General features: G+C 39.6%; 1 protein-coding gene across 1 annotated transcript; it reads left to right on the forward strand.

The window, feature by feature from the left end:
• Positions 1-42,516: 42,516 nt before the first annotated feature.
• On the forward strand, positions 42,517-49,603 carry LOC135467129 (sodium-dependent phosphate transport protein 2B-like). Its single transcript, XM_064744890.1, has 9 exons — positions 42,517-42,564; positions 42,600-42,650; positions 43,001-43,061; positions 43,475-43,606; positions 44,274-44,417; positions 44,812-45,003; positions 45,644-45,759; positions 46,370-46,541; positions 47,101-49,603. The coding sequence occupies exons 1-9, from the start codon at positions 42,517-42,519 to the stop codon at positions 47,949-47,951; spliced, it is 1,767 nt and encodes a 588-aa protein (XP_064600960.1). The 3' UTR covers positions 47,952-49,603.
• The last annotated feature ends 13,971 nt before the right edge of the window (positions 49,604-63,574 follow it).

Consider the following 63,574-nt stretch of genomic DNA (forward strand, 5'->3'; position numbering starts at 1 on the left):
TTATGGTGGGGGGTTACCGGGCAGAGTCCGGGAGAAAGCCACAACCATCCGCAGGTTGCTGTGCAGACCTTCCCACCTATGGCCGGAGAGGAAACCAACATAAGCTGGACTTGAACTCATAGCGACCACATTGATGAGACGCTTCTGGGTCCTTACACTGCACGAAAACTATGCTTACTCAGATTGCCCTAATATGGATTTACCTAAATATTGTAACTACATAGATAACCACTCTGCGGCCATCGGTGGCTGTCCAGTACAAAAAGAGGCCAACAAAGCCCAGTTTATCAAAACCACCCAGAGTTTGTGTTTCGAAGAGGCATTAAGAATTGTCAGAACCGACTCCCAGAAATCTCAAGAAGCCTCCTCGAAACAGCATGAATTAGGCACTACAGTCCAGAAAAGTCGTCCCATCTCATCTCGCCTCCCAGGGATGTGACCCTATAAGCGTCCCTACTCGTGTGACGCACCTACAGAAACAGCAAGTACATCTAAATCTTCTTTACAGTTCGATGAGCTGTCGTTATATTTAAAATTTATAATTGATATTTATAACCCATGTACTCTCATAGATTGTCATGAATTATCTACTGTGATAATTGCTGTACAAGGTCCGACGATTGTCTGTGGGTGATTTCAATGCTCATAACCACCTATGGAGGAGTATTGACAATGCTGTAAATGGACGAATCGTGAAGGACTTTACCGATGAGCACAATCTGGTTGTTCTTAAAACAGGCACTGGGACAAGAATTCATATTCGTAGTGCTAATCTTTCCTGCCTTGATTTTACACTATGCTCTCCTGAGATTAGTGCTGGATATGTGTGGTCGGTTGATAAGCTATCCCGATGTCCCAATGACCACGATCTGGTTCATATCCGTATTTCTCAGTCATTGTATTCAAATGCTGCTAGAAGCCCTGCAAGATGAAAGATTGGACGACTTTTAGTAAATCTCTAAGATGTGTGGAGGAAGTAATGTTGCGAATGAAGATGTCGATGTCTTCAGCAACAATGTTATATTCACAGAGCTGATGAGCATTCTGGCCACCCAACACCTTCGGTGCTCTGGAGGAATGAGGACTGTGAAGAGGATTTTAAAGCCCGCAATAATGGGGAAAAAACAGAGCTAAGCGTACGTTACTTCATGTTGACACTGTAATCTCTAAACCCCAAAAAGTTAACACAACTCAAAAGACTTCTAATAGTAATAACAGCTCTCCGGGGGGAGATGGCGTACATAACTATGTTTCGTAATGTGCCTGAATCCTTTTTAAACATATTATTGCTTCTTTTTCAATCGTGTATGGGGTTCCATGACAATGCCTGTAGTTTAGCCTAAGGTTGTTGTTGTCCCTGTCCCGTCAAAACGTTGTCATACCGCCCTGTATCCTTAACCAGACTAATGGAATATGCAAACTAATGGAATGTATTGTTAATGATCGACTCACATGCTATCTGGAAGATTCAACACTTCTTTCCCTTGCAGAAAGACTTTCGAACGGAAGCGTCGTACAACTGACCATGTTTTAAGATTAGAAAACGATCTTAAAATCGCATTACCTAATGAAGAATATAATCTTGCAGTTTTCTTAGATGTGGAGAAGGCCTATGACATGGTATGGAGACGGGGTCTTCAAATGAAAACGATGAATATAGGAGGTAAGGTCCTAGCATGAGTGAATAACTCTCTGTCCGACAGGAAAATATCAGTCCGTGTTGCTAGAGAATTTTCCCAGTCTATTTCTAACGTGAATGGAACTCCCCAGGGCAGTGTGATATCACACAGGGCAGTGTGATATCACCTCTTTAATTCGATTTAATGATAAATGCCCTTCCTGATGTGGTACATCCAAAGGTTAAGACTGCTTTAAACAAAGCAGTCTGGATATCGTCCAAATGTTTTCAATTGGCGCATAAATACCTCCAGTTCCAGTTTTAATTCATTGTTTGAATGGTGAGGTAAGTGAGGCTTAAAGTTTTCTCCCAGTAAGTCTGAAGCTGTGATTTTTTTACCCGCAAGCGTCTAGTTTCAGACATTCTCACTAGGCTCGATAATTATTCTCCTAAATATGTCGCTGCATTTAAATATTTAGGCATATGGCCAGATAAGTCCCTTACTTGGAATAAGCATATTAACTGGATTACTGTGAAATATTCAAAGGCAATGAATTTATTGAGGTCTCTATCCGGTTCATCTTTGTTTTTTTGTTTTTGTTTTTTTTTTTTTGTATAGGGCGCTTATCCTTTCTAGGCTAGATTACTGTTGTGAAGTGTACGGCTCAGCTTCTCGGTCACGAAAAGGTATGCTGAGCAGTATACAGTATAGAGCCCTTTGTATTTGTACAGGTGTGATTAAGGGCACCTCGTTACGTGTTTTACAGTTAGCCTGTAGTGAAAATGCCGGCAATTTGACAAAAATCAAGAACATTTAAACATGCCCTTCACTTAAATGCATCAGACGGTAATCCTGCCTCTCAGCTGCACCGACCTTCTTGTGATGACTGTTTGTAGAAAGAGCGGGATGACAAGAACTTAAGTGTTCGGGCGAGAGAAGTTCCTGAAGATGTTAGAGTACATCTTGGTTTATTGGAGGAAGTTAGGCATTTGCCATGTTCTATATTTATGTACCGGCTTGCATGAGTGTATAGGTAAGTCTGATAAAGTTAATTTAATTTATGCGTCATTTAAAGACTACATGTCTAATAACTGGTTTACTTTTGTGAGTGTGTTTTCAGATGCTTTTCAATGCCAGGAGACCGGAATGTGTGGTGTGGAATTTGTTATCCTTTAAATATCCTTAAACTACTCAAAAACCGTAAACAAAGTATTTTCACGTATTCACAGATGAATGGCATGTTTAATTTTCACATGAGCGTTTTCATGGTAACACAATCTACCCATTGAAATGGTTACGTGTATGATTATACTACGAATGAAAATTGAAAATATTGTATATACCTGGCTTTACAGAAAAAGATATTAATCAAATGGAAGCGTAGCTGAAGCAAAATACCTTAAAAGATACACATGAACATGTCCGATCGTATGTCAATAGTAGAATGTTATATTTTATATATGATAAAGAGTAATCACATGGTTATACACAACTAAAACTGGTGAAATAAAAACGGCTATTTGATCACTCTACTAGACATGCCACATAGTTTCTACAGAACACCAGTCAGTATTCCGGAGAAAACATTGGAAATGATTTACTGAAAACGTCAATGTTATAAAAAGGATGTCAATGTTATAAAAAGGATGCCGGTCTCTGTTTTCACAAAATCGTAAGCGCGTATATTCCCACCATATACATGAAACTCGTTTATGGATAAGACCAGTGCGTTCAAATAAAAATATCAGGTTGTTTGCACATTAATGTGTGTGTTTTTATAAATACATGTCATGCGTCGTTAATATTTGCAATGTAGCGAATTTTTAGTTCACCTTATATTTATTTCTATATTTGAATATTGTTCTCAGATCAGAAAAGGATAAATTATTCCAAAGTAGCATATATCTAAAATCAGATAGCAGGCAAATGTTTGGGGATTTATTTTACAAAGAATCGAGTGACTGGGTTTCTTTTGGTTTACATTGTATACATACTGATTTCAATTTAAAGAATGCTAAATCACGATAATTAAGAGATTTCTGAAATTGTCTAAAATTTGTCTTATTTAAGAAAAACATAAATTTTGTGCAACTCATACAAATTATTTCCATTATGATTAAGCTTTAGTAAAAGTTATATTCAAATATCTCAATAAGAAAAGGTGACGAAAATGTGAAAGGAAGCTATTGCGACCACACGCCTTATGTGTATACACGCTTTTTCAGAATAAACGGCAGTTTCATATAGTACGGGCAATAAGAAAAAGATACTGAGATATGTCATGATCTCAGTTTCCTATAATACGACATGTAGCATAGACAAATCGATCATATACATGTACTTAGGAATCAGTATTTATTACACACTGTTAACTAACAAAATTCTTGAATTCTTTCTTCTACAATTAGTTTACACACACTGCAAATTCTACACGTTCATTGCGAGTTTACACATGCAACACGTGTCTTCACTTATTTATTTATTTTATTTATGGTTTATGCCCTATTGAAAATATTTCCCTTATACGCAGAGACCATACAATATTATGGGGAATTCGAACTCATAACTATTCGCAGGTTGATGGTACACCACCTACCGCCTGTCTTTAGTATGAGCGACCAATACTCTGATCTGCATTCAAAAAGTTTATTGCTGCAGATTGTTCTGTTAAATATAACACACATATTCTTTAATTCAACATAAACATTCTGTTAGACTAACAGGACATTATGTTGAATATGACAGAATATTGTGTTATAAGAACAGAATACCTTCTAGCATCACTCAGACAACAGACTTCCTGTTAAAATTAACAAATTAATTTTTTGGGTGTGCCTTTTTAAATTATTCTATACCAGTGACGTCTAATAATTTATTACTATCATAATAGAATTTTTGTAGCTAATTTTGCTTAACCTATGGTGTTAACCGCGTGCACGTTGATTACGTTTTAAGCATAGACTTTTACATAAACAGTTAGAATAAAACCCTAACTGAGGTAAATTGACCAGTGGCTGGATTTCTTACCAAGTATCACATTTACCAAGTATCACATTTACCAAGTATCACATTTACCAAGTATCACATTTACCAAGTATCACATTTACCAAGTATCACACTGTCGTCACTGCTAGGGTTTACCTTTATGTCTGTAAGATTTTTTTATTATATTATATATAAGAGTGAACTAAGCCCTGAGTGAATCACAGGTACTTGAAGCAAGTGTACTAAATCAACGAGTAGGAGTCTACCTCCAAACTCTTCATGTGATATTCTGACATTCATTTGTGGGCCCAAAAGATAAAGCAAAAATGAGGAGGACAACCATTTATATAGCACTATAATAGTATGGAATAGTAGTCAGTTAGTAGGAATGAATGAATGAATGGTTATGGTTTAACGCCACATCGGCAATATTTCAGCCATACAGTAAGTAGGAAGGCTCTTTTATGTTATTATAGGTCTATAGGCTATACACAGCTAAACTTGCGTTCGCCCATGGAAAGATCTTACTTACTTCAAATTAATATCGTGAACTGCCCCAAAATTGATCAGCAGTGAAAAGTGGAAGTCCAATATTGTATTGGAAGTCTAATACAACTTTCTAGAGCGTTTGTTTTTTATTGAATGAAATTTCGAATTTTCAAATTAAAAGGTTTATAAAAAGTTTAAAAAAAGATTGTGTTCAAGGTAGGTGTATTACAGTTCTCAGATGGCATCTCCAGCCTTGGGTTTTAGGACTGTGCCTTTCTGGTCTTACATTGCTTACACCACCCAATAGATTGTACAGCATGTTGAGCTATATACTAGATAAGTTTATACAGATGACTTCATATAAATTGCTATTTTCTTTTTTAGACCGCCCTGCACAACCAAACTGTAAAAAACGTTTTAGGCCTGTAGCATGTAGCCTTCGTGTGCTCGTGATTTAAAGCACAAGTATAGATCATTCTGTTTAATGGATATTTCTTTTGTCAAGAATATTCTTTGAAAAGGTCGTTAATTGAAATCAAATTGTGAAACAGTTTATTTTTTCTGAAATCACTGCTATTTGCATAAAAAACAATGTTTTCTAGTTAATTAAAAAATGTACCCCCTGAGGTGTGAGTCGAGTGCATGGGCACCGGTTTATTACCGCCCCACGGTGGTCTAACGCTGACTTCTGACGGGTTGATCGTGCACATATCCGTTTGCACGGCTGTGTCTAGAATCAGCCACAGCTCACGTGACAGCCCAAAATGTGTCACTCTGTATCGCTTCTCATATATTCTAAATGTCAACACATTCTGTTAATACAGATGTCACTATTTACTTTATGCTGACAGATCATGCGATGTGTGGTATAATAGGGAGATGTTGCACTTCTGATTACCGCATGACATCTGCATGCGAACACTGCCTTTACACACCCGCGCCGTATTCCCTGAACTGAACCCAAAGGTTATGTGTCGCATGTCTTATCAATGTGCACGTATTTATTCCTCTACTAGAAAACAGCTTTTGAAATACACCTCACTGGCATATTCAAATATCAGTACCCATGACTAGACATGATTTTTAAACCATATATATGGTCTGTTATACATCGCAGATTCTTATCAACGGATAGACAAAAAATCCCTTGTTAGTTTAGTAAAAAAAAAAAATTACTCAAATACACGGCAAATGTTAACGTTTAATTTTAGGTATCATTTTATATACGTATATATGTATATGTATGCTTGCTGTTTGACATCGTACTTAACCATTTTCCAGTCATATGACAACGAGGAGTCATTAGATGTGTTTACATATATTCTGTGTCTTCTTGTGACGTGCCGCCAAAGTGCAGCCGTGACAGAAGTACCATGCCGAAGACACCAGACATGACACCCCACACAGTCACATTATGCTGACGCCGGCTCAACCAGTCCCGTTCCTTGCTCTAACCTCCCAGTGATGAGGGCCAATCGAGGCAGCAACGAGTAGCATTTTTATAGTCTTTCGTATGAGCCGACCAGGCTTTGACCCCGGGTCTCCCGACTTCGTATTGTCTTATATATGTAAATATACATGTGCATATATGTAATATTATGTGGGTGTGGGTGTGTGTGGTGCATGTAACAATACAATCAAATAAAAAAATAATGGATTTTGGTTTTTTTTTAATTTTTCTTTTTTTTGTATTGTTCAACTAATTATCCGGCCTTATGAAACATTTGTCGTATTCACGCCACAGTTAACATGTGCTTATAAGATTCCTATATACAAAAACTTCCTTGTCTCTTACGTAATCTTTCTTGCAACCAAAGCTTTTCTCATTATAAGACGACCTCCTTAAGGGCATGTCGCGACGACACAGCTTACATGCTTCAGATTTCCTTGTGTGAGGACCAGTTGAAAACTCTAACACATGTGGCTGTATTGAGAGACTGTTTATGCTGACATACACGTGCAGGCATGCATGTCTAATTAAACATTTCATACTAACATGTTCATTAGTTATGTAAATATTAACGCCTTGTTTTTAGTTCAGGTGAAAGTCTAGAGAAGTATTCAGTTTTTTTTTTTAATTTGTGTGCACGACTGTTACGAGTGGCAGAGAAAAAGGAAATCCTGGTTTAGGCATGTATGTAATAGTGCTTGCATGGGTTACAGTGGATTAAGTGACACCATTAAACGTACATGCGTGTTTTAAATAATTTATTTCTGCTTTCTGCTATTTATAAATCAGTGTATAAGGATATAGGCTTAGCGTACTGCACAGAGGCACTGTTATGGACGAGGTGTACAACCACTCGCTTTCTTTAACAGTGTCTTTTGATTCACTTGGGGGAGAATATACGGGAGTCGAGATTAACAAAAACTAAACGGTGTTTTATTTTTAAAAATTGCTCGGTTATTGCTCATCTGGATCCGTGGGTTTTATCACGAGCGTGCGAGTAGAGAAAGCAAGATTAGTGAAACCGCACGATATTATTGCTAATCTCGCATAGATTGTCAAAAATGGCGCAGGAATAAGATATAGAGCGGTTTGATTGAGCTCGTGACCTTGAGTTCTTAAAGGATAAGATCAAAGAATTTCGAGTGGGTTTCGGTCCTTTCTACATGCTTCTTCCTAAACAACCGGCGAACACGTAAATCAGTTTTAATATAAGTGTTTAATTAATTACTCATAAACCGAAAGTGAAGCATGTGGTGAATGTGGTGCATTTGTATAGTACTACTGTCAGCACACAATGGTGACAAGGCAGAGCTGTGTTGTAGCTTTTTGCCAAAATAAATATGCGTCTCTCAAATAGAACATTTATTTGTACTTACAAGTACGTCCATCAAAGGGTGTGTGCTGTGTACTGTATACAGCCGATTAATTGTTGTTTATATAAACCTGTAGAAATTCATATCTTCCTCATAACAAGGTAAACGATCAGTACATAGGTCAACAGGTACAGCTAGAAACCTGGACATTGTAATGTTTTATGATAGCGGACTATTTGTGCTGTCGGGTACCCTATGCGGTTTGCGTTGCTCAATATATACTAACCGCACAGCTGTTTTTTATGTAATTTAAAAAGGTACTTGTAGAACAAACGTTATTTCAACAAAATATGGCCACACCTATTCAACCAAATCGCATGGTATCTGACAGTCGTATAGGAATTATCCAACGTCAATGAAGTTGTACACAGTACCGGATGGTCATGTCATATCTGATTTACATTGATTACACCATTATGTAAATTTACTTTGATCTATAGATTACATCCTGTTCAAAAAAAAAATTCATTTATATCCCAGAGGGCTTACTATTATTAGGCCTATGCATTTATTTTAATGGATGAAAAAGGGGATATAGCTGAACCTGGCTTCACATATTCATGTTTTGACTCTCGTATATAGTAAATATTTACTAATAATGGATAAACCTTTCTGTTCTGGCACATGTATGTATATTATTTTTATTATATTGGGCATGCAGATGAATAAGAGAGCAAGCACTAGACCTATTGTCTCATTATCTCCATAAAACAGTGGTATTTTGTTGATGTTGTATTATTGTTGTTTTTGTATTTCTCAATCGTTGCGAGAAACTTTACACTTTACAGATATATGTTATATTTACGATATGAGTTTGCTCACTGTTCGTTTTATGTATATAGGGTACATGTAACTTATGATCAGATGAACAAATGTAAAATGATAGAGCGCAGTCGAAGCGAGATTTCCAAAACATAGGTGATAATATATATATATAAAAAAAACCTTTATATTTCACAGGGGCCTCCGTGGCCGATGGGGGCGGCACGTCAGCACGGTGCAATGACCCAAGAGCTCCCCACCAATGTGGTGGACGTGAATTCAGGTTCAGCTCATGCTGGCTTCCTCTTCGGTCGTACGTAAGAAGGCTTGCCAGCAATCTGCGCATGGTCGTGGGTTTCCCTCTGGTTGTGCCCGGTTTCATCCCACCATAATGTTGGCAGCCGTCGTATAAGCGAAATATTTTTGAGTACGGCGTAAAACACCAATCAAATAAATAAATATATTTCAGATATATATAAAGTTGTAAATATCGTACAACTATTCCTATCATTTGTTCGAGTATTCTAAACTCACGCTCTATTCACCACTACTAAAGAATGCATTAAATGCACAATTTCAAACACTCTCGGAATGGGTTTGTCACTTCAGTTTATAGGATGGCCAACGACAGCATTTGCTGTGAATGTGAACGGGGAGACATGAAACCGATGCCAAGAACTCATGCTAGGCTTCCTGTGCTAATGAAATACAGCCTAGCATAAAATGCCATGCCATACACCAAAAGATTTCTTATATTTATTTGATTGGTGTTTTACGCCGTACCGGTACTCAAGAATATTTCATTTATACGACAACGGCCAAAAGATTTATAGTAGGCCCCTATGTATGTAAACAGTCAGCAAGTCAAATGCTGTTTGGTCCGGTGTTTCGCACCTATGTACGTCTAATAAAACTCATTTGATGAGCCGAGATATATATCCAACCGTTTGCAAAATAAACAATCAAAACACTACAAGCATGTACTAGGCCTACCCAACATAAATTTTAGGTTATAGGCCTTAATGCCGTGTGGAGTTCGTCCTGGGCAAGATGTGGATTTATGCAGGTTTATATGTAAACAACACTACCCAGGTGTTCCCAGAATTCAGTCTATGAATGACGAAGGTGTTGGGAACAAGTTTTTTATATGACCGATGTATATATATTTTTGCAAATAACTACAACATAGCAACATTATATCACCAGACAGTGTATCCATGCTGACGGTATAGTATTATGTTGTTGTTGCACTGCATGCACAAACTGCGTCACTTCCGTTTTAGGATTAATGAATTACCCGCTTATATTAAAACTGATTTAAGTGGACCCTGGTATTATGTTCATGAAAAGGCATCTTGAATCAACTGAAACCCAGTCGAAATTCATTGATCTTGTCCTGTAACTTTAACTATAGAGAACATGAGAGTCGAGATTTAAAAAACAAAAAAAAAACGCATTTTTAGTTACCGGTGTTTAGTTAACTGCACGAGATTAGCAATAATAACGCGCGGTCTGACTAATCTCGCGAATTCTCAACTCACGCGTTCCGTGATAAAATCCCCGGACGTGATTAGCAAAAACTGTGATCTTTGTTAATTTGAGCTGTCGTATATACTCTTGATCCGCGAGTATTGAAAGACGCTGCTCGATCGAGAATGCGAGTGACCGCCTCCCTCTTTACCCTCTCCTCGAGTGTATCAAAAGACGCGGTTCAAGTAAGCGAGTGGTCGCATCCCTCTTCCACAGTTTAGCGTGGATGATAAAAGCTCTAATCTCAGTCTTGCGCCTTTTATAGTAATTTATGTAGTTCAGACCTAAGAAATAAGGTAATTTATTGGGAAAACCTATAATATATTGTATGTATATATATATATATATATATATATATATATATATATATATATATATATATATATATATATATATATATATATATATATATATATATTATGTGAACAACTGCCGTCAGCTTCTAAATTTAGGTTGCCACTGTTTACATATGCTGAGTTCAGGGCCTGCTGTCTGCCTCTGCCTTAGAATATTCCAGAATACGCTCAGTTCGGGGCCTGTTTGTTTACAAGTGTTCAAGAATTTTCTTATTCTAAAAAATTTTCACCAGTCTATATAAGACCTATGAAAGCAGGTCAAAGGGGAGAAAGGAGAATTATTGAGAGTTTTGGATGCTTTCGCTGTGTATTACTTTAGTAGGCTTTTTGTGCTGAATTTTGGTGTCTTTATAGCCTCTGGCTTTGTTATATCATATCTCCACCGAGCACATGTTCAGTCTGATCTTGTATATTTGATTTGTGCTCTTGTGTACACAGTGCTTATTAGTACACGGACCCTGTCTGTGGAATTTTGTGTATATTTCGTCATACACTCAGTTATACTGTGGATTTTCCCTCTTATGAATATTGCCTCTGTGCATGTATGCCTGTATGGTTTTCAGCAGTGTGGAATATATGCGTCCGTTTGGACTTGACACCGTTGTACATGTAAGTACTTTAGTATTTGTATAGATACTGCTATCCTTTCTTGTTAAACTTAAGTGCTTTAGTATTTGTATAAGTCTTGCTATCTGTTCTTGTTAAACCTAATAAATTGTTGAAAAATAAAATCTGCTGGTTTTGGTAAATATATATATGTAAATATATATATATATATATATATATATATATATATATATATATATATATATATATATATATATATATATATATATATATAATTTCGATATCTCTTGTACCCAGGTCTCCCTAATCAAGTGAATGATCCATGTTAAGAGACAGGGTGCCAAAATTCAACCTGCCCAACCGACCTGCCGAATGGCAAACAGACATGCAAATGGCTGCTTGTCGGAGCTAAATAAAAGTAGTTTTTTTCGGGATACTTGTAATAATAAGTAGTTCAAGGTTTTGTATATCGTGAGTTATATTACACCTTTAAGTGCGGCATTATTCATAGTATTTGAACTCTGCTACGCGATATCACCTATATCGTCTGATGATTAAATATACATATATTATATATACAGCAGTCACATGAAATGCCATTTATTAAAGTATTTCTGCAGGGATGAAAACCTTGATCAGGATGAAAAACTGATGTGGAACATAAAAAGATATTATTTTATGCCAGTTTCAAATTATAAATGATCAAATCACACATTCTTAATTTAACAAATCAGCCACAGAGAGCGTGTAGATATTCGATGGGTTGTTGGGGCTGGTCGTGACACAGGATCAGTTGTAGATACACGATTCTGTCTGAGGTGGACTGTTGTCGTTGTTTTGTTATCAGGGATTGGCCAGGGATTATCATGTGGCAAAGGTGTAATCGGCACTAACATCCGGGTGTGTTGATAAAAGCTGCGCATGTTTTTCATTTTTTCAGCAGTCGTAGCGCGTATTTCTGTTTACCTACAGGTCTATAACACTGAGATCGCCAGCATGGATACGAACGTTGTTTGTCCAGTGCTTTCGTGTGCGCAAAAGTGTATGCACTCTCCGCCGCCTTGTCACAGTAAGGTTGTCCCAGAAAGCTTCATCTGACTATGTCCAGGTTCACCCCGTCCTAGCTACCGCTTATCCCCAGACACCTGTGGATTTTACATCATTGACGTTGTTAAGGTATACGGTACTTACCGACAATATCTACCGACAATCTACAGACTCTGCGCTAATATTCGCCCATCTGTGATTGTGTATTCTCTGATATATTGGTTCTCTGCTCCCTGGCGCCGCATAACTAACCCTGCGCTGGAACGTTCAGCGTCCCCAAACTGACATAATTTTGCTACATGTACGCCCCACTTAATACTTCTGCAGGTATCCCATTACGCTAATATATAAAGGCATTTTGCACTTGCATTACACAAAGAAGTATAACGGTCACCACCATTTTTATCTGATATTTTTAATTCCAGCAACGATTTTTATAAATTGACAATTTTGTTTTAAATTCTGAAGTATAGAGGAAATATATACATTAAGTATAGTTGTGTATAAATATAGGAATAGAATGATAAATTTTCCAGGTATAAAGGCTTTTTAAATGCTCATTAGACAAACAATTCTTGACATTTAACTAAAACAAGGGTGATTTGTGTTGAATGTAGCGAGCCACCGTCAAGCTTAGCGCTGTAAATCAGCCCTTTACGCTCTATGGCCAATGTGCCAAGGTGTCTCCTTGTCCAAACTCTTTTTTTTTTCGGGAGCGGTAGATCCAGGGTCGATCCTGTGTCGAGTCACTCATAAGACTTTAAAAGAGGAAGTTGAAGCTTCCTCGCTTGGCGTTTAGCATGAAGGGGATAGTGCAACAACTGGTTGACCCGTACAAGTATAATGGCTCGGGTGGGGCTGCTTACTTGCCTTCGGTAAGGCGTCTCAGTGAAGCAGCACGAGATAAAAGAGCGGTGTAAAACCGACCTGTAACAAGGAGGCACATTACATTCACTCTAATGATTCCTTCGTCGTGATATGAAATTGTTAAATACGACGTTAAACCCCAAGCAGTCACTCACTCACTCCAAACTCTTTTCGTCGATACAACTCATACTTTCCCAAAGTTGAGACAGTTTTCACTATTTCTCATATCTGCAGGTACACTAAAAGATGGCCGGATGACAAGGATTTTATACTCCAATTACCCAAAGCACCCTCCCGAAGGGCCTGTCTGCTAACCGGTCCCCATATATGGAAAATTATCGATTCCCGTGCATCCTCGTTTAGTTACTGTTAGAAGAAGCCTTTGTTGTCCCCTTGTCTGTCAGTGAGTTGACCTGTGAGTTGGTCGTGCTGTCTGTTTGTTTGTCCGTCAGTTTAATTTCTGACATCTCATCTTTTTTAACGACGGCCATTCATTCTTCAGTACTAGACAACAGCTGTTACGAAATCATAGCCTGTCATTGTCAGCTGTTACGAAATCGCAGCCAGTCACTGTCAGCTGTTACGAAATTGTAGCCCGTCTTTGTCAGCTTTGACGAAATCGTAACCGGCCTTTGTCAGCTATTACGAAATCGTAGCCTGTCATTGTCAGCTGTTACGAAATCGTAGTCAGTCATTGTCAGCTGTTACAAAATTGTAGCCGGTCACTGTCAGCTGTTACGAATCGTATCCGGTCATTGTTAGCTGTTACGAAATTGTAGCCTGTCATTGTCAGCCTTGACGAAATCGTGGCCGGTCTGTGTCAGCCGTTAAAAGATCGTAGCCGGTCACTGTTAGCTGTTACGAAATCGTAGCCTTTCATTTTTAGCCGTTACGAAGTCGTGGCCGGTCGTCGTCAGCTGTTACGCAATCGTAGCAAGTCATTGTCAGCTGTTACGAAATCGTAACCAATCATTGTCAGCTGTAACGAGATCGAGAGTTTTTATTTTCTATTTTGGGCGCTGGTTCTCTTGTCCTATGAACTCGAAGTAACCTGTGGAAAAAAAACAAACAATCCCGTCTTGCGCAGGCACAGACTGTGGTTCTGTGAGACATCGGTTACACTTATAATATCATTTGTCATTCCGTACTCGATCACTCGCTGATAAATACAGGTCCATTTTCCATTAAAACAGCTACGTGGCCCAGTTATCAGATAGCCAATCAAATGGCAGAAATGCCCGGGAGACAAGAAAATTCATACACAAAATATTATTGGACGGTTTACGTCACGTGATCCTACTGAAGCTGACCAACTCCACGTGAGTGCCAGACAACCAAATGAATTATCATCGATATAAATACAGAAATGACAACAATGGAATATTGAACTTAACGTACGTTTTTCAGATGGCTGGTCAAGGCGAATTTGAAAAATGATAGGCTTGTAATTTTCGCCGACTGGCAGTGGGGAGTCGAAGTCAAGATAACAACAATAACAGCCAATTGACCATTACGTCCAAAATGTTAACAGCCGATCGACCATTTCGTCCAAAATGTTAACTAGAAAGCTAATACGCTGTCATTATAATATTCCTGCTATTCAGTAGTGTATAAACTTACTGCCGGTGGGTTTCCAGCGGTAAGTGTGATGAGTGATTTAGTCGGGCACATAACCGCAGCAGGCTGGTTAAACGTTCTTAAACAACAGCTGCTGTGCCACCGCGTTTCATTGGTTGGCGCATGTACGAATCATGTCACGGGGAATTCCCCAAGTTTACCTATAAAGGAGAAAGTATCTATATTTATCAGTAGGTGATCGAGTAAAGAATGACGAGATATGCCGTCAATATTATGAGTGTACATATCCACCAGTCACCAAGTCAACGTTAAATATTAGAAAAGTTTTCCATAATAAGAGGGATGTGTTTAATTCAGTGTTATTTTTTTACACTTTAATAACTTCATACTCGTAAATCACGTGTCATGGGCGTTTGCGTGTATTTAAGAAAAGCCTTTAAGCTAAGGAAACAATATTAAGTTTCAGTAACTAAGAATTAAAAAGAAAAGACCCTGCCGTGATGAAACAGTTAAAATCAAACTGAGACGAGTTTAACATAGTGATGCCCAAATGGAGACAACATAGAGAATTCATTAATTGATTCCGTATTTTTTTGGAGGGGGGACGGGGGGTTAGCCTGGATTATAAAAATAGATTCATCTAATAAGTCCGCTAGACATTGATCAATGAGTCCGCTAGACACTGCCCAATGAGCGCAGTAGAGATTGACCAATCGGTCCGCTAAACACTGATCAATGAGTCTGGTAGATGCTGATTAATGTGTCCACCATGCAATGGTCACTGAGTCCGCTAGACACAGATCAAAGAGTCCGCTCGACACTGATCAATCGTTCAGCTTAATACTGATAAATGAGTCCGCTAGACACTGCATGGTTAGTGAGTCTGCTATACACTGATCAATGAGCGCTCTACACTGATCAGTCGGTCCGCTAAACACTGATAAATGAGTCCGCTAGACACTGCATTGTTAGTGAGTCTGCTATATCAATAAGCGCTCGACACTGATCAGTCGGTCCGCTAAACACTGATAAATGAGTCCGCTAGACACTGCATGGTTAGTGAGTCCGCTATACACTGATCAGTGAGCGCGCTCGACACTGATCAATCGGTCCGCTAAACACTGATAAATGAGTCCGCTAGACACTGATAAATATGTCCGCTATACACTGATGAATGAGTCCGCTAGGCACTGGTCAATGAGTACACTAAAAGTGATCAAAGAATCAGCTATAGACAGTGATCAATGAGTCCGCCAAACACTGAACAATGAGTCCGCTAGACACTAGTCAATGAGTCCACTAGACACTGGACACTGAATAATTCACTAGGGATTCGAACATCGACGGGGGACTTGGGCGTGACACACCAGAGAGGCAGCAATGCATTAGGCCACACAACGTACGATGTAACCAAAACAGAACGACAAGAGAGAAAACAACAAATAACAAAAATAACATAAGGCTGAAAATCTTCAGTTCTCAAACAAAAACTATAACCGTGAGTGTTGCTTAGCAGTCGGTAAGTACGATTGTCATTAAAATTTTCTGCTTGACAACACCAAAGGGGGTTTTCTGAAGAAGTGTGCTTTGATACAACTATAAAATATTGATGCATGCATCACTAAAACAGTATTATCTGGAAGAATAGATCTAAACGGAATGAAGATTACTTACGTTATATGTACCCATATACTTGGCCGAGGTAAAGTATTAGTCGCTGTGAAGTCGCTTTCAGTTTAAGAGTCCTATGTGGCATGGTAGGGCCGCACAATGACCCAGAAGCTTCACACCAGTGCCGTCGTTATGAGTTCAAGTCCAGTTCGTGCTGGCTTCCTCTACGCGGTCGTACGTGGGAAGGCCTGCCAACAACCTGCGGATGATCGTTGGTTTCCCTCGGGCTGTGCCCGGTTTTCTCCCATCGTATAATTCTGGTCGTCGTCGTATAGGTGATCAAGTCTTGAGCACGGTGTAAAACGCCAATCAAATAAACAAATAGACTTCAGTTTGGCATATGTGCATATGCTGTGTCTTTGAGCAAGTGGCTGTATATCTGGTTGTCATTGTCATACTTCTGTACGTGCAATGCAACTTCTGATCAATTAACATCAGAATTCATGTACCAAATATGCCACCCGATTCAGGAACAGTCGGGTTCAACCCCGATCATTATACTCCGAAAGTCCACAGGGTTTCAGGAAAAGCTGAGAGTAACTCCGTTCGAAAGTTGCATCTGGCTACGGCAAAAGTCAGGTTCAACTCTGGTCATTATACTTTGAAAGTTGTGCTTGGTTACTGGAAAAGTCGAATTTATCTCCTATCATTATACACCGAAAGTCCACACGGTTTCAAGATAAGTTTAGTGTAACTCCGTTCGTTATACTATGAAAGTTGCGCTCCGAAACAGGAGTGGGGCAGTGAGTGCTTGGGGTTTAACGTCGTACTTAACAATTTTTCAGTCATATGACGACGAAGGATTAGAGTGAATGTAATGTTCCTCCTTGTTGCAGGTCGGATTTACGCCGCTCTTTTATCAAGTGCTGCTTCACTGAGACGCTTTACCGAAGGCAAGTAAGCCGCCCCGCCCGAGCCATTATACTTGTACGGGTCAACCAGTCGTTGCACTATCGCCTTCATACTGAACGCCAAGCGAGGAAGTTACAACTTCCTCTTTTAAAGTCTTAGGAGTGAATCGACCTATGATTGACCCTGAATCTGCTTCGAAACAGGAACTTTCGGGTTCAACTCCGGTCATTATACTCAGAAAGTGCGCCTCATTATGCACTGACGATACACTGAGCTGACCAGTGCCTAAAATCCTATGTGGCCATGTAATGAGTGCCAAGCCAAGGAGTGATTGATTGTTAGATGAATTTTCGCCTTTTGACGCCTTACGTTAGATTACTCAAACGTCCAGACTACCAATTGCTACCAAGACCTCGTAAACCGTGAGACCTAGCAGAGGGATCCACAAATAGGTATACCCTGTCCAAGGCCGGGATTGAGCCGGCGGGTGCTTAGGAGCTACTCACTGATCTATAGCCCACTCCCCCCAAGCCAGGCAAATGTGGAAAGTTAAGGCCTCAGGTAAGCCTAGAACGCAAGATCATCATCGTATGAGTAAACGGCGTTAATTAACAATCAATTTATCAGTGTAGTACACTAATCTCCCTTTGATTGTCGTCTGCTTTTTCTTGAAAAATAAACGGTCGGACAATGACCAACTCGATCAGCTATCAACGAACATGTCCAGGAATTTAAAGAATCAATAGACTATGGGTACACTTTTTTCGATTTAATAAAACATCTAAATCTTGATGTGGGATGGAACATCAGAAATTATCACTTTTCGACACGTGACATTCAGCTCGGGCTTCATACTTTACAAAATTTTATCTACATGTATACTCCAGAGTGAAACACAAGCAGATATATTACGTCATAAAAAAACGCCCGTAAGCCGTTCGCTGTTAGGTACGTGTGACCATTGATCATGTTTTACATCAATGTTCTATATTTGTCCCGCCCACCACTCTGAGGGCGAATGTGAGCAGTGTTCTAATCCATGACGTAACAAAGCTGGTTAAGCGTGTATCACGCACACTACATGGTTGTATTTCAGGATATTTATAAATCATTATTAATTTGACATTAATTGCTGCTCTTCTGCACTGTTTGGGAAATAAAACCAGTGGGTTGGACGAAAATTACTTGCCAACGTACAAAAAACAGCCTCATTTCCTGACTGAGGCTTCCTTTGTGGCCAGCCCATAACTGTATTATGACTTCGTTGAAACCATAGTGTGTCCTATTTCCGTAACCCACGTACATTGTCACGATACGTTAGTCAATAAGCTTGTGACACAGTGTGTTTTGGTTAGCGCCTTACGTATATTGTGACCAGTGTGAAGGGTTGTGGGAACAAGATTGGTCAACCAAAGTCACATGACTCCACTTGATCGTTTGCTCATCTTTCTGGGTCCCACTCATTGCAAAGTTAGGCCTGCCAGATGAAAACGATCCTTTTAAAATGGCGACATAACTGTAACACTTGTGATTAAACTCAACTATTGTGTAAAAAATCGTAAAATCAGAATGACCAAAGTCCGTTCTAACCGAGTCATATTTAAAGATTTATTGATTTATTTATTTGGTTGGTGTTTTACGCCGTACTCAAGAATATTTCACTTATACTTAGGAAACCGGGCAGGGGAAACCATCCGCAGGTTTCTTTTTGTTTGATGCCGTGCGCAAAAACTTGTTACTACCTGTACGATGTCGGTCACTTTCGTGGATGGAGGTCATGAAACGCTCGGAGTAATCCACCGAACAAAATCAAGTTTTTCACGAACTTTTCCACGTGTGAAGAGCAGTTACCCACAGCAAATTGATGGTGGACATGGGGTTTCCGGCTAACTTGGTGTAAAACAACACAAGATAGCATCGTCGATCGCGTTTTGCCGCAAAGGCCGTGAGAACAATGGTAACTGGAGAACATTGAAAGCGTCAGTGGTACAGAACCCACATCTCGTGCGGCCAACAACAACAAAAACATACAGTATGTATTACAGATTACTGTACATCATTTGTTTTCAGTTTCTGAATATGGGAATAAAGGGATTTAAATCATATATAAGCGTTTCATTCATGCTTTGATTGCAACTGCATGTTTGTGTAAGACAAATGTGTTAGTTGCGCTTTGTCTCCGGCCGTACATGGGAAAGTCGTTCAGCAACCTGCGGCTGGTCGTGGGTTTCTCCCGGGTTCTGTCTGGTTTCTTCCCACCATGTACGACGCAGTACCATTATCTTAACGTAGACTTTGGGGGTAATTAAACAGATATATGCACTTTATCTGTCTAATTAAATATTCATAATTTCCGAAAACGGGCTGAGCAGATTAATATACTAGCATATAATCTGCTGTGTATATGCGTTGCTGATCGGCTGTTACAACACTGCCATGCGGAAAACTGCTCTCTACTGAAGCAGAAGCTGAAAACATACAGCTGGAGCCATGAAACTGCAAGCAGTTCAAGTTTTGTTTGTGATTTTATATTAAGATACTGAGCGTATAGAATCATTTGTTTCCACGTTTAATCAGATTGATATGAGACGATATATGGTTTAAGGTATGTAGATATAATCAAGATGTGATACGGCTTTAGTGGGAAGAATGTATTCACGCTAGACCACGTGAGAGTGTAATCGACATGGGAGTCTCTTAGTGAGGACGAAGATGTAGATGTAGGTGTGAAATGATCGGGTGCAGAGCGATCAGTAGGTGGAAGACGACAATATCCGCGGAAACCTACATGAGACCGCTTTTCTGTCAGTCATCCTGCAGGTATGTGACTAGATCTCTACCCACTCATAATTCGCTGAGGAGACGTTGTACGTGAGTCAGAACGAGCAAGAAATTACGTATAGCATTGCAGCTCAGCAGAAAGTTTGGTTAACGAAAAGAATGGCGATAGGCTGAAAATTGTTTTAAAAAATGCATATGCTCTCAGCACGTTGAAATAAAACTGATGTAGTTCCTTAGGCGGATCTTCATGAAGAAAATACGTAAGTAAGTAAGAGAGCTGTGTGAGCAAAGATTAGATCCCCCAAACATGACAATCCCCACTGGAGTGTAGATTAGCTTGTAACGTCAGTTAAGTATATTAAGTTGTTCTTACTTGTACACAGCCCGGTCAGATGACATGACTGCTTGAGAATGAAGCTGTCGTCAATGACAAGGAAAGCAACACATTAAGCTTTAGTATCCTTGTTCACATATTAAATACTGATCAGTACGTGAAAGAAAAAAACAACACAACAATGTGAATCTCAGAACTTAAATATGTGCCGGACAGACTGATTGTATATCACATCTGTGCTACCTCGTTCCACATACTTAACGGCAAAAAACACAGTAGCATGAAATACATGTTCGATGAGAGACCAAGAAATATTGTCCGGGAAAATAGCTTGATTTATGATTATAATATATTTCGACCTGGTAAAATGCATTTAAAACTATAGATTCTACTGTTTCTGACCGTGTTAGGACCAGTTATATCACTTCAGTTTATTGCCACTTAACACGCATAGATTCCTACCTATCATCACTCAAAATACATCTTCATTTAGAGCTATGAATGCACTCAGCAAATGGACCTTGAAATGAACTCTTTCAAGCAAAAAATATTGCTGTGACGTCCCTGATACCCTCTGGGTCCCAACAGACCACCATAGAATCCTATGTTTAGATGCATTTTAGTTGGTCCCAACAGACCACCATAGAATCCTATGTTTAGATGCATTTTAGTCGGTTAGAAAAAATTCTAAAAAAAAAATAAATCAAACTAGTTTCCTGCACGGTGGTTAACGGTCTTTCATCTGATAAACAGATAATTTCAATGTTTTCTTCAGTGTTTGCCTTAAGCTTTTGACAGTTTTGTAAAACGGACTCCAGATTGATTCATCTGAACTCGTTCATCCGAACACACACTTAAGCTTTCAGCTTAATGTATGTAGTATTAATGTATAAGTATTTATATTCTCTTAGTGACAAATCATACCCATCTTATGGTAAAGGGCGAAATGGCGTTTATTTTTTTTCGTAACAATCGGAATAATAACCACTTGAAACATATGAGCCCGATTTGAGGAAAACCGTGTTATAATACGGAGCTCAGAACAAAGGATGTACATTGCTGTTTAAAACCGTGCACACGCCCCGAGGTTTATGTGCATGTACCATGTTGTCCACCCGCATGGTCGGTTTGATAGAATTCCTATTTGATTTTGTCATTTTGTGATCGTGCAAGACATGATGAATGTAAATTCCATGTTTAAGATCGTATTACTTAGAAGACATGTTAGCAACCAGCGGATGGTCATGGGTTTCCCCCGGTCTCTGCCCGGTTTCCTCCCGCCATAATGTTGGCCGCCGTCGTATAAGTGAAATATTCTTGAGTACGGAGTAAAACACCTATCAAATCAAAGATGCCTCAGGGACACGTCAGTATAACGCATACTGACGGAATTCAGCTCAGTCTTCCAGCTGATCAAAAGTGTGTTAAAATTTAAAACATCACATCTTAAATATTACACGTGTCTCGTCCAAATATTAAACTAAAGAACCTTTACACGACGGTGGCTACTATTCTGGTGAGAAGAAACCGGTCAGAGTCCTGGAGAAACCCACGACCATCCGCAGATTGTTGCCAAACCTTATTATCTATACTCCGACTATAGCTAATACATGGCTAACATAGTTTTGAACAAAGAGCCCTTGATGTTTGGGCCTATCTAGTGTTTTGAGAGCAGGCCTATATCTAAAGCATTAGTTACATTCAACATGCGTGTCTATATATATACATATACACACACGTGACGGTGCTTTCAAGAAGTACGTTTCCAAATAGTCCTCTTATATCGACCTAGGGATTGTCACAATAACACAGCGGAATTTCATTGAAACTATAACAAAGATGAGGTTTGCACGCAGATTTACATGTGATAACTCTTTGAGATTTCGGAGTAAACTATAGAGGCCCATTAAACAGATACTGTAACCGACGTCGTGACATCGACCTAAACCAATATGATAACATGGGGATCAGTGTGTAAATATCTCATCCAGTAATGTTTTATTTCAGTTTACCTCACCTCGAATTTCAAAGAAGTTCATGGGAAAAAAATCTATATGGACGGCGATACCACAGGAGTATAAAATAGGGCAAAAACGGAACACAGTAGCAGGCCTCTTTAGTACTCGCATATTGGCTTAGCTTGCTCGTGACTTTATTCATAATTTATAGCCTGTGGAGAAAAAGGAACGTACATTGAAAAGTGTCAACCTCTTTACTGACACATACTCGCTAAATTCATTGTTTACGAAAGTTTTTGGGGAGATAGCCTAAACATGACCGCAATCTTGTAATCGCCTGGCTCCCGTAGTTGTGCCTAATTAATTAATCAGGGACAATTAAGCATAACGTGTTTACATTGCTATGCAGAATATACACAGGTGTTATGTCAGACAATTAAATTGTTTCCCACGCACACCACAGCTGTAATTGCATTACACATTTATTTTATTTATTCCTTTGGCTCTCCATCTCATATTTATAATCATTAATACTGAAATATAGCTTTATCACAAGACTGCAAAACAAAAGGATGGCTAAGTAGTGGTGAATGTAATCAATAGGCTTTCATGGTTATGGTGATTAAAGTTAAAGAAAGTTCCACAGTGGGGTAAGGCCCATGGGACGAACAACTGAAAAATAAGCGTAAACATACGTTCAGTACCTCTCTATCATAAACTGACAGAAACGCTTGGGTCAACTGACTCAAACAGCTATATAACCAGATCAGCTTAGTCAAGAAAGGCTTATTCCTACAGTGTTAGAAAGTTAACACTTTACAAAATGACTAGAAAATTTTCAAATTTAACACTATCTTATGTCAAATTAACGCTTTTAGGAGGTATTAGGTAATATACATGTTTAGAACTTAATGTACTGACGTTATGTTACAACTTGCAAACGATCATTATATCACACCGCGAAACATGATTAAGATGTTTTAGTCAGTATTTTATATTAGTTTAAACATGTTGTAGGCCTATTTTTTAACAGTTACAAAAAGCTAACATTATAACCTTTAACATTCGCTTTTTAAGTGAGTGGTAAAGTTTTTTTACAAATAAATATCCATATTTATATAGGATACATCTTGATGAAGATACCATGCACCACGCCTTGGTGTATATGTGTTACTCTTTGTATCTTCAAGAAGTGTAACACGCTTCTCCATCAACTTTTCGTATAAAAAACAGATGGGGATACCAATACATGGACCGTATGAAAGTTAGTTTACACGTATACAAGCAAATAGAATTAAGCCAGCAGAAAATAAAGTTTACCAAACGAAGCTGCTAAAATTAGAGAGTTGATAAGACTGCACACGCTTGGTTGAAATGAGGTCATCTAATTTTATCACCAGCTTTGCATTACAAACCTCTCCCTTTTCCTTCACAGTTTGACTTATAATACTCAATACAAGTCAACACATATACATAGCCATGCAGTAGACCTACCTGCATAATGATGTGCATGTGCATGTGCATATTTTAAAGCTGTATATATGCGGGTTAGAGTGACACGAATATGTAGTATGTATATGCACGTTTATATATGAAGAAGACTTACATATCTACTTGTCTATAACTGACAAATTGTCGGAAAAGTAGGTCAATTTGGGTAGGTCATATGTAAGGAATTTATTAAAAATTAATCCTGCACTCAAGATCCTTAATAAATGCACAAGAGTCATGCAGTTACACAAAGCAGCTTTACTTTGTAATCGACAACATCGTATAAACGTTCTTCTTGTATTAAATTCATTTTTACTATGTTCTTGTTACTTCAGGGATATAAGTATAAACCTAATGGACTGTACATGGGAAAACTATAAGACAATTCATGCATTATCAGACACGCCAAAATTTAGTTAGATACTTGTACTAGGTGCCCAGTTTTTCACTGCATTAGTTCCCTTTTTTTCCCACTTTAGTTTTCCAACCAGAATCAAATCAGGCTTTTTTTCGATTTGATCTGTTTTCCCGAAAACCTCACGCCTATATAGCGAACTCACGTTCAGTTTTTTCATTTAAATTAATGTCAAATGTGCCTGGGAAAAAAACTCTCTTAAATTTTAACGGAATTTACTCTACAATTTTCAGTGTTAGCTAATTTGGCAAAAATTATCCCTTTCCATAAACCCACCTCCTTACCACACATCCGCCCCGTTCTTGTCTCACGGCGCAAAAATGGTTACCACACACGCGCCTCCTTATTGCCTCATGTCACACAAAAACTTCCCATATATCGGTCTCCTTATTCTCTCGTGTCACACAAACACTTTTCACATACCCACATCATTGTTGTTTCAAGTCACACAAACACTTTCCACACAACTTTGTCCTTAACGCCTCATGTCACACAAACAATTCCCACATACTCGTATCATTATTGTCTCATGTCACACAAAACACTTCTCACATAGCCGCCCCCTTAATGTCTCATGTCACACAAAAATACTTCCCACATAAATACCTCCTTATAGTCTCATGTCACACAAACACTTCCCACATACCCACATCACTGTTGTTTCAAGTCACACAAACACTTCCACATAACTGTGTCCTTAATGCCTCATGTCACACAAACAATTCCCACATACTCGTATCATTATTGTCTCATGTCACACAAAACACTTCTCACATAGCCGCCCCCTTAATGTCTCATATCACACAAAAATACTTCCCACATAAATACCTCCTTATTGCCTAATGTTACACAAACCGGTTCCCACATATCGGTCTCCTTATTGTCACACAAGCACTTCCCACATACCCACATCATTGTTGTTTCAAGTCACACAAACACTTCCACATAACTGTGTCCTTAATGCCTCATGTCACACAAACAATTCCCACATACTCATATCATTATTGTCTCATGTCACACAAAACACTTCTCACATAGCCGCCCCCTTAATGTCTCATATCACACAAAAATACTTCCCACATAAATACCTCCTTATTGCCTAATGTTACACAAACACTTCCCACATATCGGTCTCCTTATTGTCTCATGTCACACAAACACTTCCCACATACCCACATCACTGTTGTTTCAAGTCACACAAACACTTCCACATAACTGTGTCCTTAATGCCTCATGTCACACAAACAATTCCCACATACTCATATCATTATTGTCTCATGTCACACAAAACACTTCTCACATAGCCGCCCCCTTAATGTCTCATATCACACAAAAATACTTCCCGCATAAGTGCCTCCTTATTGCCTAATGTTACACAAACACTTCCCACATACCCACGTCCTCGTTGTTTCAAGTCACACAAACACATCCCACGTGCCCGTCTCCGTATTGTCTCATATCACACATGCACTTCCACATACGCCCCTCCGTATTGTCTCATACCACACAAACACTTCCTACATTTTCGCCTCTTTAAAATCTCATGTCACACAAACACTTCCCATATAGCCGTGTCCTTATAGTCCCATGTCACACAAACACTTCCATGTAGCCGTGTCCTTATAGTCCCATGTCTCACACTTCCCACATGCCTCCTTATTTTCTCTTGTCATTGGTGCATGGCTCACAGCATAGGGAGATAAGTCAATCATTGATCAGCCCGTTGCCTGTACATGGGTTACTCTCACAGGTGGGACATCACACTCGGTACTATAGTTAACCGAGCAAAAAGGATCCATTGACAGAAGAGAATTGAATTTCTAGTTTCAGAATGTAGATTTGAGCACAAGTTTATTTCACGTTATTAGTAAAAACCATCTTTGTAACGCATGTAAAAACGAGATGGCGAATGCAAGTGCCCCTCCCCTCTGACAATAATTAAAGTGGAGCAAGGAAAGTTTCTTTGCCAATAATTAGCCTCAAGTAACACGGGCCTAAGCTGTGTGGGAGCGTTGTTCATTCCTGCCTTTGCCTTTGACGATTTGTGAAAAGCAGCTGTGCATGCATCGGGCTGGACCTCATTAGGCCACAGACCGGCCCCACTAACACAGTTGGTAGAGCGTCCGCTTCGGGAGCGGTAGATCAGGGTCAATCCTGTGTCGAGTCACTCCTAAGACTTTAAAAGAGGAAGTTGCAGCTTCCTCGCTTTGCGTTCAGCATGAAGGGGATAGTGCAACTACTGGTTGACCCGTATCAGTATAATGGCCCGGGCGGGGCAGCTTACTTGCCTTCGGTAAGGCGTCTCAGTGAAGCAGCACTTGATAAAAGAGCGGTGGGAATCCGCCCAGCAACAAGGAGGCACATTACATACACTCTAAAGATTCCTTCGTCGTCATATGACGTCATATGAAAAATTGATAAGTACGACGTTAACCCCAAGCGCTCATTCACTCACTCATTAGGCCAGAAAATATATCTCATATTGCAAAAAAAAAATCATTACATGTATAGTAGGATACAAAAATAAAATTAGTGTAATATTTACATTTCGGAATACATATAGCCAAACATGCGTTGTTACTTATTCATTGCTTAATATATTTTTTACTCCCCAGAAATCGCTTAAAATGTAACTGAGGCCTTCTGCAGAGTTCTCCCGAGCTTCCGGAGCTTAAACAGCCCCTGAATCCTTGCCTTTTTTCATGCTGATAAACTCAACCGCAAACAATTTCCTCGGACCCCTACCCCTGTCCAAAGTGTTTGTAAAGGTTTCCTCCGTGCCTGCCCCGAACGTCCTGAACTTCCCAGACGGAGGCCTAACATGTATCATCATAAGGACCCTCCATGCAGCGTATTACCATGCATACTCACTATAGCACTCAGGTGTAGCTGCATGATCGCACCTTAACAAGAACAAATATGACCACTTGTCGTGGTATGATTGCAATGCCCATTATCGTTTTGCAAGTGATTTGAAAGCAATCGTCAATATTTATCAGTTAATCAGCGATGAACACAGTGTTGTCGAATTCAGACACCTCAAATCCCGATAATAAATGTCCAGCTACTACACCTGCAGTGTGATACAATAATTTCATTTTGGAGACACAAAATGCCCTTAATCCCTTCACTGCACTGTGGCACCTGTTTTGTGAGTGGGTCCGCAGCTAGAATATATTTTACACAACACAACCAATTAGTCCAGGGCATGATAAACACAGACAGCTTGGTTGACGACAACATTTAATTACATGTAGCCTTTGTTCTCAGGTATAACTATATTCTGTTCTATTTCTTCTTACATTATTTCAAGCTATCGTTACAGCGAATATGAAATATTCTTGAGTACGGCGTAAAACACCAATCAAATAAATAAATACAGCGAATAATGAGGATACAACAGAGTGATATGGCACATATGACATCATAAGATTCTGTGCGCAATACGTATATAATATATTTATTCGACATCTTATTTCCATGATTGATTTTTTTTTCTGTTACTTTTTAATTAGAAATATCAAGGTGTAAACAAAGAGGACTGACAAACAGAAACGTGGTAGGCATATGTATTACCGTACTATTGTTGATGTAAACATAAACCGCATTTACATTACATGTCAGGTTTTCGCTTTGCAGTTTCCTCATATACGGTACTAATTTCTATGACTTAAGTACAGGGGGAGAGTTGAATTCCAAACCCACCCGGGGAGTGTGAAGTGTAGTGTGATAGAATTTTTCACACCTGTAACGTTTATATTACCTGCGACTTTTAGGGATAAGTGTGCAGTTTTTCTAATTAGTGACACTACAGGTGTGCGGCACGTATAGTTGAGGCCTCGGCTGTTCTATTATATCATTCAAACATGGGCTAAACACCTGAGCTGTAGGTCGTCCGTGTTTCGGTCCTCCTCGTAAATCTCAATCGGCAATCTCCGATCCTTTTGTCACAAACTCCCTGGTAGGAGAAGAGGGGAGGGGGTCTTGTCTAGATCGTTGATTGGCGGATGCCCCTTGTTGGCCACGTGACTGCAGGAGATACTTTACATGTCTCAAACAGCTCTCTGGAGTATAGATTAACTGAGTGCGGAGACGAGTTGACGGTTTTACCTTAGCCGTATTGACTGGTTAACTGAAAACATGGAAGATATCGAACTTCAGGCGTCAAGTGGGGAAAAGATAACGAATGGCAAAACTTTGAATGGGGATCAGCCTCCGCCATATGATACGGCTGTACAGGTAAGACAGGGTTAAACATAATACATGTGCTCTGGCATTTCCTTCAATTCTAAATTCCGTACCCACCCCACACTGGGACCACTCAGACAGATCTATACCCCAGCTGAAATACTTTTATTTATAAACGGACCTTCACGGACAGGCTAGCTAGGGATAAATCAGACAAACTAAGTGATGTTCAACTTTTAAGTTTAAACTTGTTTCAGTTCTTCAGAACGATTAACTGAACTCTCATTCGCTTCCAGACAAGGCCCGACGTTAGGTAACTGTTAACCGTTATAGTTTAGCCTGAGTTGTGATGTGGAACAATAACACAATTCACGATTGTGTAGTCTCAAGAGGACCCAGGTAACCACTTACACGATCGTAATTACATGTGCATGAACTATAAGTTACAACCAAGTCCCGACATGATCAATCAGGCCTCTGTGGTTAAAGATAGCTTTAGAGTGTAAGAAATTGTGCACGAACTTATTCCTACTGTATAAACGACATGTAAATCAAATACGGATGATTTTTTTTGACAAACATTCAGCCTCCTACATGCTTGTTCTTTTCCCTTCCGTTTCATGAAACAGCTATATAGGATATTTTCTAACTATGTTATACCTCAAAACTGTCTTATCACAGGTGCCTTTGTTTTTGTTTTTTTTTGTTTTTTTTTTTAATGAATCTGTATCTTTATTCTTGCATGTTCAGCTTCTTTTTCCACTTCACGGAAAACCCGTGTGGACCGTTGTTCTTAATCTCAGGCTTACATATAAGTCTTCGTTCTGAACGACGTTTCCTGCACCGGTGCGCCACTTTTTCAGTCCCTATAAAGTTGCTATTCTCAGATGATGCATTAGAATATGATTGTTCTTCCGTGTGGCCTCTATATGCTATATGACGTCATATCGAAAAGACTCATCACTGCATGCAGCCACATAGCTATCAGAAAACCTGCGGCGACGAACTGAAATTCGACCGGAATGTCATCTAGCAACAGTGAGGAGGGGGGTTTTTTTCAGCCTTTTGTGACCATGTATGTTTAATGATCCAGATGGGTGCTTTTGACCTGAGCATAACTAACCCGGACTTAGTCATGCAAAACGGAAAGAAGAGACAAATATAGACTAGGCTATATATACGACATACTGATAATAGGAACAAATGGATGTAACCACATGGATAAAGCCGATAGGTTAAACTGTATACGATTTGCATACAGGCAGAAGATATGTATCAGCTCAGCTGTATGACAATAACTGATAATACAAGTAATAATATTGGATAAAACATAAAGACAGGGATTTTTCAGTCACACAGAATTAATGGTCGCCGAATTTCACATGATAACCAGAAATCGCCTATGAGAGACATGAGTTCACGGGAGTTCCACGTGGGGACGCTCGCGCATATACCGGAAGTTGGGGTTAGAAAACGCTCCATTCACCCAACGCTCTTGTGCGAAGGTGTGTACCGCCGGGTTTCGAACCCCAACTTCCGGTATATGCGCGAGCATATAGGCATATATATATTTTAAAATAAATTTATGACATAAATAGCACACCTCCTTTTAGACCTCTAACCCTGGATTTTACCGGATCGAGTTTTGCAATTACAAGTATGCGGGCTGCATGACCGATGTCATTCCAAGTTAATCAAATATAGAAAACGTGAATACCATATTTTAAATCTAGCTGTATTAGAGTTTATACTCGTGTACTATGTGCTGGCCAAAGTGTTGGGTTTTATCTGTCAGAAAATGCATTTGCACATCACAAGTCTTGCGGACTTATGACCTAGTTTTAGTGGATCTAATGCGTCGTCCACCCCTTTCACGTATGCTTCACCTATTGCACTGGGTACGGTTTATGCATCCTTAACTATACGTGAAGGGCCGTCAATGCTTGGACACATACCGACAATGAAGGGCATTCAAAACGACCTCCTACAACTTATTCTTGGTCACATAAAGAGCAAAATGAATCAGCGGTTTTTAAACAAAGAAATTCTGCAGGAAATCGTTATCACACGAGAGGATATAAATGATACCATAAGCGGTCTCGACACTCCAAAGCCTCTAGCCCAGGCATAATAAGTGCCAAACATCTAGATGAAGGTAAGGATATTCTTACGCCTGTATTGTCGCACTTTTTTAATATGCCCCTCACTGTACGTAAATTCACAAAGTTATGGAAATTTGCAAATGTAACTCCAATTTACAAAAAACGGAAATATACACGATTTTAGAAATTACAGGCCCATATCTCTACTAAGCTGCCTAAGTAAAGTATTTGAAAGAGCTGTGTTCAAATAAATATGTTTTCCAGTTTTTGCGAAATAACATCTGTACAGCACAGCACGGATTTCTCCCATCTAGATCAACGGTGACTCAATTGCTAGAAATGTATTTCAACATAGTCAATTTCTTAGATAAAGGGAAAGAAGTATACTTTGTCTTTTTTGATATTTCAAAGGCTTTCGACTTTCTGGCATATAGGATTATCATACAAACTTAAAAGTGTTGGTATTCGAGGCAAGTTATTAAACTGGTGTGAGAATTATCTCCCAAAAAGGCACACTACAAGCAGTAGTACCCCAGGGTTCGGTCCCCTATTGTTCTTAATATACATTAATGATCCACCGGAAGGCATCATAAAGAACTTACGGTTGTTTGCGGACGACACGTGTCTATATATAATATCGAAAAATCTCAACGATCCCCTCATTGTTCATGGCCTTCAGAAAGATTTACAGAATATTGAGGACTGGTCCAAAATAATGGTTCGTTAAATTTAATTCTGACAAAACAAATGCTTTACTTGTGTCCCGACACAAAACACCATCCAATCTAACCCCTACCTTCAACTCAGTCACAATTAAAACATCCCCGTCCCTTAAACATCTGGGTGTGACCCAATCAGAAAATTGGAACACTTGGAACGAGCATATCGACATATTATTTCTGGTTCATGTAAAAAGATAGGAATATTTAGAAGTCTTAAATACATACTGGACAGGAAAAGTATAGAAATTATGTATAAAACCTTTGGGAGACCCTCCCTTGAGTATGCTGATGTAGTCTGGGATAACCTCACGGAAGAACAAATAAATCGAATTCAAATGCTTCAAAAAGACGCCTTGAGAACTATAACTGGTCTTACAAGAAGTAGTACAACGGCACTGTTGTATGAGGAATCTGGGTTCTTGCCTTTAGCAAAAAGACGTCTGATCCACAGACTTACACTTTTTCCATAAAATAGTTTTTCAAACACCAACTCATGTTATAAATCGTCTCATCCCACACTTCTTTTCTAACAGAAATCCCTATCCGTTGCGCTCTTTTGGAGCAATTACCCCTTTCTTCTGCTGAAGAGAACAGTGTAGAAATTCATTCTTCCCTCGCACTGTTCGAGACTGAAATGCTCCCCCCCCCCCACCCCTCATGTGATAGAACTCAGTGATCCAGCCCATTTTAAATCTAAGCTCAGTTTATTGTTTCAGTCGACAAAACCACCTCTAGGGTACTACTCAGAATATAGACTGACGAACACTTTAATATGCCGACTTCCTTAATAAGTCAGTAATCTTAATAGCGATCTATTTGACAACTTCTTCTCTGATTCTGATATACACAAATACAGTTATTTACCTGTCAAATTGTTGTATTCATCAAATGGGTCACAGTATAAGTCACGGCTTATTGTGGTCCCAAAGATTGCAAAATGAAGACTATATAAAAAGAACTTGTGCGACAGGTTTTCTTTGCAACATCCGGATCAGCTCGCGTTAAATTGTCGAGCTTTACTTCAGATCTGGAACAGGACGTGTGTCATCAGCACTGTGAAATCGGTAGGATGACATTGGCCATTTTCTTTCATGGAAAGTCAGGCGAACAGGTAGATCCACTGTATAACATCAATAAAGACGAGCGCAACACAGGCCTGCAATAGGTATTCACTGATTTAATCCGCTCCGAGTTATGTTGTTTACATGAATAAAGTCATCACTTTGAATACGCCCCTGGGAACAGCGACAATAGGCACCAGGTGTGGGTACCGGTGGCACAGTGTACTGAACAGGGTTACGGGCGCAAGCTTTCCTTTGTGAAGAAACGCGAGCAGTCATTGGCACTGGTACAGTGTAACACTGTTAAACTGAAATAAGGACATTTACGTATAAAGCAATATGAAACAAATGAATGGAGCAAAAAAGTATCTTTCGATATATAAGATGTTGGCTGTTGCAAAGTCACGGTTGCTGCATTTGTTGGTTGCCGACCCCCTTCTCAGATGTTCCTTGTGAAAAGGAGATTCTTCCAATCTACCACTTGACAGCAACCTCACGTTTATAAATCCTGTTAACTCAAGAACTGCTTACACAAGGAAACTGGACTGCCAGGGGTAAAACCACTGACCTTGAACCTGGAAGTTTTCAAATTCCACATATTCGTACACACGCGCCGTGTCATGTTCAGTTATATGGGTTTATATGTTTTATGCAAACCCCGCTTTATGCCGTTTAAACGGTGTGTACCTACTAAAGTTTGACAGGTTAGATTGAAGAGACATTATCCGGCCCATTACGGAAAACAGCACACGTCCCACATCCCGCCTGTCCAAGTCCATGCAGTGACTCACGAATGACTTTAAATGGATAGAGAGAGCCAAAAGTAGGTTATGGCCACTGTACAAAGTGCCCACAAGTGTCCGCAGGCTGCTGGAAGACCTTCCCATATACGGCCAGAGAGGAAGCCAGCATGGGCTGGACTTGAACTCACAGCGATGTAACGGTATGACCACATCCAGACTGTAACGGTATGACAACATCCAGACTGTAACGGTATGCCAATATCCAGACTGTAACGGTATGCCAACATCCAGACTGTAACGGTATGACAACATCCAGAATGTAACGGTATGACAACATCAAATACAAACAAGAATATACTGGTGCATAAAAACCAAGCTGTAGGAGTTTTTCCTCTGTTATTTAAAAAGGCATTTTCATCTCTACCCCTCTCCCAGCTAAGCCACCTCCTACACACATGTAGAATACATACTGAAGAACTAGCCTTCTACCATACAAACACTCTCCAAACACAGAGTTTAAGCTATTAACTTGAGGACTTGTAAAAAGAACGAGCGAGAAGACAAGCAAATTAAGCAGCAGTAATGTCAAAGATTTCATTAAACACACAATTATAAGCTAACAGTTAATCTCGAAAATGATTGAGGAAGAAGATAAATCTTTTCCTTTAGTATGCAAATATTTGCTCTCTTGGCAGTTCGGAGTCAGCAGAAGTTCTTTGAGTACGTAAAACAAACCTTGGAGTTGCACGGGTTTTTAACACAAAAAATGATTCTACGAACTAGACCAACATATTACATAACACCTACATCACACAGCTAGAACGTGTTCTGTATGTTATCTTAAGCTCTTCCTCATAATTATATGGGAGGCGAGATAGAAAAGGTGTGTGTAAAGAGACTATAGCTAGATGGATATCACAGCAACGAGCTTTCCTACTTTGTTTACCTATCCACCCTGTTGCGCTATAGACCAATAAGCAATGCAAATAGCCGCTGGTCTTGACAGACATTTGGGTTATATCATTGCTGATGTATCTCAAGTGTGTACGTGATTTGACTATTGAGAAACAGATTGGCGGCCATGAGAAAACAGGACTTTCCATCTTAGTAGTTTTGCTTATAACCCAGGTGTAGGTGCCCTAGCCATTGTTTAATTGTGTCTCTAGTCAGTACGTCCCTTCTTTATTGTGTATTTGAGCACTATAACTACATAATATCTTAATGTTTGACCACGGCTGTTTTTCCTGAAGTGATCAGAATATTATATAGTCTTTTCACCTCACTGATGTTGACTCAACTGCACTCCACCCGGGATATGTTAACTCAGATAGCCACACACCTGTAAATGTCCTCAAAATACCCCGTTGGATTTTGAAATGCAGTCACTGTGGAAAAGAACGCTTGCAGCGTAACCCTCCCTCTTCTCCGAGTCAACATGTTTTATCGTGTCCCGAAAAGCTCCCAACTTTTTTTCTTCACAGTTAACGGACATCTTTCTGAAGTAGGATTGCAATAGTTTTCCGCTAATCAGTTGTACGTATGACTAGTGTTTTTTCAGGATGAACCAATGGTAATGTCACTAATGTCACAGAGCATACTCTCTAAAAATGACAGTGTACAAATTTGTACATCCACAAAGGCATGTATATCGATGATACACGAATGTGTTACACATTGTTATACACATGTGTTACACGAATTACATAGTTTGTGTACTGCTGGTACACAAAATTATGTGGATGAGCATTTTTGCCACGAAAAGTGTGTACCATTCGTACACAGTAGTTAATGTTTTCATGGATTTCTGCCAGTACATGTTTTGTTCCGTTAAGCAAATGTAGTATAGTACGAGGTACGTTGAAATACAAACCAGTCGGAATTTGTAAAGGTTGGAGTAATGAGAGGGCATTTTCATGGAGAAAAAAAAACTGATTCACTGTGAACAAATCCCTGAAATGCGAATTTTCCACACATGGAAGTTGAGGGCATTGGGTACCCCCGTCTCGAGCACCTCATGCGTTACAGGCTCCCCTCCCATCCGAAAAGCCTATCCCAGCGTGTAGCCACAAGTGAAGTTGTCCCCATGTCATCAGTGATAAGCACAACTAGTACCGTTCGAGGACAAAGTCCTCCGCGCTGTTCAAACCATTAACACGCCAAAGCTACACGAGGTGACTTTCAATAAGAGCTGGGAGATCAACAAAAGTGTAGGGTTCTGTCACAAGCTGAGAACTCTTTGATCAATGTTTCTGTAGGTATATACGAACACTTGAGGCGTTCACGAAACTGTTCTAGGCTTGCTAGATAAAATCAAGTCGTCCATTGAGTGTACGTCTTTTTGCATAACCATAGGCATGTTGGGTACAGTCTTACTGACGATCTGAACTCTAAAAAGCTTTATGTAAGTTTGTCATGGAACCATTTGGCATGAAACCCCCCAGTTGATGTGAGCCGAAGTAATTTACCTATACATTGTAGGTCAGCACTTAGGAACTCCGGTTGATTGTATAAAACAGATTATTTGCCCTCCCCGTCAATAAAGTTCTGATCACATGTTTTGACATTTCCTCTCCCGCATATTAAAAAAATAATCATTTTAATTAATTTAATATAATTGGTATGGAGTATGAAACACATATTTCACTGACTCAATGGCAGAACAAAAACATAAAAGCATTTTTGTTAATTTATTTGCTGCTGTCTCGCTTGGTGCGAGGATATGAGAGATTAGCGCAAGGAGACAGGACGAAACCCACGAACATCCGCAGGTTGCTGGAAGACCCTCCCACTTAAAGCCGGGGAGGAAACCAGCATGAGCTGGACTTGAACTGACAGTGACCGCACGCACACACACACACACACACACACGCACGCACACGCACACGCACACACACACACACACACACACACACACACACACACACACACACACACACTATGGAAGGGGATACCCGCCAAAACCGTATGCGTGTAACTTTGAACTTTGTAAGTTCTACACTGCTATGTAAGTCTTCAACTTTTGCTATGTGTCTAGCAACATTCGGCTATATGGCTACCGAAATGTGGGTAAGGTATGTAATCTGAATATTTTAAATTGTGATGCCGCAGGTTCTGTCTTTCGATGGCGTGCATTTGTTTCCACCGTTGCAGTTCTGGTTATGGATGAGACTGTTCAGTTGTAGTTGTTGTTGTTAACATAATAAGGCGTCAATCATGGATGAGTTATGCTAATTACACAAACAATTACCAGGACTTTTTAGTAGTTTTGCTGAGGATTTCATTGCACGTGTTGTGACAATGTTTGAAAACCCTTTTGAATTTGTAATGATATTATGAGGGTTGTTAATATTTCAGCAGTTGATTCAAATCTCTTGTTATTTACATTTTGGTCGAAGTAGTCCCTAGGCCCCGCCATCGTCTTGCATGGGCATACTCACAGTCAGAAGTTGCCCAGCAGCCCCATGGGTTTAGGGGCCCCTAAATTTACACATTACACATAAATTTGCACATGGGGCAGGCGACAATCCATATGTTTGCCCAGGGGCGATGATAATACAGCCTATTATCATCACCCCTAGACGTACAGCCTAGGCAATTAACCCTATATAAACATTTGAAATAGGACCCCTTATGACATTGAAAAATTAGCATTTTGTATGCTTGTGGATACTAAGCATGTTGTATTGGGGACTCACTTGGAATGTTACAAACAATGCGTGTATCAGGTGGTATTTTTCACATTTGACCGGCCCCGATAGCACAGTTGGTAGAGCGTCCGCTTCGGGAGGCGGTAGATCCAGGATCAATCCTCGGTCGAGTCACAATTAAGATTTAAAAGAGGAAGTTGTAACTTCCTCGCTTTCCATTCAGCATGAAGGGGATAGTGCAACGGCTGGTTGACTCATATCAGTATAATGACTTTGGGTGGGGCGGCTTACTTGCCTTCGGTAAGGCGTCTCAGTGAAGCAGCACTAGATTAAAAGGAGCGATGGAAATCCGTCCTGCAACGAGGAGGCACATTACATGCACTGGATTCCTTCGTCGTCATATGACTGAAAAATGGTTAAGTACGACGTTAAACCCCAAGCTCTCACTCACTCACTCTTCATATTTGCTCACTTAGTTTTACTTTCGGTTTCAACGACCTTAACAATAACAGTGCACTTCTATATATATTGAATCTAACGTCAGACCGAAAAAAAGAAAAGCAAGTTCTGTGATTATACATGTACATGTTTGAAAATCTAATCAGAAAAAGCAACGGTTTATTTGTAGCAGTTTGCTAGTAGACTTTATTTGACTTTCATTTAAACTTCATGCGAGCCCTATCATTAATACCAGTAAAGTTCTACGGCCCGTTCATGTACCAAGTGTAATGAGAGTACAAACCAACAGTCAACACAAGAATACATACAAAAAATAATCTCGGGGCAATAAAATTTTAAAACATAAAGTCTTATAAATTTACCTTTCATCAAAAAAAAATACATTTCTTATGAAGTAAAAAGTAAAATAGCACACAACTATGTCCGCAAATGGGAAATCAGCTGAAACGAAATGTCGTAATTCTTCACTCGGGAGCGGTTGTTATTTCAATTTACAAATGACAGAAGCGCCCCCTGTTTTCATAACGGGGCATCGCCACAGATGAGAGCAGCTCGAGCGCTTATCTGTGGTGATGCACCGTTATGACACCAGGGGGTGCTAATTCTTCCATTGAAATCTCAAAGCGCTTACAAGCTTTCTCGTTGAAAAGACAAGACGTATGGCATCGCAATTACCAATGTTCAGATTACATACCATACCCACATTTCAGTAGCCACATAGCCGAATGTTGGTAGACACATAGCAGAAGCTGAAGACTTACATAGCAGTGCAGAACTTACAACGTTCAAAGTGACACGCATACGGTTTTGGCGGATATCCCCTTTCATAAATGTCCTACAGTTGTTACTATAATCTATAGTGATGTGTCACATGTGTCACATGTGCTACTACATACAATGATGCAGTAAATGCACTAACGCAGAACATGTGACAAATTGTTATGACACTTAAAATTAGTATCGCCGGGATGTCATACAAGTGCCAAACTGATACGGCACTTATGTTACAGGGATGTCGCACATGTGTCACCAGGATGTCTTTTTGGATACACAGGGATGTCTTTCAGGTGTGACAGTGATGCACTTGTGCCAGTGATGTTGTAGACTGTATTATTCTTATAAGACTGTCTTATAGGTATCAGTTCTCTGCTTCCCAAATTATATTTCACAACGATGCAAAATGTTGGATTGTTCCAGGAAATGATTGTTAATACAGTAAAACGTAACCTGCAGGTGTTCGAATCCCCCCATGACGTATTAGCACTATGCAGCGTTTCTCACTACCTCAAGTGTCCTAATGGAAATGGATAAACTTGGACGATGTAACATCTTTGCTAAAACGGACAGACGTCATTTACAACTGAATGATGATAAACCCCTTTGTTTCGCCCCAGCTACATATGCGCCCTAAGACCTCATTATAATTCTATGAATATACAATAGCGTTATATCCCAAGTTCTTCGCAGACACATGCGAGGCGCCTGAAATCTAGGTTAATGTGTGTACAGAGTATATTTCGCTGGGCAATATCTCCGATTAAGTGAAATAATACCAGTCTGTACCACCTATTTTAGGTTATGATGACCCAGTAGAGGAGTTTGGAGTTCGAACTCTTTAAACGTTGAAGGTAGAAGAAGTTCAACTGTAGTGTGTCCATTCCAGTGTGTCCCGTTTTGCCCCTCAACTGTTAAAATTGAATCATCGCCATCACTCGTTGCTGAGTTCACATTATTTACTTGTTTGTGGGAGCTAATTATGCAAAGTTTCAAATGGATATGTTTAAGGTAGTATTTCTTAGGATAAGTTATGCTCATACCGAGCTTAAAAACGTGCTTACCTTAGATCAAACGGGTCAAAATTCATAAACTGCCGCTAAAATGACTTCATGTCCACGTGAGCTTCTAATGACGACCTTGTTGTTGTAAATCGGCCTCGTTCTGATTCTGGACGCGACATCATAGGTGGCAGCACCAGTATTATGCGTTTCTGAGAACTGTCCCATTTTGCCCCGAGGGTCCATTTTGCCCCACTTTCCCCTATAATGTGACCTGTTAGAGATGTAGGCAACTATTTTTGATAACATTCACTTTAACATGGGCCCATGAACCCGTGAGCGTTTTACATGTGCCTGCTCGTGTTATCTCATGGGTACGTAAACCTGTGATCGTCTTACCTGTGCCTGTTCGTGTTATCTCGTAGTCACGTCAACTCGTGAGCGTCTTACCTGTGCCTGTTCGTGTAATCTTGTGGCCACGTAAACCCACCATCATCTTACCTGTGCCTGCTCGTGTTATCTCATGGTCACCTAAAGCTGTGATCGTCTTACCTGTGATTGCTCGTGTTATGTCGTAGTCACGTAAACTCGTGAGCGTCTTACCTGTGCCTGTTCGTGTTATCTCATGGTCACGTAAACCTGTGAACGTCTTACCTGTGCCTGTCCGTGTTATCTCGTGGCCACGTAAAGCTGTGATCGTCTTACCTGTGTTTGCTTGTGTTATCTCATGTTCACATAAACCGTTTAAATAGGACAGGATGATCTGTAGATACCTTTTGGAGAGCTTTATTTATATTTTCACATTTCTTTATGCTCTGTATTTTTTGAGAACCTGTGTAACAAACCACACAAGTCAAGGTGCATGAAACTGAAACCGTTCGTCATACATCTGTACGGGTGTTTGTGTGAATGCAGTACTTAAGCAGTGTTGGCTTTATCACGGTTTCCGCCAGCGGTGTCTTTCCGGTGACTCGTACATTGACTGAGCATTTCCCGACACTGTCCTACAGTGTTCTAATTCTGTTTAGCATTGAATGTACCCATTTATAGACAAGTAATGCAGTTGTTACATTTGTCAAATATATCGAATGTAAATGTGTATTTTAATCAATACACAGAACCTGAAATAAATACTCCTTGTTTTGTACTTTGTATTGCGAGCTTAACACAGATAACACATTTCAACATAGGTATTCTGAAATGCTTGTATACTGGCTTCAATCTGAAATTTGGGTTCAGTCTTGGTGTTTTCCCCATTATAGACTGTAATCATAAGATATCAGGCCAAGCATTAACCGTGGGCTTAAAAAAGCTAACGTATATACAGGCTTAGGTATTGTGAGATGCTTTTGGATAGCGGTACTAGTTTAACTATGAAATTTGAGATCAATCTTTAGCATTTCAATACACTTACAAGAGAACTTACGGATTTAATAAGCAATGTATATCTTCCACATAACCAGGGGTCGGTTTCATGAAGCTCACTTAGCTAACATATTAAGTCCTTAAATACCATGACAACGTATGTTGGAGAGATATAAAGTGCACTTAGCTAAGCGCGACTTAGCACTAAGCAGCATCATGAAACTATCTAGGAGAGGCGTACTGAATATAGTCGACACGCTATTATTCAACAGAATCAGTTTTGGACCAATCGCTGCAAAGGGGTCCAAGCCTTATGTATTATACCAATACCGTATTGTTCAGATCTTAAAACCGAACAAATAGGCCTTTGTGGTAGCGGGACCCGTTCTGCACTAAGTCACAGGTACACTGTATTTTCTGCTTCTGTCATGAGCCTTACAACAACACGATTCGGGCTTCAAGTTGAATATTTAGAATATATAAATAGAATCCTTTCTGGATCCAGACGAAATTAAACTGCCTCGGTCATGTATTTTAACAATACGCTATTTTATTTCAGACTTCAAACGGAATAATTATAGCTTAAAAGTCTTAAGCCTCAAGCATGGTTTTACAATGTAGTGGAAAATTCGCTGTAAAGTGAGAAAAGTGTCTGTCCTAAATGGATTTTGAATACAGCCGTTGAAATTTGAAGGAATGTCACGGATACAAAATTAATGCACATGCTCTCAGGTAATGAAAATAGAATCAGGTGTATATATGTAACAATACGCTGTAATTTTAACAACAATTCGTTTTTCATTTTTGTAAACATTACTCAGCTGTAAATGATCAGTGTGCATACAGTGGGCTTCGTTTCTTTTCCACGCAGCTATGGAAAAGGTAACACAAATAGCGGTACACTTCAACTAGTTACTTCTATACGGGATTCTGACAGAACAACGCCTGTCTGTCAGCTTACAAAGCCTAAGCTCCTTTACTGCATTAGTTTACAATGCTAATCACATTGAGAGGAAACTGGATATAATTAAACCAGCATACATAACTCTGCTGAAGGTGTACGAATCACGCGTTGTGCCCTCAGCTAACATTATCCCTCATCCAGGGTCTAAGACGGGTAGACGTCTTACTGTTTTTATCCTTGGTATAACTTTATACACAGAACACAGAAATATATATATATATATATATATATATATATATATATATATATATATATATATATATATATAGTGAATCATATACACTTTCTATTTTCCCGCCAAATAAAAACAAATAGAATAAAATTATAGGCCTATATAATGTGTGACTGTAACACTTCGTCCATCTTGTAAGTCAGTCATACACTGCTAACATTAGTGAATTCCCTTATACCTTCAACAAAAGGGTCTTTCATTCCTGCTTTTATTATTTGCAGGAAAAAAATGGCGGTTACATGAATGAAGGATTTGAGGCACCCATTGAGGAGAAAGGGGTAAGTTTTTGGTCAATGTTCTGTTATTGTCGTAGCTCTTGTTTGTGCCGTCCATGATACACACGCATACGATATATTGTTCTCACAATTTGCCAGGAACGCACTTTTAATCCACTCTGACGATTAGATCTTCAATGTGCGTGTTATTTCGGTAAGTGCAAATCCTGTATATAATTGGGCTGCATGTATTTTCTGTCTATAGAAGTTATAGCAGTAGTGGAGATTTTTTGCAAATATCTATCAGCGCAAATCCATTCAAAGTTTTGTCAATATTTTAGAATAGTCCAAATAACTACCCATTCACAAAATGTCAGCCTCGTTTTGGGTACAAGTTAGCTTTTAAGTTCCTGAGATTGTTCAGTTTTTAGAACCAATTTATCACTCTAAAAAGGAAGATATACGAGTCTGGTACATATTCATAGGTGATAATTTGAAGTTCTTGGAATGTTTCATCAACAATAAGATGAAAGTAGCATTCCCCCACGTCCAAACGCACACTGATTTAGTGGTCTACAGCGCCCCCTCTCCTCACCTGCCCCCACCCACCCCTGTCCAAGTAAATAAGAAGCTCGAATCCACCTTTCGTCAGTTCTAAGTCAGGAGGACGAAGGACGGTCGTTTACTCCGGCCACCCCGATCAGTCAGTATTCGAAATTGGGGTCCAAATTACGGTGGAAAACTTCAATTTAATAATTACATAAAGATGAAAGTAAAACCGTCGCCTATACAACAATATGCAATATTACATCTGTTTAAACGTCAGTTTATAAATTGATCAAATTTACTATATATGCACGCGGGCGGTGTCGCAAGGGCTTTTTGTTCTTTATAAGACTATTAGTATATGTTTTTTTTATGTTTGCCTCACAGTCTATAATATCTCTCAGAACTTTGCTAACTGTCGTTTTTCACATGTCAGTCCATAATTATGCTTACAGCAGCATTTACCGGATTACAAAAGCTCCTCAAGTCAGGTTGCATTGGCTCAGGTAAGTACGGCTCATGTTAGCTTTTTCCTGTTCTTATAACCTTTCTCCTGCTTGTTCAAATAAAGACACTTGACATCGAGTCCTTCATTCTGTCAACAAATTGTGGATGGTTGTTTCTTCCAACCATAACGCTGGTGGCCGTCGTATGAGAAAAATTATTGAGAACGACGTAAATACCTACTAAATAAATAAATATTGGAGAAATATGTGATATGGGCAGAAGAGTAAATGAAGATGATCCGATATAAGCTGGCGGGTATCTGGCTCGATGGAACTTGGTCTTTCAGTCACATGGCAAACAATACACCATCACTGCATTTAATTAAGAATTTTTTCTTTTAATTGTTTAGGAAGATGAACCTGACCCTTGGGATTTGCCAGAATTTAATCTAAAAGTGGTGCCTTGGTCAGGTAAGTGTGAATACAAGAAAGCTCATGGGTGATAAATGATGAATAATCACAAGATCGTGTTTGATGAATACGCATTATTTTATGGATGAAAGTGTAGCACGCCATCGATGATAAGCACACAATTCAATTGACACGTCAGTGTTAAATGAATACAAGAGTCAGTCAGTTTTTTCATAAGAGTAAAGGGTGATGATTAAACGAAGTTATGCCTTGGTTTTGGATGCATAGGGTTTCATCTATATTGAATCCATTCACAGTATACAAAGCAACTTTGCATGAACATCTATTTTTATATTTCACAGGTAAACAGTTTTGTTTTTGTAAGCAATTGTTAAATATCAGTTTTGTCTCGGAGGTGTAGTTCCACGCCACTAATAAATTTCTGAATTACAGTGTCCGGTTTTTATCCACAGACCTGAGCACAGCTGGAAAAGTGAAGCGAGTGGTATGGGACTACTTTCTGCGATTTATCGTCTTATTAGGACTGCTCTACTTGTTTATTTGCTCTCTAAGCTTCCTCAGCAATGCCTTCCAACTTCTCGGGGGTAAGTTTATGCCCTCATAATAACACACGGAATGACCCACCTCTTTTCTTTCAACACTGTGTTGTACTTATCAAGAGTTTCAAGCAAGGGAATGTTTAGGCGGTATTTATTTAATTGGTGTTTTACACCGTACTCAGCAATATTTCTCTCATACGACGGCGGACAGCAGTATGGTGGGATGAAATCTGACAGAGCCGAAAAGAAACCCACGACCATCCGCAGGTTGCTGGAAAAACTTCACATGTACGATTCTGTTATTTTACTTTCACGATATATTTACGTATGCGATAGTAACTGCTGTACGACCAGGCCATATTGATTTCGATCACCATTTTGGAACCATCTAGAAATTTAGATATTGAAAGACGGTTGTAAAAGTCGATGAAGCTATTTCATTGGTGGACATACACCAGGTTTATTGCTAAATCATATTCAGGCAGACAACAATGATTTCAGTGGTTTGGATAATAACACATAAGATAAACTTTTGAAAGATGTTAGAAAACATCTTGCTTTATGGTGGACGATAGCAATTTATACATAAATGTATTTATCACAGCATATATACGGGTAGACCAAAGTTTCAAACTTACAAGACAACTCAGTATATTCTAAAAAAATTTTTGACCCCTGAATGATATCATGGCAATGGTTGTATGTGTTACAGGAAAAGAGGCCGGCGAGGCTTTCAAAAACAAACAACTGCTGGGCAATCCCGTTGCTGGCTTGATGTTGGGGGTGCTAGCTACCGTGCTGGTTCAAAGTTCTTCCACCTCCACTTCCATCGTAGTTGCAATGGTATCCGCTGGAGGTAATTTTTACGTTAAACTGAAAGTGATAAACGTTTGCCTTGGTTTTTAGCTAAACCAGCAAAAACTATACGTGATTTCATGTCATGCATAGAATTTTTCATCAAGCTGTAATATTTTACTGCATATTACGAACTGAGTTATCATAATCTATAACCTTAGAAATACTCCCACAAAATGGATATATACTTATAACAGAACTATTGCTAATAGTCTCTACGTTAGCGTTCGATCAGTAGTGAATGCAACGATGTATTAGAATCCATACGTGGCTGGTCGTCTCTGTCTTGGCTTATGGCGAGAAATAACCATGAAAATGGTGTCAAACATGCATCACATTAATGAAGCTAACTATGAACAATATTTACTAAATGCTAGTCATTTTTTTTTCGGCAGCTCTGGAGGTGAAGTTTGCGGTCTTTATTATCATGGGCGCTAACATTGGCACATCTGTGACAAACACCATCGTGTCTATCACCCAGATCTCGGACAAGGACCAATTCCGGAGAGCCTTCGCTGGGGCTACCGTCCACGACATGTTCAACTGGCTGTCCGTCATCATCTTACTCATCATCGAATGGGCATCCAGTAAGTGGCATATCGGGATATAACAGTCACATCTGTATATCTGTATATTAGTACTGATTTCGGAAGCGTATATCAGGCCCCTGATCAGTAAGGTCGCATGTTCGATTCCAGCTTTCGTTGTTTCGGCTGCAGCTAAAATTTAAGAGGTTTGTCAGGTACCTAGCTACGATTGGTGGTTTACTCTGGGCATCTCTGGATCCCTCCACTCAAATTCCTGACCAGCGTTATTTAAGTCAGCAATTCTTATGCAGGATATTGAACAAAATGTATCATTTAGGCCCCATTAAATCAATCGTTAGCGTAAGCGAGAGTTCTGACAGGACCCATGTACTATCCATACTGAACGACACTACGACAACTACAACTATTCCGAGACTAAGGAAACCAATAGCCGAAAACGTCGTCATTGACAAAAATCAGCCATGCACTTTCAAAGCTATTCAGAGCCATACATTCAATATATCAAGTTTTCATTGCTTTAAAATTGGCCACTCGGTTCTAGTTAAACGAGTGTGTGTTTTCTTTTACCAAACTAATCACGGTAGCCACATTGTCTCTTAAAATTATGATGTGATATTTATTGTTTCAAATAATGCAGATTGTTTCAGTATAACTTAGTTGGTAATGTTACTGTGAGCAGGTTTTCTGTACCATTTCTCAAATTGGCTGGTGTCAAACGTGAGTAGTGAAATGGATTATGAGGACACCGAGCTGCTGAAGACGATAACAAAGCCTTTCACCAAACTCGTCATTTCGGTAAGATACTTCATTCGTAGATTTATTTATCTATTCGTAAACGACTCAAGGTCGAATAACAGAGGCCACAACCCAGAAGTTAACAAATAAAAGAAATTGAAAGGAAACAACAGTATACACGTAGATGAAAATGATAATAACAGCATCATTATATAGCGCTTTGCTATAACGCTGCAGTCAATGTTGCTAAATGGTTAGAATCATTCTGACGCCATAAAAAATACCATTTTGTAAAATATATTGATTTTTGATGTAAATTTGAAACTTTGATTTGGCCGTGGACATATTGTAATAAATGCACGTTAGTATATAAAAAAAAACATATATAAATTTCGATCGCCCATCATAATAATTTTGAAAAACCGTTTAAAACAGATATTTGTCAAATACAGACTCAATTTAATGCTGTAATAATCCTTGGTAAATTAATTCTGAACAATCCGGCCTAAATAATTGTGTTTCATAGAGCGCTCTAGTGCATGGGCATGTTTTCTGTTTGCTGTTCTTCAGTCGAGGCCAAAGTGACGGCCGTCAAATGAATCGTACTTCGTCGCACAAGGTCATTTCGAAGCATGCTAATCCCTTTTTTTTTTGTCTCTTTCTTTATTAGCTGGACAAAAACAAAATTAAGAGTATTGCCACTGGCAAAAAAAGACGAGATGAGATCTCCACAATCATTAAGACTTGTTACTCAACGAAGACGAACGAAACATGCGCCAACTTAACTATGCTGGCCTCAAATGAAACCGGCAATTGTTCTTATGAAGTCCCCAAGGAAGACTGTAAGTGTTTTTGTAATGCAGATTACACCTACTCCACTTTGATACAGTAAAAAGTGTTGATTACAGGACACAAATAAGTTAATTACAATTCTGCTTCATCCGATGCTCAGTCCTCGGGATTGATGGGGTCTGTTTTCATGCCATGTTACCGGCCCAAGCGATTGAGCAGTGTGTGGAGATTCAACGCGAACATGCGCTTCATTTACGAATAAAACCTCCTTGTCTATGTATGCTTAAAGTACATGTTTTTCATGAGAGATGGCATCTTCTGTCTTAATGCCCGATTCATCAACTTTAAGACATGCAAAGAAATTTATACGGTTGTAACCGGGAATGGTGTGCTTATCTGGAACCTTCGGATTAAAAACCATTTATGCCTGGTACCACAAGAATGTTTTATATTAATTTTCAGACATGAGGAAAATCGTTGAACAAAAGCTTATAAGAAAAGCTTCACATCAATTTCTTAGCAATCAGATTTAATTTCCAAACATTGCAAATTGTTTTTAAAAGCGCTGTTACTTTATTCTGATATCGTTATTATATTTTCTTTTTGAAGGCTATTACTTGTTTAAAAATGTGACAGAGGTGTGGGACGACAAGGTGATTGGAGCTGTGCTTCTCGTAGCCTCTCTAGCTCTCATGTCCATCTCCCTTATTCTGATCGTCAAGCTGCTTCAGTCCATTCTGAAAGGAAAAGTCGCCAAGGTTATTCGTAAATTCTTGAACTCGGATTTCCCGGGTCCTCTGCGTTACCTGACAGGATACGTGGCCATCCTTATTGGTTGTGGAGTGACTATAATGGTGCAGAGTAGTTCTATCTTTACGTCATCGCTAACGCCATTGGTCGGCATGGGAGTGATCACAGTGGACCGGATGTACCCGCTAACCCTCGGCTCCAACATCGGCACGACCTTTACGGCCGTCTTGGCAGCTCTCGCCTCGGACAACATCCACGACACCTTGCAAATCGCTCTCTGCCATTTGTTCTTCAACATTTGCGGCATCATCATCTGGTACCCTATACCATTCATGAGGAAAGTGCCAATCAACATGGCCAAGTTTCTGGGCACCACAACCGCCAAGTACCGATGGTTCGCCATTCTTTACATTATCCTCATGTTCTTTCTCTTCCCCCTGTCCGTGTTCGCTCTGTCTTTGCCAGGCTGGTACGTCCTCTTGGCGGTCTACGGTCCCTTCGTCATCCTCATAGTCGTCATACTGATCGTTAAGTTTATCCAAACAAAGAGACCTGAAGCGTTGCCGGAGAATTTGAGAAACTGGAAATGGTTGCCCGAATGCTTGCGCTCCCTGGCACCCCTTGATCGTTTGCTCACCCGATGCAATTGCTGCAAATACACAAGATGCTGTGGTTGCTGCGACATAGAGGTTAATATAACTGATCCATGAAAAACTTGGGCATCATCCATCAATCACGGATGTCTTCTTCAAAAATTACTCAGCAGACCTCAACTGAGTGATGCTGAATATATGCAGCTGTTTATGTCCTCTGAGAAACAATTCTGCTGATACAGTTATATCTGTTTGGGACAATTAGATGCGAGCTAACCGTGATCCGATGAACCATAGAGTGTTTGTGATAACACACAGGTGTACAGTTTATTGTTTTCGTTGTCCATAGCAGCATATATTCCAGAAACTCTACATATTACTTTCATTTATATCACTGATGGTTACCGCAGGCCTACTTCAGTTTTACGACCACGTGTCGAGACAGCCTGATACCCCATCAGTGCTTCGTCCATTCCAGCTAGTGCATGTACATTGCGTCGTCAACATTTTCTCTAGTACACAAATTCTGTTTGTAAATACCTGCGAGAGCATTTTTATTGTGGATAAGAAAAATGAGTAATACTGAATTGTTACGAAAAAAATCAGAACTTGCACATATTCGTAAGGAATCCTGTACGTACACTGTACATATATATTGTACATGTATATATTCTTCTGTCTGTCTATGTAGCTTTGAATCCTGTGATGTAAAATTTTAAGCAATCTCTACAAAAGGAATTAAGATTTATAGTCTTTTTACTAAAAGATTTGTAAATACGATGTGAAAATTTTTAAGTTTTATTTTTATTTTTTTAGAATAATTGTGGAAGCAAAGAAGGTGATAATCAATAGTACTGTCAAGAAGGCTTATTACAAAAGGAAGTCGAGCAGAAGTTTTCTATTGTTTTCGTTGTTATGTCATTATTCAGATTGTGTGAAATGGTCAATCAGCGTGACTCTTCCTGGGGAACATGGTTTTAAGTTAAAACCAGTTTCTGATTGGTCAAATCATGTAAGAGAAAGAGTATCCATAGACGCTACTTTTTATGAACGTGTTGTTTTTTTCATCAGTGCTTTATGTTTGTATGGAAATGTATATCGTGTTGACAGTAGACACTTGAATTATCTTCTCTCCTTACAGAAACTAGAACCGGAAATCTCTTACATGTAAATATTTATTTTTTAAGTATTTATAACAAAATATACTACCAAATGTTGTTGTGAAAGATATATTTTAGTGAAGGGTGGGGGGGGGATTCCACATTGGCTCTATTTTTTAATGGAATTTTTAATACTTTTACTCATGGAATAAAGAATCTACTAAATAATTCGTAAAACAATTTGCATGGTGATTTTGTTTCCATGTTAAATATCCTGACTATAAAGGAAAAGGAATATTTCTTGGGCACGACGTAAGCACTAAATAAATAAATAAAGCCCTGGGAAGCGCACTGTTAATCTCATATTTAGGGACAAAAGCAAATTCATGAACAACACCTAGTCCATATTTATTTCATGCCATTGAAAATGCCAACACTATGGTGACTACAGAAGGGGCTGTAGCCCATCGTCCTTTCATCAATGAAGTCACAGGTTCGAGTCCAGGCCTTGCTAGTGCTGTTGCAATTTTCAGAGAATTTGCCAAATCAAAAGGCCTACGAAATGGTATCGCTTTACCCCGGGCACCCAAGTTTCCTCCACTATATCTGACCCTTTGTACAAGAAAAAATTTCTTGAAGACATCGTCAAAACCCAATGCCATAAATACTGCACATAAAATTATACACGTTATACTATACATGAGTTCTGTCAGAACAAGTTGTGGGCAACTATACACAAGGATTCCAATCGCCACCGTGGACATACATTAGCATAATATCGGAATTGCTATGTTTTATTGCTATCAGTGATTGGGTATAACTTTTGATGTGTGAATCTTCCTGAATATTACAGTTATAGGTCATATATACATCTTTCCATACCAATGGTGATGTAATATCCTCATTTATTGACGACATTTGTGTGTTACCTCTCCGAAAAATCCTATATCCCATCTGATAGAATTTCTGACTAGACTGAAAATTTCACGCTAATGACCTTAGAGGATATTTATACATTTAACAAAGGTACTTGCTTATGTCCAGTTTTTGAGCATTGTTTTGCCGATTGTTTCATCTTCTATGGGTGGAGTTTATACCATGTTTATCTGTCCTGTTTATGCATCTGACAAAATGGCCGCGTTATGAGCGGCGGCTGGAATTGAACCCACGACCCCATTTATCAGGATTACGAGTCTAACTTCTGAATAATCTGTATATACGATGTCACACTCGTAGAAATCACACAATATAGACCCTATACGCTGTCAAACCAGTTCGGAATTACAAAAGGAAACTAGAACATCATAACAAAGGATCCATGGTTTAGTTTGCATTTAACTTTACTGCACCCGTACTATATGCTGTATGCTATTTAATACTTAGGTGGTCTCCGTGGCTCAGTCGGTTAGCGCGCTAGAGCAGCGTAAGGACCCTGGAGTCTCTCACCAATGCGGTCGCTGTGAGTTCAAGTCCAGCTCATGCTGGCTTCCTCTCCGGCCGTATGTGGGAAGGTCTGCCGGCAACCTGCGGATGGTCGTGGGTCCCCCCCCCCCCCCCTACCCCGGTTCTGTCCGGTTTCCTCCCACCATAATGCTGGCCGTCGGCGTATAAGTGAAATATTCTTGAGTACGGCGTAAAACACCAATCAAATAAATAAATAAATATTTAATACTTCGCCAAACAAACAATTCGTTCTCTACGCTGCATACTGGGCATTTACATGTACATATAACCGTCCCTCCTCGCCAAGCAGTCCTTCGTAGCCTACATGTATATAGGCCCACACAGCTGTTCCACATAGTTTGCTGAGTTCCTGACGTCACCGAGACAATGGTATTAAGGTGTACCTAAGGTTAATTTGATTGTGAGCACGTGTTTTATACAAGTTTTATTTGCACACCAGACACTTGGGGGTATATATTTAGTGAATGAATAAATGACTTGAATAATTTGTATTTTCTGAAGGTAATTACAATCATGGTCAGGTAAAAACATCGTTATATAAATAATACAATATAAACACAGACATGTGAGATGCGACAAGTCGTCACCTCAGTAGGCCTATATATGTATCCCCGAGAAATTGGTGCACTAGTGCCATGAACATGTAGCTCGAGCACGACTGTAGAATGAATCTAAAGAAATTAGCTATCTGGTTGCCAAGGCAACCATCCACGAAGGCAATAGTGCTGGTGACTCATTATCTCCCCCAGTTATAGGCTACACCTATGAACACAAAGGGGATATCCGCCAAAACCGTATGCGTGTAACTTTGAACGTTGTAAGTTCTACACTGTTATAAGTTCTAAGTCTGCAGCTTCTGCTATGTGTCTACCGACATTCGGCTGTGTGGCTACTGAAATGTGGGTATGGAATGTAATCTGAACATTGCAAACTGTGATGCCGCAGGTTCTGTCTTTCCGGCGAGAAAGCTTGTAAGCGCGTTGAAATTTCAATGGAGGAATTAGCTGGTGTCATAACATCATATCAACACAGCGTTCGAGCTGCTCTCATCTGTGGCGATGCCCCGTTATGACAACAGGGGGTGCTTCTGTCAATTGTAAATTGAAATAACAACCGCTCCCGAGTGAAGAATTACGACATTTCGTTTCAGCTGATTTCCCATGTTCGGACATAGTTGTGTGCTCTTTTGTTTTTTACTTCGTAAGAAATATTTTGCTTTGGTGAAAGGTAAATTTATAAGACTTTATGTTTTAAAATTTTATTGCCCCGAGATTATTTTTTGTATGTATTCTTGTGTTGACTGTTGGTTTGTACTCTCATGACACTTGGTACATGAACGGGCCGTAGAACTTTACTGGTATTAATGATAGGGCTCGCATGAAGTTTAAATGAAAGTCAAATAAAGTCTACAAGAAAACTGCTACAAATAAACCGTTGCTTTTTCTGATTAGATTTTCAAACATAGACATGTATAATCATAGAACTTGCTTTTCTTTTTTCGGTCTGACGATGGGTTCAATATATATAGAAGTGCACTGCTGTTGTTTATATCGTTGAAACCGAAAGTAATTCTCAGTGAGCAAATGTGAAGAGTGAGTGAGTGCTTGGGGTTTAACGTCGTACAATTTTTCATATGACGACGAAGGAATCCTTACAGTGCATGTAATGTGACTCCTTGTTGCAGTACGGATTTCCATCGCTCATTTTTATCTAGTGCTGCTTCACTGAGACGCCTTACCGAAGGAAAGTGAGCCGACCCACCCAAAGCCATTATAATGATATGGGTCAACCAGTCGTTGCACTATCCCCTTCATGCTGAATGGAAAGCGAGGAAGTTACAACTTCCTCTTTTAAGGTCTTAGGTGTCACTCGACCCAGAAATGACTCTGGATCTACCGCTCCCAAAGCCAACGCTCTACCAACTATCAGGGCCGGTCAAATGTGAAGAATACCACCTGATACACGTATTGTTTGTAACATTTCTAGCATACAAAATGCTAATGTTTCAATGTCATAAGCGGACCTATTCCAAATTTTTCTGTGTATATCGGCTTAATTGACTAGGCACCAGGGCTGCTCGTCTTTTCTGTAACATGTCTAAGCATAATATTATCATGGGCCCCTGGGGAAACATGTGGATTGTCGCCTGCCAAATATGCAACAAAAAAAAACCAAAAAAAAAAAAAAGAAAAAGCAAAAAACAAAACAAAACAGAACAAAAAAAAAAACAATGTTACATTTTGAAAGTGAGCGTAAATTTAGGGGCTGCTGGGCAACTTCTGACTGTGAGTATGCCCATGCAAGACGATGGCGGGGCCTAGGGACTACTTCGACCAACATGTAAATAACAACAGGTTTAAATCAACCGCTGATATATTAACAACCCTCATAATATCATTACAAATTCAAAAGGGTTTTCAAACATTGTCACAACACTTGCAATGAAATCATCAGCAAAACTACTAAAAAGTAGTGGTAATTGTTTGTGTAATTAGCATAACTCATCTATGATTGACGTCTTATTATCTTATCAGCAACAACGACAAATGAACAGATTGCTGTATAGTAGACTGTACTTTCAGGATTGGGAGCGATTATTATTTTTTTTTTTAGTCTAGTTGATTACAGCGAACCCTACTATCATAATGGCGCATCGCCACAGATGAGAGCAGTGTTGTAAGACGTGTATGTGGCTAACAGTGTTACGGGCACATTAGTCTTTTCCATAGCCAGAACTGCAATGGTGGAAACAAATGCATGCCATCGAAAGACAGAACCTGCGGCATCGCAATTCACAATGTTCAGATTCCATACCTTACCCACATTTCGGTAGCCACATAGCCGAATGTCGGTAGACACATAGCAGAAGCTGAAGACTTACATAGCAGTGTAGAACTTACAAAGTTCAAAGTTACACGCATACGGTTTTGGCGGATATCCCCTTCCATAGGTAAGAGGCTTCGAACAGACGCATGGGCGCACGGATGGATGGACGGATGGTTTTACTATATACGGGGTGTAAATGACTATTACTGCCACCTACGAAGCCGCTTAAAATCCACATACTGCTGTTAAGCGCATGTAGGCCTACCAACTCTGCTTCAGGGTAAAGTGAAAGTAATTAAGAAATCACTCATATATTCTTTCCTGCAAAACAACTTCTTTAAATGTTTATTCCTTCACATCAAGTATCTTGTTGGACCGGTTTCTGACTTCCTATATTTGAGTGATGATTATAGGTTCAGATCTATAAACTCAACATAGCCAATGATTGGCTGCGTAGGGAGATGTTAATTGTAGGATGAGCGCACAATGAAATTCTCTCTAAAAGTACAGAACTGAAAAGCAACTGGAAGAAAAATGTTGTATTGATGTAGGCCCACACGTTCAAAAAAACGCTTATGCCATGTTAGTGCAGAACAACATAAACACAGCGTTTTATATTCAGTGGAATGTTACCTTCTCTTAAAATACAAGACCAACGAATTTCAACTGGGTTTCAGCTGTTTCTATATGTCTTTTCATAAACATAAGACCGGCGCCCACGTAAATCAGTTTTAATAAGCGACATTCGCTTTTCGTGATGCGCGCCACTACAATGGCCACAACAGAGCAGCCGTGATAAAATTAGCACCCATTTGCGGACAGTGGCCTTTGAAATTTCTGCTTTTTACGGCCAATAAAGCGCCAAGCTTTCATAGTAGCACTTTTTACTTGGTGTTTTCAGTTTCTCCATTGCTTTTACTATAACTTACTGCGAATGTAGACACGATTTCCAATGCACAATTTCAATGAAACAGATATTTAATCTAGCAAGCATGGTACCACTAGGTAAAAGCATAGGCTGGAGTGAAAATCAGCACTCATCTCCCGTGTAATGCGAGATCCCGTAACATTTCTATTTTAAAAATATGGCGGCCTTCTGAAATGAGAAAGATTGGTGGTTGTAAAAGTTGTTCTAAAGTTGTAAATATCGAATAACATTTCCTACCATATATGTTCGAGCACCGATACATAAAATCATGCATTCTCTATCCACCCTACTCACTACTACTAAAACACAAATTTGAAACACTCTCGGAATGGGTTTGTCATTTCAGTTTATAAAATGACCAACGAGTGCATTCTCTGTGCATGTGAACGGGGTGACATGAAATTGAAGCCTACAACTTAGGCTAAGCTTCCTGTACTAATGAAAAACTTATATTAAAACTGATTTAAGTGGGCACTGATGTTATGTTCATGAAAAAAGCATCAAGGAACAACTGAAACCATGTCGAAATTCGTTGGTCTTGTCCTTTAAGATGCATGTGTTCATTTTCTGTTCAAGCCAAGTAGAGCAGCTATATTCACTCAGTTGACAGCAAATGTACACGGAACTATTTCGTTTGTGCCCGATTGCCAAATGATCGTGGCGTCTGATCAGCACACGAATGACAGACATTTCACGTGATCAATAACGGGCGGGCCATTTGCCAAGCACTAACCCAAAGGACGCTTCTTGCAGCCGCCAATTATGTAACTCAAGTTAGATTAGAGATACCATATAATAAGACAGATATATATCACGAGACCATTAGCTGAAAAAGAAATCACCCCAAGTTCCTGCTGTTGGCATGAGTCCAAATTTGTTTTAGCCAAAAAATTTATGACAAGTAAAGCCAAGCGTCCAAACCGTGCGATGGCCGGAAGAAAATAAAACGTGCTATTTCATGCCATTGTAGAAATCGGCAAATCGTATATAGTATGAAGGCGATTATAAAATAGACTTGTCCAATTTTGTTGAATTTTGACGAGTTGCTATATGACAAATAGCTTAATGAGACACAATAAAGGTGAGGAAAATGAAACGTTAGATTGATTTTTTTTTTTTTTTTTTTTTTTGATTGGTGTTTTACGCCTGAAACGTTAGAAACTCCAAGCATCGCATGGGTGCTTAGACCAACAAGTTACACGTTTTCTCACCTGTGTGGCATGGATGCTTAGACCAACAAGCTACATGTATTCTCACCTGTGTCGCATGGATGCTTAGACCAACAAGCTACATGTATTCTCACCTGTGTCGCATGGATGATTAGGCCAACAAGCTACATGTATTCTAACCTGTGTCTCATGGATGCTTAGACCAACAAGCTACATGTATTCTCACCTGTGTCACATGGATGCTTTGACCAACAAGCTACATGTATTCTCACCTGTGTCACATGGATGCTTAGACCAACAAGCTACATGTATTCTCACCTGTGTCACATGGATGCTTAGACCAACAAGTTACCCGTATTCTCACCTGTGACTCGTGGATTTTCAACCGCAGAGCAGAGCTCAAGGTGCATGCTCAAGGTGAATTAGCGCTATGCTTTGATAGTATATTTCACACGGACATTATCTGAGTCATCTTTCTTATACATTTTAAGACACTTAACGTTAAGTTTGATAAAGCATTTACAACCACGAGAACTACTTATTTTAAATCTTGAAGAAATTAATGGTAAGGTCTGATAACAGTATTATGCATTATACTTGTTCCAGAAGTACATGTACATGTAGTTGAAAGAGCAACACTTTTAAACGGCCGATTCTTATTTATGCTTTCCACCCTCGATGCTAATGTTTTAGACAAGTCCACCACAAAGTAAACCGAAAAGAGATCGTTTGATGGTTTACAGTGTCACTCAAGGCCCACTCGTCAGATCTTATCTTGCTTTATGACTGCCTTGACGTGTGAAATTAACGTTTCATGTGCGGAATATCCACTTCTTTGGTTTTATAGAACGGCGACGAAGACATCTATAATTTGGGCTGTTCCTTCACTCATGCCACACATTACGCTGAAAAGCTCCAACACTCATGCTACGCCTGAATTACCCTTGGGCCAAGACAAGACAAACATCGCTACAGGTGGCTCTTACAGATTTACATGTTGGAGACTATGAACTCCTAGTCTAGTGTGACAAGCTCTTTGCATCAAATTTCCATAAAGATGATCAAGGATTTCAGGCATTTTTAGACCTACATTCCTTCAACATCCAGTATAGGTAACGTGTACTGCGGTACTGTACACGTAAGAAATTCTAGAAATGTTCATCCACATTTAAAGGCAATCTACTTTCATATTAAGAATTTAAAGCCTATATGGAAAAGAACCACAAAACAAATTATGTTTCTATGACAAATAAAGAAAATTATGGCCCGGAATTTTTATTTATAAAATTTCTTTTTTCTTTTTTTTTTTTTTTTTTTTTGGGGGGGGGGGTGATTTTTATACCTGTTAATTACCCATCTACATTATGCATTTCCGTCAACAGTCTGATTTTTTCAAAAATTGCGTCATCGTTGATTTTGCTAGGAACTCGGTGAACATCCCCAAAGTGCCCCACTACAGTAAGGTGACATGTACACTCATACTGCTTTGCTTCTTCGGGTCTTCTCAGCGCCCTCTTTGCGGCCCTCCACCCGTCCCCATTAGGTCTGTTCCCTACACCCTGCCCCAATTCGGCAAGGCCCATTTGGTTGGTCCCCCATAGAGTTCTTTTTAAACAGGCATCATCGTTGGCGTCCCTTCATTTCCGGACTGATCGCTGCTGCCTTAAGAAAACTGCACTTTGAAGCCATTTTTAGCAGTCAAGGTCAAAGTTGAAAAATACGTCTATACTGTAATATGTTATCTCCACATTAAGAAATAAAACCAAAGCGTTTCGTGTACCCTTTTACCACAATCCAAGTAACTCAAAGATACAAGTCTACTTCATTCCTGAAAACGCCGCTCTCCCCTTCCAAAATGACAATTTGCCAGATAATTCCTTTACAAGTCAACCTTCCCTAATTAGCCACGTGGCCATATCACTGCCATATCACTGCGCCCAGGTTCACTAAACTAGTATAGTTACATTTAGCTAAATACTTCGAGTGCGTTGCTTGAAGACCAGTGAGTTTCGAAAAAGGATCTGATTATGTTGATCGGACGAAATAATACTTAAGGATTATGGCATAGTTTACATACACGTATGCATTGCGTACAGCGTCAGTCTCTCAGCAACCTGCGGATGGTCGTGGGTTTTTCCCCCCGAGCACTGTCCAGGTTTCTCCCACTGTAATGCCGTTGTATAAGTGAAATATTCTTGATTAACACCATTCAAATAAAAAACTAAATAATAAGGAGCGATAGCTCAAATACAGCTTTTGCCTTCTAAATACGTGGTTAACTAGCCCATTTGGGTAACATTTGACAGTGCAGAACCGCTATGATCAACCACGTAGCAGGACTATGTTTGGGAGGTTGATGCAATTTCCTATGAGTTGGATAGTTATGCTCATATAACACCATTTGCAATTAATCCTCCAGTTATACATATAAATATAGAAATACACAGATGGTTGTGAAGGCCGTGTAAAGATGGTTGTGAAGGCCGTGTAAAGATGCTTGTGAAGGCCGAGTAAAGATGCTTGTGAAGGCCGTGTAAAGATGCTTGTGAAGGCCAAGTAAAGATGGTTGTGAAGGCCGAGTAAAGATGCTTGTGAAGGCCGAGTAAAGATGCTTGTGAAGGCCGTGTAAAGATGCTTGTGAAGGCCGTGTAAAGATGGTTGTGAAGGCCGAGTAAAGATGGTTGTGAAGGCCGTGTAAAGATGCTTGTGAAGGCCGTTTAAAGATGGTTGTGAAGGCCGAGTAAAGATGCTTGTGAAGGCCGAGTAAAGATGCTTGTGAAGGCCGTGTAAAGATGCTTGTGAAGGCCGAGTAAAGATGCTTGTGAAGGCCGTGTAAAGATGCTTGTGAAGGCCGAGTAAAGATGCTTGTGAAGGCCGTGTAAAGATGCTTGTGAAGGCCGAGTAAAGATGGTTGTGAACGCCGTGTAAAGATGGTTGCGAAGGCCGTGTAAAGATGGTTGTGAAGGCCGTTTAAAGATGCTTGTGAAGGCCGTGTAAAGATGGTTGTGAAGGCCGTGTAAAGATGGTTGTGAAGGCCGAGTAAAGATGCTTGTGAAGGCCCAGTAAAGATGGTTGTGAAGGCCGTGTAAAGATGCTTGTGAAGGCCGTTTAAAGATGGTTGTGAAGGCCGAGTAAAGATGCTTGTGAAGACCGAGTAAAGATGCTTGTGAAGGCCGAGTAAAGATGCTTGTGAAGCCCGAGTAAAGATGCTTGTGAAGGCCGTGTACAGATGGTTGTGAAGGCCGTGTACAGATGGTTGTGAAGGCCGTGTAAAGATGGTTGTGAAGGACGTGTACAGATGGTTGTGAAGGCCGTGTAAAGATGGTTGTGAAGGATGATTAAAAATGCTTTTGAAGGCCGAGTAAAGATGGTTGTGAACGCCGTGTAAAGATGGTTGCGAAGGCCGTGTAAAGATGGTTGTGAAGGCCGTTTAAAGATGCTTGTGAAGGCCGTGTAAAGATGGTTGTGAAGGCCGTGTAAAGATGGTTGTGAAGGCCGAGTAAAGATGGTTGTGAAGGCCCAGTAAAGATGGTTGTGAAGGCCGTGTAAAGATGCTTGTGAAGGCCGTTTAAAGATGGTTGTGAAGGCCGAGTAAAGATGCTTGTGAAGGCTGTTTAAAGATGCTTGTGAAGGCCGAGTAAAGATGCTTGTGAAGCCCGAGTAAAGATGCTTGTGAAGGCCGTGTACAGATGGTTGTGAAGGCCGTGTACAGATGGTTGTGAAGGCCGTGTAAAGATGGTTGTGAAGGACGTGTACAGATGGTTGTGAAGGCCGTGTAAAGATGGTTGTGAAGGATGATTAAAAATGCTTTTGAAGGCCGAGTAAAGATGCTTGTGGAGGCCGTGTAAAGATGGTTGTGAATCTCAAGAAAAGATGCTTGTGAAGGCCGAGTAAAGATGCTTGTGAAGGCCGAGTAAAGATGCTTGTGAAGGCCGTGAAAAGATGCTTGTGAAGGGCGTGTAAAGATTATTGTGAAGGCCGTTCAAGAATGTTTGTGAAGGCCGAGTAAAGATGCTTGTGAAGATCGAGAAAAGATGCTTGTGAAGGCCGTGTACAGATGGTTGTGAAGGAAGTTTAAAGATGCTTGTGAAGACCGAGTAAAGATGCTTGTCAAGACCGAGTAAAGATGCTTGTGAAGGCCGAGTAAAGATGCTTGTGAAGGCCGAGTAAAGATGCTTGTCAAGACCGAGTAAAGATGCTTGTGAAGGCCGTTTAAAGATGCTTGTGAAGGCCGTGTAAAGCTGCTGGTGATGGCCGAGTAAAAATGCTTGTGAAGGTCGTTTAAAGATGCTTGTGAAGGCCGTGTAAAGCCGCTGGTGATGGCCGAGTAAAGATGCTTGTGAGGGCCGAGTACAGATGCTTGTGAAGGACGTGCAAAGATGCTTGTGAAGGCCGTTTAAAGATGCTTGTGAAGGACGTGTAAAGATGCTTTTGAAAACCGTGTAAAGATGCTTGTGAAGGCCGAATATAGATGTCTGACGGCTGTGTAAAGATGCTTGTGAAGGCCCAGTAAAGATGCTTGTAGAGACCCTGTAAACAATCCTGTGAAATCCGACAAAAGTTGTGGGTAAAGGTTATGTATAGATGCTTGTGGAGGCCGTCTGAAGATATGTTTTCTGAAGCCTTGTAAAGATGTTTTAAAGGCCGTGTAAAGAGGTCAACATGTGAAGACCAACTATAGCTACTTATGAAGGTCAAGTAAAGATGTTTGTAAAAGCCGGGTAAAGATGCTTGTAAAGGCGAGGTGGCAGTATAGTTTTATCGTGGGCTTCTGGTTTTGTGAAGGCCGTGTATTGATGACTAGATATCATAGAAAGCTGGAGATCAAAGTTAGAAAAACGTTATACGTCGCTAAGAGTGACAAGACAAGAAAATTTTTCTGGTGTATTAAGAGTCAACTGAATCATTTGATCTTTTGAAATTATGCCAATAAATCATGCAAAACCGACTTTTTTCCACGACAGAGAATCCATGCAGAACAAACGCTGTTTACATAATTTCAGTATTCACGGATAAAACAGCTATTCTGAGAAAGTATAGTCCTCGGCAACTTTGAGGGAGATAATGTCAACTAAATGAGACATCTGATTCTGTCACTTGTCTTCACCAGGTCATCCTTATATCTAGTTTAGAACGTTTCACTCGAGTGCATCCATTTCCGCTAATTAAGAAAAAAAAACATCAAAACCATAACACCAAGAAGTTTTCAATAAGCCATACAATTATCCACCCTTATTTCGGTTTGTGATTTTTTATTTAAAGGAAGAGGCTGTATGCATCCTCTAACATATTTCAATCCAAAGCACATTGTTCAGAATTTCTATGAAGAAGGTTACACTTTTTTTTTGTTTGATCTGATATCACTGATTATCATGTAAATAAAATGACAGTATAAAATACTACCTGTACACCCATCATATGGTGAGTTAAACCAGGGCGGCGACGACGGTGTTATAGCTGACAAATGGTTACACGTAAATGGTTGTACAATACCGAGAAAATGTCGCGAATCAAGACAACCATCTTCCAAATTTTATCCAATCAAACGTGTTCCTGTTAGATTGCTCAAACCAGCATGTGGCATAGCCTTAATTTCTCCATTCACTTTAGGTAAGAATATCTGATAACACTGAACAACAGTATCCTAGGTGTCATTTTGAGATAATTTGCCATGAATCAAAATGTAGCCAAAGATATTTGAAAACTGCTACCGTGAATCCCAAAATCATCCGGTTATAAAAATTTCAAAACCTGCATCTGCAAACCATCTTTTTAACATTATCCAGCTTTTGAATCGAGACGTAACCGAGGTTCAGCTTGTTAGATATTCACATTTCTGGTAATCCAATGTCGGAAAATGCCTCCCAAGTTAGAAAAAAAAGAAAAAAAAAGAAGCCCATATAAGTCTGATCCTGCTTGAACTTAGCCCGCCTTTGAGAACAGCACGTAACCATCCTACATGACCATTAGAAGATTTTACGGTAACCGAATCTTTGACTTCTTTGTTGACGTAGTACTCGTGCAACAACTAGTTGTCCATAGTAACGAGAGTCATAATTATAAGTTATTAACTGACCACGGATTGATGTGAGCGAGTTCTGTTGTTGCGTGGCGCCGAGGCGGGAACGAGCATGTAAGTTCACGCTTTCGATACACAACAATAGAAGAAGTCCACATCAGCCGGTAGTCAATCAATCAACGGCCTATTTATACACTAAACATCAATCATTTCACTAGGTATCCAAATTTAGTCGCCGAAAATGAAAATCTGAACCAAAAATGTAAAATACCAAGACGCGTAGTATTTTTTTTTTTATGAAGGACACGATAATGTGTACAAGAAGACGCGGTGTCAATGATTGACGTAACGTCAATATGCCGACGAACAATATGACCGTTGATAAATATAAGCGTCAAGTCCGACATTCCTATACCATTCGTAGTCCGTAAAGGGCGTTTCAAGTCGATAATCGCAAGATCCATTTCCACAACAACGTTTAACCGAAGACAAAGGTATGTAAGAAATTATACAAATAAGAAATAAAGCCGGTAACACAAGAGAGAGAAGCGGTCATCAGTTTTCAATGATGCCGGGTAGACAATAAATATTCCAGGCATGAATTCCATATCAAAGTTCAAATTCGTAGTCCGTGAATGAGTTCCATGTCAAATAACAGCTAAACAAGTATCTCAGTCGCGCTTTCATTGCAACTGTTCATAAAGGCATAATGCTGATGTAATTAGCATGGCTACCTTTACGGCCCCTAGCCCCAGGTTAAGCGGTATTAGATACAGTTTGAAAATGACGAGCGTTACACACCCTAACCGATCAGATTATGATTCAAAAGTAACGGACGATTACGTCTTTCCCGTTAATATGTAAATATCTCATGGTACAAGAGGCGCCATCTATGTTGTTACACATGACATACAAGATAGACGGTTACACTGGGCAACCAGCGCCATCTATGTTGTTAAATACCATGTACGTGATAGATATGTACATATGGATAACAGCGCCGTCTATGTGGTTGATCACAATGCATATCGCCAGAGATTCTGAACGCTCTGGCAATACCTGCCAACGAGAGTGTTATATTCATTGTAAAATTTGAGAAACTTAGAATGAAGGCGTTTGATGGAGTATCCTTGACAAACTAGTTTTTGAACTAGCAACTTGTGACGCAGATTAAAGTCATCACAATTAACGCAAGATCTGACAAATGCTACAAGGCGAGATATGTATACGCCATATGCAGGACCCTTTGGTATATTGCTACCTAAATAAGGATAATTTACAATATCAAAATTGAAATTATCCCTTTTGTCGTAAAGGCGGCGTGAAAGGAGACCTTGTCCGTCTTTGTACAGATATAGATCCAAATAAGATGTACCATCAGGACTATGAACTTTGCCAATGAATGAACATTACTAATGCCGACGTGCAATATGAAAAACATGCGGCACGACCTTCACATTAAAAGATAGGCATATGTGGAAACGTGTATAAAGTGGTGTCAAGTTCACTTCAAAAAAAAAAAAGAGTCCTTCGTGGGAGATTAGAACAGTAGTATTGCATATGTAGCCTATCACGTCGCAACCATGTCTGGGATTATCCGGCTTATTTATTGTCCGTGAAAGCTTTATAAAAGGGACTATTCTTCACAGCGCTGACAGCGCTGCCTCTTTGAAAGGAATGTAGTCCAAAAATTGTTCCATAGGTTGGTCATGCATATTTCCGTGACAGTGCACTACATGTATAGCAAGAGCTCACCCAATGACAAGTTTTTGCCCCCCACCTCCACCCTCCCCAACACACACGCGCGCAGACATACCCATGAGGTTCTGGTTTTATGGGCGGTATTATTCCCGTAACTCACGTGATACAGCTAACATGTGACACTACAGTGTCCTGCACGTCGCCATACATACTTCACTCGTGATTACTGTTATTCTGAACAAGCAGAGCATAACCCTCAAAAAGGAACACGCATGGAGAGAAAAAAACAGCTTTTCATTTCATCTGAATGCGTGCGATTTCCTGTTTCATCCTTCGATGAATAAACACGAAAAAGTAGAGCAGAGGAGTAAAATCAGTAATGCTTGAGTTCGACGTAAAACTCCGAGCACACAGACATGCATACATACATACACGTACATAACTAAACTACTTGTAAAGACCATTAATATGTTGGGGGCCTCCGTGGTTAGCACGCCAACACAGGGCAATGACATAAGAACTTCTCACCAATG

The sequence above is a fragment of the Liolophura sinensis genome, chromosome 6 (genome assembly GCF_032854445.1).
Source record: "Liolophura sinensis isolate JHLJ2023 chromosome 6, CUHK_Ljap_v2, whole genome shotgun sequence".
Classification (NCBI taxonomy): Eukaryota; Metazoa; Mollusca; class Polyplacophora; order Chitonida; family Chitonidae; genus Liolophura; species Liolophura sinensis.

Coding starts and splice junctions, on each gene's coding strand:
- LOC135467129 (XM_064744890.1), top strand. CDS start 42,517: ATGTTTGCCTCACAGTCTATAATATCTCTCAGAACTTTGCTAACTGTC. Junction 42,565..42,599: donor TCAGAACTTTGCTAACTGTC/GTTTTTCACATG, acceptor TTATGCTTACAG/CAGCATTTACCGGATTACAA. Junction 45,760..46,369: donor TCACCAAACTCGTCATTTCG/GTAAGATACTTC, acceptor TTTCTTTATTAG/CTGGACAAAAACAAAATTAA.